The sequence below is a fragment of the Lygodium microphyllum genome, chromosome 30 (assembly GCF_053477565.2).
Source record: "Lygodium microphyllum isolate KBCC chromosome 30, Lygodium_microphyllum_v1.1.10, whole genome shotgun sequence".
NCBI classification, from domain to species: domain Eukaryota; kingdom Viridiplantae; phylum Streptophyta; class Polypodiopsida; order Schizaeales; family Lygodiaceae; genus Lygodium; species Lygodium microphyllum.
The window spans coordinates 20,042,037-20,114,125 of NC_141164.1; positions in this window are offsets into that span (position 1 = coordinate 20,042,037).

The window sequence follows — 72,089 nt, forward strand, 5'->3', positions numbered from 1 at the left end:
CTGAAGAAGATGCACCACCATTTCTCTGCTCCACAGAAATTAGAAGAGCAATCAACTCCTCAAAATTAGAAAATCTTTCACGAACGAAAATGGATGTTCGGAACTGTGCATAATCCTTTCCTAAACCATTCAAGGTCACTGAGACTAAATCATCATCTTCCACTGGTGACCCAATGGAAGCAAGTGCATCTGCAATCTTCTTCACCTTCATGTGGTAGTCATTAATGCTCATACTTTCTCTTTGCACATTGTGCAACTCTTGCTTGAGCTGCATTTTCCTGGCTTGCATATTTGTGCTATACATTTTTGACAAAGTATCCCATGCCTCCTTTGGCATACTTGCATCCTGAATATGCACAATCATAGAGTCTGAAATGCTGATAGACAGCCAATACATAACTTTCCTGGCTCTCTCATGCCATGCTTTAAATGGCTGCATTTGTTGTTGATTGGGAACATCAGGAAGAACTGGTTCTTCTTCATTTCCTGCAACAAATTCCCAATATCCTTTTCCCATAAGGAAATTCGTCATTCTAAACTTCCATGCTTGGAAGTTGTTCTTGTCAAGCTTTTCAGTGACAATCTGTGAAAGAGAATCAGACGCCATTACAGAACACTGCAAAAAATTATGTCACTGCAAAAAACACAGCTTCACCCTCACAAGGGCAAATCTTGAAAACTGGCGAAAGTGGTATTTGACCACACAGTCACTTCCTAGTGACGATTTTGCATAAACAAGAACCAATGATGATTTTGTAACTCCCAATGTCTCTGTACACAAGCATACGATGCAATTTCTGTGGTAACTTTTTACCGACCTGTAGAACAATGGTCGCACAGCATAAAACAAGGCCTTTTCCTGAGTGCGTGCAGAAAACTTTTGCCTCCAAAACAGGCCCCGAAATGGCCTCAAATCAAAAAAACAGGGTCACCAAGGGCTAAAGCCATGTCTCCCAGCATATACTGCCCTCTTGCTTCACCGCGAAGGGCGTCTCAACCTGAGACAATGCACTCCTGCGCTTTCCGGCTGTGCTACCTGCAGAGACTTGCTCCCACACCAGAAAAATGAAAGCAACACTGGTCTTCTTACTAGAATACCGCGAACTTGGCTTTCTTTCTTGAACTCCTTACCACAAACAAGGCTCTGATACCATGTCAAGATTGTGGGAGAGAAGGAAGGAGTCTCACTTGTAGCTTTCTTGCTTGCACAATGGGGGAATACACACAGAGGTGGAGGCTGAAAACAGTTTTTCTCTTCTTAGTTGTGTAAGCCAAAAGAACTCTCATATAAAGAAATAGAAGAACCCTATATATGGGTCTCAAACCAAACTCAACTAACTAAGGTGGCATACTAACTGAGCCACGAACTAGAGTAGATAAGGATAGCTGTCATCTAGCTATTATTCATGGGCGGTGTACCAACCCCATCTGCAACTAACAAGTCGGTGACATAAATGCACAACGGTCATCCTGGCGTATCACGAGTGGAGCTCAATATCTCAATAGAAGATGGAGGTTCTTGGTCGAAATAGTAGGACGTGGTCAAATGGAGGTCCATTTTGAAGGTTTTTTGACTCTAACTGGAGTCCAAACTGGGATTACAGGGGTTTAACCTTGATTACTTTTTGGGACTAGCTTCTGTCTCTTCCTTCTCTCAAGCTTTCTTCAAGCTTTCATGGTGGATCTTGGCTTTGTTCTTCTCTTAGGCCCTTCAATGGTTCAAGTGACCTCCAAGACTTTAATCTTCATGCTTTAAGCTTCCCATAGAGTAGCCATATGCCTTGATCAAGGCAACTTTCATCTATTGGTACAACAGACTGAGTTTGCACATTTTGCGTTGAATTGATCATCTCTTCCTCCAGGAAAATTTGCAGTATGTGGCATTGGCTATGGATTTTGCAAGCTTTGACAAGGATTCTCTAAGTCTTCTAACTAACATACTGAACTATATCTCATTCTCTTGATCATTCTTGATCTCTCAGACCCTGGCTATAGCAAATTCATGACAACAGTGAGTTTTCCTGAAATTTCTTCAAAAGATCAAAGGGCTTTTACTCCCTCAAGCTCCCTGGAGCTTCTTCAACACTCAAGGGGCTATCATTGATGCATTCTTGGACGTGAAGCTTCAAAGAATGGTGGCTATGGAGTCAAAACAGGGCAGCAAGCTTTAAGAATCTAATTTTTGGATTATTTCCTTCAATTTCATGGGGCTTTTGCTCTAAAACACTTCAGGGATTTGCTTTCTACTTCAACCACTCAAGATATTGAAGAATCCAAGCAATGCATTCAAGATTGAAGCTCAATCTTCTCTTGGATTGCAACTATGACAGGGACTAAATAAATTTACTGAAATCTTCATCAAATAGGCTTCAAATTTCAAGGATTATCATCTATGCTATTCAATGGAACTAAAGACTTGATCTATATTTCATTTGAAGCTACTGAGTTGGTAATGGAGCTATTCTTCTCATGATCAACTGTTTTATTCAAGAGGAAGATCTATCAATATTTGTGACTGAGGTTTGACTCAAACAACGTTTTCTTCTTCAACCATTGAAAGAGGTATTCCTACTACTCTTCTTTAATCTCTCCAACATTCATTCAATTGTTGTTGCATTTCCTATTGCTAAAGAAGAGGTTAAGTAGAGTACTATTGCATTGTTGATTGATCATTGATTGATTACATTGAGCTTCAATTTCATAATTGAATGATTGAACCATAATGCTCAAGTAACCAAGCATGAATTGATTGATGAATCAGGCCAATTGTAATCGGCCCATTGATATTGATGGAATCATTAGTCCTTGCTTTGTTGCTTGATCAGCCCATATTATAAACTCATACAATTTCCTTTCATTGATTGCTAAAGAATTGCTTAACCTCTAACTTTGGGGTCTTTTGTGATTCAACCCATTGAGAATACCCAATAAATTGTAAAAGGTGAGCATAGTAAATCAGCGAGTCACTGATTACTATTGGTAAGCCTTTCTCATCCTCACTTTTCATACATTTTACCTTTCAATTCTTGCATACCATGAAATGGAAAAATCCTGATTTAGCCATGCATTGCATGCCTTGATTGTTAGAACACTAGCTTTTCCATGTAGATTCCGACGGAGGAAAAAGGTCGAAGTCCGACAAGATAGGAAGACAAAAGAGAGGTGACCCTCCCTTGCTATTTAAGACTCTGTAGGGGTGCACAACTTGGCCCGAAAGGAACTTTGCACACCTTCCAGAGTTTCAGAGCCCATTTAGGTGCCCGTCCTACCATTTTATCTCTCATCACACGTGGTGGACCATGGAAGATCACTTGAGAAAGAGTGGATGAAGATTTGAAGACTAGGGGTATCGAACATAGCAGTTTGTGACATCCTTGGGCAGATTTACAGGTCTTTCCACACAGGTACCTATCAGTTGTAGGTGTTTACTGGATACTCACAGGTGCCTTACAGCCTATCACAGGTCTATTAATTGCTTTGAAGGTCTACAAGTACTATAGGATTCATTTCAGGGTCAAACAGGGTTCCTACAGGGTGTTAATAGGTTGTAGGAATTCTATGGATAGGTACACAGTCCCTATTACAAAAAATTCTATCATGATCTGATTTGGAATCTTGATAGATTGATTCAAAGAGGGGATATTAAGATTTCATTTGAATCAAAAATTTTAGTAATTGGATATCGGGAGCAAAAGTTATGGTTAATTTACTGACAGGGGGTCTAATGGACTGCACCTAGACAGGCTGTCTTGGATGCACTATTTGAGTTCATTCTACCTATATACCCTATTGCAAGCCAAGATATTACTAAATCTAGAATATCCTTGATATAAAAGCTTTGTTTGGGTCAATAAATCATTGGAATCGGTGCAATACTAAGCAGGTTATTGACAATTTTCTTCTCCACAGTCAATTTGACAGCACCTATCCTTAATGGCCAAACACAAGAGAAAATATCAAGTCATGGAGACCATTCAAGAAGATATCAGAGAATACATCAACGATCAAAACAATACTAATGAAGCCCTCAATCAGGACCAGCAAGATGACGATGTAAGCGTTGGTAATGCCCATCGTGCACGGTTGGGTAATGATGGAAATCCTTTGTCTCACAAACTTTTTGAAGAGCACATGCTTTCAAGAGAGATGCATATGTTGAACATTGGGATGCATAATCAATATGAGAAACTTTCCAAATCCTTGGGGAAGATTGAGAATACATAGATTTGAGGATGTAGTAGCAGCTATCAAGGATTTGAAGACTCAACCCACATCTTCTATACCAAATGAACCCGTTATTCATATTGAAAATACTTCGATTCAGCCATCCAATATGAAAGGAAAGGGAATTGATCAGCCTATTATATCAACAGAGAGCCATCTACAATGAGGAGTACTCATTACCAGCCGCCAATATCATTAAAGCACCATGCTCGTTCTCAATTCAATCCAAGACATGAAGCTACTATGAAAAAGAGGAGGATATAAGAAGAGACAAGAATGAGGAGTTTCATGGATGTGACCCCTTCTACAAATCTTTTCTCTCTCAATTTTCCATCAAGCAAAAATAATTGAAGTTTCATGATAAGAGCGGAAGATTTGATGAAAGATGATCATTTCATTATATCACCAACAAAGATAAGTCATTTTATGGTCAGCCCACTAATGGACAACATCATTCTTTTAGTTTGGGAAAACCGAATCATGGTGGTAATAATCCTAAATCAAATTCCTTTGGAAGAGATTCAATGAATAGAGATTTTTTGAGACAATCACCTTTTGGGTAGCATTCCAACAATTTTCAGTCAACTTATAATGAAAGGGAGTACAAAGAAAAGATTACCATTTCCAACTTCAAGGGGGATAATGCATCTCCGACGGAGTGGGAAGAATGGGTAAACAAATTGGAGTTGTACTTCACACTTTTTCCTCGCCATGATGAAGCCAAGATCTATTTTGCAGCACTCCATCTTGAAGGCTATGCGCATACATGGTGGAGATATATGCAAAGAGTTGGTCACAATTTTGCTTCTTGGGAGGATTTTAAGAAGGCAATGTTGGAAGTGTTTGTCTCTCCAATGGAAAAAGAAAGATTGCAAAGAAGATGGTATGGTCTTCAACAAAGGGGCATGTTCGTTCATGATTACTCTAACATGTCCCTTAATCTTTCTATGTACATTTAAGGAATTGATGATTTGGCCAAACTAAACAAATATATCTTTGGTTTCGATTCAGCCCTCTCTTCGGAAGTAGGTGCAATGCAGCCCAAGACAATTCATGAAGCCATTTTATATGCTGAAAGGTATGGGCAGAAATATAGAAGAGATTGAATGGGAGTTTAGCCAAAAAGTGCAGGGTATTCATTACCTAATCAACCTTCAAAGATTGGAGCACATTTCAGCCATCAAAGGGATGTTTATAGGCAAGAAACCAAGGGAACTAGTAACTACAATAGTAATTATAGCAAGTTGCCTGCATATCCAACGGTCTATGGATATCAAAACCAAGTGGAGAAAATGGTTATAGACCAATGGATGAAGCAAAACAGAGCTTTGCAAGGGCTGAAAATACACAAAAGGGATTTCAAAACAACACTTACAGCAAAGTTTTTTTAAATGAACAAATTAGAGACATGAGGGCAGGGTTATGCTTCAAGTGTGGAGAAAAGTGGACACAAGACCATAGGTTGAAATGCAAACCCAAAAATAGGAAGCTTAACTTTGTCATTATTGATGAGATAGATGAGGATGAAAGTGAAGAGGGGAATGTATTTCAGGTAGAAGCAAACCCTATGGTTGAAGAAATGCATGACGAAGAGGAAGGAAATAATGATGACTTTTATGATATTGTGGACAGTTTTCCTTTTGATTTGAGTGGTTCTTTATGTGCAATTTCTCATGATACTTGGACCGGTAACGGAGAAAATACCCTTAGACTTGAAGGGCTGATCAATAGTAGAAAATTTCATCTTTTGATTGATACGGGCAGCACCCATAGCCTCATTAATACCAAATCTTTGCATGGGTTGAGATTGCTTCCTCAATAAATGCAAGTGCCATTGAAGGAGTGTTGAAGATTCAAGTTGCTAATGGAGCTTATGAATCAAGTAATGAAGTATGCCTACACACTCTTATTACCCTATCTCCCTCATGTGTTATGAAAGTGGACTTGATCACCTTGGAAATGGGTCCCATATATATTGTCATTGGCTACGATTGGTTGAAAACCATTGGAAAGTTTTCTTTGGATTTGCAAAACATGCTGATGGAATTCCAATGGAATGGAAGAAATAAGCTTTCTTTTGAGACTCCATAGTTGACAAGAGTTTCAATGAGTTGAAATCTCTATTAGTTTCAGCACCTATTCTTATATGCTTGGATTTCTCTAGAGGTAAATCAAGAAGCAAGTCATGTAGAAAAAAGGATATAGAATGCTACTTCTGTAATAACAAGAAGGGACACATTAAAAAAAGGATTACTACAAGTAAAAGAACAAGCAAAAAAATGGCAAAGAGAAAATCAAGGTAAATTGAGGAGATTAATGCATGTGGCAATGATGACGATGATGTCTTGTTTGTATTCTCTTTTGGTGATGCATTCTTGGTTGCCATGGATAATGATATATCAATCTCAAAATTAGTTTATGCATTTTGGAGTATCACTTCCACGGTTTTCTACTTAGGATGCTATACAAAAAGAGGATGATTTTGACTTCGAAACAACTATGCATGCAACATTGTTGGGATTGGTGATATACACTCACTATTGCCAAATGATTATTCTTTCATCTTGCATAATAAATGACATGTTTTAAACTTGATAAAGAGTTTGATCAATATAGGATAGCTTGATGATTATGATTATGATTATGATTATGATTATAGAGTGATCTTTGGTGATCATGTGTGAAAGTTTTGCAAGGGATCTCTTGTTATGGCCAAAGGGCTAAAGTATGGTACTTTGTATCCTTTACATGTTTTTGGTGTGAAAGATCATGTTGTAGCTATCACTAAACAACCATGTTTCTTTACAAAATTGCCATTTGGGACATATATCAGTCACCACTAGAATGAAAGCTTTGTGCCATTTGAACAATCTTCATTGCCTAAATTTTTTAAATCTTGGCTTCTATGATCATTATCTCTATGAAAAGAAAATGAAAATACTACATAAGAGAGGTAGTGGAAGTAGAATATCAGATTGTCTTGATTTGATTCATAATGATCTATGTGGGTCAATGCCCATGATTTCATTGGGTGGAGCATTTACTTTATCACCTTTATAGATGATGCCATAAAGAACATTTGGGCTTATTATCTTTGCATGAAGAGTGATGTCTTGGATGATTTTAAAAGTTCTTGGAATTTGTAGAGAATCAGTCAGGCAAGAAGTTAAGTGCTTGATAACTTATAATAGTAGAGCGTTTACTTTATCACCTTTATAGATGATGCCACAAAGAAGGTTTGTGCTTATCATCTTTGTAAGAAGAGTGATGTCTTGGATGATTTCAAAAGTTCTTGGCATTTGTAGAGAATCAGTCAAGCAGGAAGTTAAGTGATTGAGGATTGATAATGGTGGTGAGGACACCTCATGTGCCTTTAGAAACTTTTGTGAAAGAGATGGTATGAAGAGAGAGTTAATAGCTCCTAAGAATCCTACTCAAAATGGTACGGGTTGAGAATACAAGTAGCACCATTCAAAAAAGGGTTTGTTTTATACTCTTTAATATTGGTCTCACTGATGGATTTTGGATTGAATGTATATTGATAATAGTGCATTTGATCAATAGGTCTCCTAGCAAGCCATTAGATAGCAAGGTGCTAGAGGAGTTATGGCTTGGCAAGATACCTAGTTATGATCACTTGCATGTTTTTGGCTATGAGGCATTTAAGAATATATCTAAGAATAAGTGGAATCAACTTGATCCTAAGTTTAAGAATGCTGGTAGGTGGCACCTACGCAAAGGGATGAGCGCCTTAAATGGTTCTCCGTCAATGCGGGGCACGTTCCTAAGAATTGTCTTAGGCGGAAGGTTGATGGGGATGCCTATCCTTTCCAGGCGTCGATGCAAGTGTGAACATGGGCGGTACCATTTTATCCACATGAGTATTAACGTCTTCGTGAATTAATTATTGTATGGAATTCCAAATTAATTGATTTATGTGGCTAGCTGCAATTATTCAGTTGGTTATTATTCTAACATGATTTTCCGAATTTTTGGCAGTTGATGTGTAGAGCAAGGAGAATTGGAAAGGTGCGCCACACGTAAGCATTCTAAAGATTATTTCCTCAAGAATTTATTCGGAAATTATTGGATTATTGTATTAGATGCACCGCTATTTCTTATAAAGCGTGCGCATAGCCTCTATGTAAATATTTATTAGCAAAATAGATTTTTAGAAGATTTGTCCAATAAAATATTAATGGTTCTAGAGAGTTGTGGGATGCACAACTGCTAGCATCCATTAATTCAGATTACTCTATCTCTTTTCCAGTACACTCAAACTCTTTATATGTAAAGACTGATTGTAAAGGGCCTAAATCTTGGGCAAAGAAGATTTCATAATATTATTATAAATACGACATGAAGGGAGTTGCCCACTTCATGTCGGGGGGAGATTGAACCCAATCTTGTGTCGGTTCTTCTTACTTTACCTTCTCTTTTAGTCTATTTTTAATTTCTCATGAGTTGTATGCAATTTTATGAGTAAAAGAGAGAAAGAGGGAGCTTCTTCCGTTCGCTATGCACAAACCATGCATCCGTTGCTCGCAACAGTGGTATCAGAGCCTAGCCTACCTCTTGGACTTCCAATCGCCTATCCTCTGGCATGAAGGCGAGCCCTCTGCTACAAACGGGCTCTACGGTCTGTCTCATTGTGAACCGACTACACGGCTGGATTCCCAGGCCTTCAAATCCCCAAACCCCTCTATCACAGTCAATAAGTTCTGTTATTTTCCCAAACATTGAAGAAGGCCCACTCCCACATCATGGCGCTATATTTCGTGAATAATTGGAGCTTCCAGGTGATTAGAAAGCTTAATTAAAAACTTTTATTTAGCTTAATCAAGAGCTTAAGCTCTATTTTGATTTCAGGGGGGTATTTTTTGACACCACGACAGTATCTACAACGTCCTCTTGTCCTAAAACGTCAAGTTTTTTTTAAGGCTTAAAGCGTTATTAAGCAAGTTACATTACTAACTTACATAATCAACTTCAACTTCTCTTACTCCGTGTCATACATAGACTTTGCAAATCTTCACAAGTCATACCTGACTATCTCTTCCATAGAGGCAGTTCTCGCGTAGTTCTTTCCAGCTTCATAAATTTCACAAAATTTCCACCTTTCTTGCCTACTTCCATCCATAATTTATTGTCCAAAGACCATTTTAAATTTTGGTCTTACACGCCAAAATCCTTCAATGACAAGCAAGGCATCTTTTCATTTGCAAGGCATCCTAAATCTCCGAATTTCTCCATCAAGCAATCATGGCCAATTTTGACTCTGCATCACCGCTTCCTAAGCCAACCCTGGAGCAGCGTATGGATCAAATATCCATGCAACTTGAAGAAGAGCGTCAACACCACGTACAACTGGAGCAAGAACTGAAGTCCCTCAAGTGTCCTGCCACACTAAAATTTCTACCAATGACGACAATCTAGTTCGCGCCATCAATGCTACTTTGGATGTCCACGCTAGTCAAAAGGAGTCCAAGATAAGCAAGCGTACATTCAAATTTAATTATTTTGATGGTCTTAAAGTGAAAGGTGAGGGGATCGAAGCTTGCACGCGAGCTATGGCGGGAGAGCAAGAGCAAGAAAGAGAGAGACAAGAAATGGGAACTCCAACGGTCACAATGTGTGACCGGGCCTTCCTTTATTCAAACTGTCACTAAAAGAATAAAGAATAAAGTGACGTGATGGGCGCCCGCCACCTGCAGTGTGCAGTGGCGGGTACTGTCAGTGTAGTAATACACGGGGCGGCACGGCGGAGGCGCCTTTACCCCGTACTGTCAGTGTAGTAATACACGGGGCGGCACGGCGGAGGCGCCTTTACCCCCAACAACCTCCCACTTAAAGGCGAATCTACCCTAGTGAGAGAGAAAAGAAAAAAGAAAAGACAGTACAAATGTACATAGGTACAAGGGATGAGGAAAGGTGACATCTCATCCAACGCCCATCAACCTCCTGAGGAAGGCAAAGCGCTTAGTAGTGAGGCTCTTCGTGAGCAAATCTGCAGGATTCTCGTCAGTGGAGATCTTGACAAGGTCAACAGACCTGTCCTCCACGACACCACGTATGAAGTGATACCTCACCTCAATGTGTTTCGTCTTCGCATGGAAGACCGGATTCTTAGCCAACTGAATGGCACTCATAGAATCCGAATGCAGTGTAGGTGTAGCATCAATCCCAAGGTCAGCAACTAGACGGCCTAACCATATGGCCTCCTTGCAAGCCTCAGTGGCTGCAACATACTCGGCCTCAGTGGTAGACAAAGCCGTACACTTCTGAACCCTGGACATTTAAGAGATAGCCCCTCCAGCATAGGTGAATACATAGCCAGAAGTGGACTTCCTACTATCTGCATGTCCTGCATAATCGGAGTCAATGTACCCCACGACCCCTGTATCCTGGCTGCCATAGCAAATACACATATCTGCTGTGCCCTTCAGGTACCTCATGATACCCTTCACGGCATCCCAATGTCTGCTGCCAGGTGTAGCCATATAGCGTGCCACAACACCAACTGCATGTGCAATATCTGGACGAGTGGCTATCATGGCATACATCAAACTGCCCACGGCTAATGCATAAGGGATCTTGGCCATCTCGGCCCTCTGCTCATCTGTCTGCGGACAATCGGCCTGTGATACCTTCACATAAGAAGGTAATGGACAGCCAATAGGCTTTACGTCCTGCATGCGGAAGCGCTCAAGGACTTTATGAATGTAATCCCGCTGTGAGAGATACAAAAGTCCCTGATGCCTATCGCGCTTAATGCGCATCCCAAGTATATGTGAGGCCTATCCCAAATCCTTCATCTCAAAGCTCTTCTTCAGCTGAGATTTAAGAGCATCTAGCTCATCATGAGCTTTCCCTACTATCAGCATATCATCAACATAGAGTACCAAGATAAGCAAACTGCCATTACGGGCTTTCTTCGTGTAAAGACACAGATCCATAGCACTCCTGCTGTAGCCCTGTGACTGCATAAAGGCATCAAACTTATGATACCATTCCCTAGGTGCCTGCTTCAAGCCATACAAGCTCTTCTTCAACTTGCACACTAGGTGCTCCCTGCCAGGTTCTGCAAAGCCCTTAGGCTGATCCATATAGATCTCATCATGCAAGTCCCCATGTAGAAAAGCCGTCTTGACATCCATCTGATATAGATCTAAGTCAAGCTGTGCAACCAAAGCCAAGACTAAGCGCAGGGTGGTCATCTTAACCACAGGAGAGAAGACCTCATCAAAGTCCACACCATGTTCCTGCTTAAAACCCTTTGCTACCAATCTAGCCTTGTATGCCGGCTTGGGGTGTCCAGGGGCACTTTTCAGCTTGTACACCCACTTGCATGGCAAAGCCTTCTTGCCCTTAGGCAAGGCAACCAAATCCCAAGTCTCATTCTTATGCAGGGAGTCTATCTCAGACTGCATAGCCCTCTCCCAGGAGTGACTGTCACCCCTGCGCATAGCCTCATCATAAGTGAAAGGCTCTCCTGCATCTGTAACCAAAACATAATGCATAGAGGGCTGAAATCTGTCAGGTGGACGTCTATCTCTAGCAGACCGTCTCACCACAGGCTCTGCTGCCTGTCTAACTACCTGTCCAACATCCTGGCCCTGTGGAGGAACTGCTGCAGGCTGTACTACTGGCTGTGCTGGAGCTTTAGGCTCCTCCTGAAAGATCACTCTGCGGATCTCAACCACCTTCTCAGGCTGCCTGTGCATCTTGTCTTCATGGAAGACGACATCATGGCTGCGTACTATTTTCCGCGCCTGCGGATCCCATAGGCGATAGCCCATCTCTCCTGACTCACCATAGCCAAGGAATATGCATTTAATGCTCTTTGGATCCAATTTACTCCTCTTGTCCTTGGGCACATGGCAGAATGCCTCACATCCAAAGACACGGAGATGCGCATAAGAGGGTGGCTTACCAGCCCAAACTTCCTCTGCAACCTGGAAATCCAATCCACTGGAAGGCGATCGGTTTATGACATGCACTGACGTACTAACTGCCTCAGCCCAAAAACTCGGGGGTAGGCCTGCATGGCTAAGCATAGAGCGCACACGCTCCTGAATAGTCCTGTTCATGCGCTCAGCCAAACCATTCTGGGGTGGGGTGTAAGGGGCGGTCAACTGACGCTTAATACCCCTGTCATCACAAAACTGCTCAAAAGCATGCGAGACATATTCTCCCCCATTATCTGTCCTAAGGCATTTCAGCCTATACCCAGTCTGGTTCTCAACAAGAGCAAGCCATCTCTGAAAAATTGCCAAGACATCGGACTTCTGCTTTATGGGATAAACCCACACTTTCCTAGAAAAATCATCAATGAAGGTAACGAAGTACTTCGCGCCACCCATAGACATGCAAGGCATAGGCCCACAAACATCGGAATGCACCAATGCCAAGGGCTCACTCATGCGTGGCCTACCCGATTTCTTATGCGTAGACCTATTCTGCTTACCATAAAGACAATGATCACACGAGTCAAAACATGCATAATCCAAAAGCGGAAGATACTGCAAACCAGATAACATTTTCATTCCTTTTAAAGACATATGCCCCAAACGGGCATGCCAAAGTGATACATGTGGGATAGAGCCCACTGCCAAAACATGGTCTACAGAAGACCCAGATACAACAAGAGGATAGAGGCTGCCAGCCTTGGCGCCTCTAGCAAGCACAAGTCTGCCTTTGGTAATCTTCCAGGCAGAATCCCCAAAACAGACATGAAATCCTGCATCATCCAACTGTCCTGCAGACATAAGACTACGCGTAAGCGCAGGTACATGACGTACATCCCTGAGCAAAAAGGAACTGCCAGTGGAAAACTGCAACTGAATATCTCCACAGCCCACAATATCAAGAGACCTGTCATCTCCAAGTTTGACTGATCCAGACACAGTACGGTAAGAGTGAAACCACTCACGGTAAGGCGTCACATGGAAGGACGCACCTGAATCCAATAACCAGCACTGTGCATACATACTAGGTGTCTCAGTCAAGTGTGAAGCATCAGAAGAACTAGCTGCAAGTATAAACTCATCACCACCATCGGACTCTTCAGTCTGCGTGACATTAATTTCCTCAATCTTGACGTTGGACTTCGCAGGTACTATGCTGCGATCAGAGGACTTCTCCTGCACTTTATCTTTCCCCTTATCCTTGCGCTTCTCATTGCGCAACTCATGACACTGTGGTCTAATATGGCCCTTTTTCCCACAATGATGACAAGTGACATTTGCATTGCGTCCACGCGACTTACTACGCGACTTGCCACCACGAGATTTAGACCGACCCTTCTGCGAGTCACGACCTCGGCCATTACCACGGTCATACCTGTCATTCCTGCCTCTAACTGTCAAAGCATGACTACCACGAGAGGCATCCAAGTTTTTGCGATTCACCTCTTCCTGAAGAAGAGCACTCTCAACATCTGCCAATTTTAGAGTAGCACTAGAGGCACAAAGAGCAGTGCGGAATACATCCCATGACTCATTCAGAGTTCCAAGCAAGAAAAGAGGAGTTACTTCCTCTCCAAAGGTGATATCCTGCGAAGTCAGGTTCTTCAGTATAGCATGGAACTGGCTCAAGTGAGCAGACATAGTCGCATTATCCTTCATGCGCAGATCCATAAGCTGCTTCAACCAGTACATCTGACTCGCCGGACTTTTCTTATCATAAAGATTCTTGATCTTATTCCATAGATCCCATGCACTCTGTGCTTCCTCAAATACATTATAATGTATGTGTTCTGAGAGACAATACAATCGTGGACTTGCATAGCTCATCAAGTTCAAGCCAGTCGTCAATGTCCATAGTTTCAGGCTGCTCCCCACTCAACCGAAGTGGCTTAATCTGAGATTTCTGCACCAAAACCTGCCATATTTGACTCTTCCAGTAAGAGTAGTTGGTACCATCCAACTTTGTAATGTTAAAGATGGCACTATCATGCAAAGATGACGCCATTATGCAGGCTGGAAATGCCCAAACAGTCCAAAACTGCTTGCTGTTTTACTGCAGAAACTGCCCAAAAATGACCAAAACGGGGTCCAAAGGGTGAGCAAAGTGTGCCAAAAGTTGCTGCCCGCTTAGTACTAGGTGCGGTACACCAAATCAGGATATTTCAGCATGAAAAGTACACCTCAGTCCACCAATAACTGCTTGCTGTAATAAATTGCAGGTATGCAGTCTAGAGAGCAAACTGTCCCAAAATAGGATCCAATGTCAAGCAAACAATGCTAGGTCCAAAGCCGGCATGAAACGGACATAAGCAAGGCCAATGACAGTGAAAAGAACATGAGCTCAACACGAAGCATGTCAATATAACATCTGCCAGTGAAAGGCACACCCCCAGACACTCTAGGCAAAGTGTTCCTGTAACTGCCAAAACCTGACACAAATAGGTATCTGCTCAAAGAGAAAGATCCAAATATGAGACTCAGCTCATAAGCATCCTGTGAACCAAGAGTACATCAATGCATATCCATAAAGATCGGAGTATGATCCCAAAGTCTCAATGTGTATGTAGCTGCTCAAGACATAAACTGCTCCAAATACATGTAAGTGCTCCAATAGCATGCAACTGTCAAAGGTCAAGAAAGCATGTAAAATGCTCCCACTAGCACAAAAGGCGTACAAAGCGAGCTCAGAAGCTCAAATAACCCAAGAGAAAGCACCAGTGATAAGTGACCCTGTCAATGCATCAAGCGCATCCGAGAGAGCATGACATACATGAAGCACCGGTCGTATTAACCATGAAGCAATACATAAGCCCAAATAAGCTCTCGGTCAACTCAATGACATCCAAATAGCAACCAAGATCAGTGATCAAGTAAGCCGGGAATGCTCAAATACATCCAAGTCCAAGCTCCAAATGTCGGTATGGCATACACGAACCAAATAGCATATGTCACGAACCAAAGCATGTAATGCAAAAGCCTAACTGTCAAGCAGAGACATGAGGCATAGGCGGTCCACGAGCATGCCGAGTCGGTCCAAATGCCAGTGAAGACGGAGCTAATGCAAAGCTCAAAAGCATCCCATAATCTCATACATATGCTCCAAGTCGTCCCCAAATGTCAGAGATATCATGCCAAAGCTCAAAGCATACATCCGGTATCGGTAGGTAAGTGCCAAAGCATGTAAAGTACCTTCAGCCCACTGTTATTCCAGCATGTATTTACTGTTCTAAACAGTAGATTTCAGCCCCAAATTCAAGCCAAAATCATGGTCAAACCAAATGCATACATCCCCAATACATTCGGGTAGGAAGTAGACCGCATACGGGCATCAAACAAGTTAACCGGAGTAGAGTATAAGCATTAAATGCCAATGCCAAGTGTGGCTGCCCTGTTTCCAGCACTGTATAACAGTAAATAACAGTCCCAAATCAGCCAATATTTCAAGCCAAAATCATGGCATAATCATGTGCATACATTCCCAAGGCACTAGGCATCATGTAGACCGCATACGGGCATCAAATAGCACAACCGGAATGGAGTATAAGCAACAAATGCTAATGCCAATGGTGCTGCCCTGTTTTCAGCCTGTTATGACAGTTTATGACAGTCCCAAATCTGAAGAAATCAGCCCCGAATGATCAAGACCAATGCCCAAATCTTGAATGACATCAAACATGAAGTCTATAGCCCTCTTGATCAAGGTAGAGAGCAAGAAGCAATGGCCAAGTGTGGAGCTGAAGTAGATGAGTGCTCACAGCCTGGAAAAAAATGATGCAATCTGCCCTGTTGGTGCTGAACTTGCTGCTGCTTCACATGGGCTGAAAAGGGGGTAATGGGGGGCTCAAGAAGGGCCTATCAAAGGCCTATGACAAGCCTCTTTGAGCCTTGATAGGTGTAAGGCACAATATGAGGGAAATAAGCTTCAAGAGTTTGAAGCCATGGCTGCCCTTGCTGTTTGCAACCTGTAGACTGAAATAAAACCGTGAAAGAATGATCAAATACCTCAGTATCAATGCCTTGAAGGTGCCTCAATAGGCTGGGAAGGTGCTCGGGAAGCCGGGGAGTGACGGGAGCTCGGGGAGATCGGATATGGCTGCCGGGATGGAGACCCAATGGGTGAAGCGAGTCGATGCGAAGATCGGGAAGCACCGAGTCGAGCTCGAGCAAGAGAATGCCAAGCTCTGATACCAGTTGAAAGGTGAGAAGGATCGAAGCTTGCACGCGAGCTATGGCGGGAGAGCAAGAGCAAGAAAGAGAGAGACAAGAAATGGGAACTCCAACGGTCACAATGTGTGACCGGGCCTTCCTTTATTCAAACTGTCACTAAAAGAATAAAGAATAAAGTGACGTGACGGGCGCCCGCCACCTGCAGTGTGCAGTGGCGGGTACTGTCAGTGTAGTAATACACGGGGCGGCACGGCGGAGGCGCCTTTACCCCCAACATAAAGATGGTTGCAAAATTCTGTCATGGTTAAGTTAGTTCAAAGCTTATTTTGACAATGAGAAATACTCAAAAAATGATAAAATTAAATGTGCACCTCATTATTTTATTGAGAAAGCTACATTATGGTGGGATGTCACGCGTAAAAGCATTGATCGTCCTCTCACATGGAATGACTTTCACAAGAAGGTTCTTGCAAATTTTCTCCCTGCATAATTCGAGCTCCGCATGCAACAACAATGGGACCTATTCATGCAACGGGAATGTGAGTCTATCCCTCAATACACAGAAAGATTTTGGAGCACTCTCTTGTAGCTCCAAATGGTGGAGCCAGTGGCCGAGTCCACCTTCAAGAGGAAGTATATGTCCGGCTTAATTCCATCCATCCAAGCCGAAGTCAACATGTTCAAGCTTAATAACCTGGACGAAGCCATATCCCTAGCTCACGACGCTGAAAAGAAGCAGTCTAAAGACTGAAGGTAATTTCCAACATCCAACGGTAACAACATGGGTAGCAACTTTCGTTTTAATTCTTTCCGTAACTTCAATTCTCAATATGGAAAGAATAGTTTTAACCGACGGCCATGGATGCAAAATGTTCTTAATAATCATGGTCAATCAGTTTCCAATTCTAAACCTCCCAATCTACCTTTAAATTTGCCTAAATCTGGTGAACCTAAAAATGTTAATCCAAGTGTCTCCAATGCCATTTCCAAAAATGTAATTTGTTATAATTGTAAGTGTTTTGGTCGTATTGCGAGTCGTTGTCCCATGGGCAACACCTGTGATTGGAAGAAACCCACGGCACATCTAAATTTTCTTGGAGCTGAAGAATTCAACGAAGACCTTGAAGCAATGCCCGACTTCAATGAGGCTATACTTATGGGCGAAACTTCTAATGAACCTGAAGACCTTGCTGGTAAAATTTCTATGCATGCCTTATTAAAGATGCGATGTAAAATCAATAATGATGATATGACTTTTTTGCATGACGATGGTAGTATTCATGATTTTGTTTCAAAAAAAGTAGTTAGCAAATTACAACTTAAAATTGTTTCATCTACCTATAAAATTAAGGCTGTATTTCTAGGACAACGATATAATGGTACTAAAGAAGTTCATAATTTAGAAATTTGTATTGGATCTTATAAGGAAAAGAAAAATTTTGTAGTAGCACCTTTGCAATCTGCTGATGTAATTCTAGGAATGCCATGGCGTCACCAATTCAACCCCAATATGGATTACAACACACACTCAATGCACATTGAGCACAAAGGTAAACAAATTTTACTCAAAGGGTTAACAAAAATTGAATTATTTCCAATTATTAGTCATACATAGGCGAAGCAAGCTTTGTGTAAACAATCAAAAGCTTTCTTAGTATAGATTAATGAAGTTGATGTTACAAAAACTGAACTAACTTCAAAGCAACAACATTTTATTGCTAAATTTTCTGATTGCTTTTCTAATGATTTACCTTTACAACTTCCTCCATCATGACCTGAAGACCACCAAATTGATTTACTTCTTGGTAGTCAACCACCTTGCAAAGCTCCCTATCGCCATAACCAATTAGAACAGAAAGAGATTCAGAAGCAAATTGAAGAACTTCTAAGTAGAAAAGTAATTCGTCCAAGTAGTTCGTCTTTTGGAGCTCTTGTATTATTAGTTAAAAATAAAAATCAAACTTACCACATGTGTATAGATTATAGAGCACTTAATAAAATATCGGTTAAAAATAGGTATCCAATACCTAGAGTAGACAACCTTCTAGATAAATTACAAGGAGCAACAATGTTTAGTAAAATTGATTTAAAATCAGGATATCACCAAGTTCGTATGTCTACTTCTGACATTTTTAAGACAGCTTTTCGTACACAATTTGGACATTATGAAATCTTGGTAATGCCCTTTGGACTTACCAATGCACCAGCTACATTTAGTAGAATGATAAATATAATATTTTTGAATTTTCAGCATTGTGTAATAGTCATTTTCGATGACATTCTTGTTTTCAACAAAACTGAAAAAAGAACATGAAGAACATTTATCTTTAGTGTTTAGTTTATTAAAACAAAACCATCTATATGCTAACCCTGACAAAAGTTCTTTCTTTCAATCTAAAATAGAATATTTAGGTCATATCGTGTCTGCCAAAGGCATACACGTAGATCCATGTAAAATTGAAGCAATTAAGTCTTGGCCAACACCTAAAAATGTACATGAAGTTCGTTCATTTCTAGGACTAGCTAGCTTTTATCAAAAATTTGTTAGAAACTTTTCATTGCTTGCTTTACCGTTAACTCTTTTGTTAAAGAAAGGTCTTGTTTATCGTTGGGGCGACAACCAACAATAATCGTTTGAAATACTTAAGCATGCACTCACACACGCACCAGTTTTGCAGTTATCTGATTTCAATAGACCATTCTTTCTTGTGGTTCTTATGGTTACTAATGCAAGTGGTTCTGGCATTGGTGCAGTATTGATGCAATACAATCACCCTATAGCATACTCTAGTTATAAGCTAAAACCTTCTGAAGTTAAATATAGTGCATATGACAAAGAATTATTAGCCGTAGTTCATGTAAACTGAAACCTTTTGAAGTTAAGTATAGTACATATGACAAAGCATTATTTAATGGGTTCGGAGTTTATGATTAAAACTGATCAACAGAGTATTAAACATTTATTGTCACAACCACAAATATCTGATAGAGACACATGCAATGGGCATCATTTATTCGATCCTTTCATCCACTCATTCAATATCAACCATGTAAGGAAAATGTAGTAGCCGATGCACTTACCCGTGGGCCATCATTAAACAATATTTCTGTCATTTCTACTTCTTCGTTAGAAACAATGAAAAATACTTATCTTCAAGATCCCGATTTTCATGATGTTTGGGTAAACTTATCTAACAATCAATGGATCCCTACTAATAACTTTTCTGTTTTCGATGGTTTTTTTGTTTTATGAAAAAAGTTTATGTATTACTAATCCTTTTCGTCATTTCATTATGCAAGAAGTACACGAGCCTCCTTATATGGGACATCGTGGTATTATCTCCACACTTAGAAATTATCATGAAGATTTTTTCTCGCCAAATATGCAACGTGATGTCTCTAATTTTGTTTCTGAATGCATTGTATGTCAGCACATAAAAAAGACATCATGGTAAGTCATATGGTTTATTACTTCCATTACCTATCCCTAATTCACCTTGGGAGCAGATTTCTATGGACTTCATTATAGGTTTACCACAAACTTCTTCACAGAATAATATGATATGGACCATAGTTGATAGATTTAGTAAATCAGCTTACTTCATTGCTTGTAAAAAGACCTTAAGTGCTGCACAAGCCGCTAACTTATTTCTCAAGCATATTTTTGCGCACCATGGATTGTCGAAAATTATTGTGTCCGACCGAGATCCTCGATTCTGTAATAATTTTTGGATTACATTGTTTACTAACTTATGCACTAAGATTGATTTTAGCTCTGCATTTCATCCAGAGACTAACAGTGAAACAGAGGCCACAAATAGCACAAATTTGGATTTAATCCGTGCTTACATAATTTCTTCTCCAGCCACATGGGATAATCATTTGCACCTTCTACAGTTTGCTTACAATAATGCCACTCACACTGCTACACAAAAGGCACAATTTGAAATTGTTTATGGTTACAAATTGCCAACTCCCACATTTCTTCTAACTCAGAAAATACCTTCTCTTGATGATTGGATTCAAAATCATTCAAGTATTTATGAGCAAGTTAAACAAATACTAGTAAAGGCCCAACAATCATATGTGAAACAAATGAATAAAAATAGGCAAGCCATGATTTATAAAGAAGGATATTATGTTTGGTTACGTGTTGAAAAACGTGGACTCCATATTATAGAAAAAGAACCTGAATGTAAAATTAGCTCCTTGTTTCTATGGACCTTTTAAAATTCTCCATTGTATTAATCCTAATGCTTACAAATTAGAGTTACCTCATCATTGGAAAATCCACAACACTTTTCACATTATTCTTTTACATCCCTTCAAAGGTTCTCTTTCTATTCACCTTGTTATGCCTCACCACCCTTGATTGCAGATGACCATGAAATCCTAATCCCTAAAACAATTATTGATGTTGACTATATGACCACTAGAACTGGAAATACGTATCCTCGTTATCTTGTCAAATTCCACAATCACCCTGTTGAGAAAGCTCAATGGATGCATGCTCGTGATTTGCGATCTTTTTCCAATTTATTGTCTCCACATCTAGCCAATAGCAATTGAGGACAATTGCTATCCCACCCCGGGGTATGTTGCCAGGTGGCACCTACGCAAAGGGATGAGCGCCTTAAATGGTTCTCCTTTGTGTGTACGTTGGCGAGATGATCGCCTTAAATGGTTCTCCGTCAATGCGGGGCACGTTCCTAAGAATTGTCTTAGGCGGAAGGTCGATGGGGACGCCTATCCTTTCCGGGCGTTGATGCAAGTATGAACATGGGTGGTACCATTTTATCCACACGACTATTAACGTCTTCGTGAATTAATTATTGTATGGAATTCCAAATTAATTGATTTATGTGGCTAGCTACAATTATTCAGTTGGTTATTATTCTAACATGATTTTTTGAATTTTTGGCAGCAGCTGATGTGTAGAGCAAGGAGAATTGGAAAGGCGTGCCATGCACAAGCATTCTAAAGATTATTTCCTCAAGAATTTATTTGGCAATTATTGGATTATTGTATTAGATGCACTGCTATTTCTTATAAAGCATGCGCATAGCCTCTATGTAAATATTTATTAGCAAAATAGATTTTTAGAAGATATGTCCAATAAAATATTAATGGTTCTAGAGAGTTGTGGGATGCACAACTGCTAGCACCATTAATTCAGATTACTCTATCTCTTTTCTAGTACACTCAAACTCTTTATGCAAAGAGTGATTGTAAAGGGCCTAAATCTTGGGCAAAGAAGATTTCATAATATTATTATAAATACAACATGAAGGGAGCTGCCCACTTCATGTCGGGGGGAAATTGAACCCAACCTTGTGTCGCTTCATCTTACCTTACCTTCTCTTTTAGTCTATTTTTAATTTCTCATGAGTCGTATGTAATTTTATGAGTAAAAGAGATAAAGAGGGAGCTTCTTCCATTCGCTACGCGCAAACCACGCATCTGTTGCATGCAACAAAGAAATGTATTTTCCTTGGCTATGGAGAGTCAAGTGAAATGGGCTATTACTTATGGGATCCAAAATCAAAGAAGGTGGTACGTAGCCATGATGTCATCTTTAATGAGGATAAGATGCATAGGCAACCTATTAAAATGATTGAGATCTACAGAGTGGTCATGAGGATGGGTAGCTAATACACGAGTAGATTGTATAACTTGTTCCACATGATGGAGGGCTTAGGCAATCTACTAGTGTTAAGATGGGAGTGCCACAAGATGGCTACAAGCATATAATCAAATGCATACATTAGTGTGAAATCAAATAAATGGTAGCTTGATGTATTCGTCTTCAATCATGAATTGTAGCATGACATAGTAACCATGATGTCCTTACAAACCCTAATGTAGAAAAACTATCATAACTTTGGGTAGGTTGAACTAAACCAAGTGTTTAATAGCTTTATAGAATGCTCTTTTATTGTAATTCTAGCTTATCTAAGCTATATTTCTCTGTAATTATGGGAGCTCAAACTCAACCACCAAGACCCACGGACCACTTATTGCTTCAAGTGTTTCAAGCAAGCAAGTAATGGCTATCTCTCACCTAGCTGTGTGCGCTCTTGATCCTATGAGTGTAGTGAGCCTACCTTGATGCCCGAATGAGTAGCCTCCTCCCTCAAGCACTCTGATAGCTCCATGATCCAAGATGCAAGCTCAAGCAAGCTCAAGCCTCTACCTTCAAGCTCCATCCTCCATAGTTGTGCACGCGGGACAAGATAAGACAAGAGAAGAGAAGAAGATAGGAGAAGGTAGAGAGCTTCTCCACCACGATCCCTCACACTCACACACTCACTTCCTCACACTCTCACACTCCCTCTCTCAAACGTAAGCACAAGATTAAACAAGAAGAAGAGAAGAAGAGAGCCACTTTAGCCACACACCAAGAATGAGCATCTCTATTCACTTTTTGACCTTTATGCATGCCCTCACCCCTTTGGGCACCCATCTCCTTTTTTACATGATCGGTTGTTTTAGCCAAGCTCTTCTTTGCTTATGTCTTTTCTCTTTTCAGGGTTTTTTTTCCATGCCCTTTTATGTTTACAATTTGCATATGAGGGAGTCTAGCGCTCTTTTACAAAATGAATTACATTGTATCCTACACTTTCTTTGCTAGAATATTCGGTGCGCCTTGCTAGAATATTTGGTGCACTCATTATTGTGCACTTCCTTTTTTTAAAGCTTGCTTTCTTTTTTGCTTTTCTCGCCCCCTAGGGCTGTCTTCCATTTTTTACTTTTGCTTCCCTTTTTAGCCGTATGGAGCTGTAACAGTAATTAATTGTTGAGTGTTGAAATGACTTGTTTTTTGGCTGATTTTTGTTGATTTTGAGAGCTGAATGGTTGATTTTATGAGATGATTGATTGGTTTGGAAATGGTTTGAGAGTGTTTTGGATAGATTGGAATGGTTTTATTAAGTTCATGATGTTTATTAGTGGAGATATGATGTTCTGATATGTTCTGATTGATTCTGTATACCTTCTGTATAGCTTCTGTTTTGTTCTGTTTTGTTCTGATTGTCTTCTGTAAGGAGGGATGGATTGATGATTGATGAAGATTGAGATATTGTGAAAGCTTATTTAATAGTTTTTGAGAGTTTGGAATGGTTTGAGTATGAGTTATGAGGTTTTGATGACCTTCTGTAACCTTCTATAGGTGTTCTGTAGACCTTCTGCCTCTGTACTGTAACTGTACTATAGTTGTTCTGGTACTGTACTGTGGCTGTTCTGTATGCTTCTGTATGTGTTCTGATGGATGAGAGTGTAGCTTGGGAAAGTTTTCTAACCTTGGAAAGAGGTGAATACAAGTGCAAAAGAGCTAAAAGAAGTGAAAGAAGTAGCTGCTGAAGACTCAAGTAAAGACTAGAGTGAAGTGACAGTAGTGAGCTGTGAAAAGACACTGTAGTGGCTCTGGTGACTCTTCATATCAGACATACCTCTTGGGAGGGGTATCCACGACCTAAGAATGATTATTGAGAGTGATTATGAGAGATTGTAATGAGGAGATGATGTATTATTGATGGAGAGAGAGAGAGAGAGTCAGAGATAGCCAATTCTACTAAACAAAGTGATTGTATATGAGAGATTGAGAGAAAAGATTATGAAGATATTGAAGATGAATACTATGTGATGTATTTCCATTCAAAGATGGTGTATTCCTTTGCTTTCCTTGTTCTATTGATGGATTTTATGAAGATATTGAAGAATATGGTTGATTCTATCAAATCCGTGGGAGATCTACATGATGCTGCATGAAGATTTGTTGTGCCTGGTGTTCTTTTCTTCATTGTGATCATATAAAACCTAATAAAAAAGCTTGTTGATGTTACAAGATAGATTTTCTTGCAAGAGAATTCCCTTTTCCTTGGTGTTCCTCTTGGGGCTCCATTAATTTAAAATTAACAAAATTGTAAAACAAAGAGGAGTTGGCAAGAAGTAAACTACAGTGAAACAAGGCTCTTAACTTGCATCCTTTGTATCCAAAAATTATTGTAAAGATATGGGGATTATCCAATGATGATTGCTCACCTATATAGAGCTTCTTTTAAGACCCTTGTCATCCACTTGGATTAAAGGGAAAGGCGACATTAATACCAACCATTAGATCATCTCCAAGGAAAGCATAGTCAAGCAGAATTGAAATGAGCAATATCTCATGCAATAAATCTTCACTACACCTTGTTCCCATGGCTTAATCTATGTGGGGGGGGGGGGGGGTGGATTGAAGTGATAGATTTTGGATGTATGATGATGCTAGAGTATTATAGAGCATAAATCAAAGGTTGGGAATGCATCAAAGGTCATGGAAGAGCATCATGGCTTCCTGACTTTAAAATACGTGCGGTTTTGTATTGAATTAAATGCATAAATGCTTATTTTTGTCATTTTATGATGAACCTTTCACGCATAATAATATGAGAAATGGTTTCAAATGATTGAATATGATTTCCAATACTTGAAAAATCAGTATTCTTAGTTGGTTCTTGCTATTCATATAAATAAAAATGGAAACCAAGAAAACCCACAATGCGAGAATTGTAAGATTTTGAAAAAAATGAGATTTTTATGAGTTTTCATGGTTCTTTTGGTGTACATATGGGGTCATGCGAAGTATAATATTAGTTCTTGGTTGATGTAAGCTCTACATGTCTGAAAATTAGAAAAATCATTAATAAATAATAAGATAAATCATAAAAAATAAAAAATAGAAAAAAATAAGTTTATGCATGGAAAATTTACTGAAAATTATGAATGTGTTTGTGAATCTATGATGGGGCTTCCTCATTAGCCACTATCTTGTCGATATTATGGATGGTCCTAAACTTTAGTTGATTATAGGCCCAGTTTTCGAGAGTGATGCGTATCGTTTTCTCTCTTCTTCTGTGAATGAAAGTCGATGGGCGTGGTCTTGTTGTCCTGCCATTTCGAGGCCATTTCTAGCTTCTGTCATAGCACAACAAGCTTCCATTAGTTTATTTGCAAGATCATTTTCTCCACAAGAAGATAAAGGGATTGCAACACAATTTTCACTTCAAGGAATTCATTTATTCCAAGCAAGCATTTCTTCCTTATTCTTTTTAAGCATAAAATCACTTGTCTCTTCTTTTCACTTTTAGGTTTCAATTATGAGGTTCTCTTGTTTCTTTTTCTTTCTATACTTGTTTTGATTGCCTTTTGGTGTTTTGATTTCCAATTGGTTTCCACTCTTATCCCCTCCCCCCGGGAATGATGCAAATCCTTACGAGGATTATAGGTTGAAGGGTTAAGGGCATTCATCCAGCGCATGCTCAGGGTTCTTTATTGTTGCATGAACCAAGCATAGAAGTGCAGGTTGTACTCCAAGTTAGAATAGCAGTCCATGTCGAAAGGTTGAAGGCCTACTTGACTGATGTAGGTAAGGACATCTGGTAGGAAGTCACTAGAGTCGGTTCTATTGGCAATGCGTAGCTCTTCCTCAGTAAGGGTGCAATCTAAATAGGGGTAGGTCATGACATTCTCTTCTAGAGGTCAGTTTCGAATAATGATTAATACTCAATAAGAGATGGGAGCTACATAAGTTGGGTTCTACTCAGAGGTTTTGATTACGTGTCTCTACTCTACTTTGGTCATAATTTGGCAACCCTCTTACTCCCATTGAAGTCGGAGAGCATACCATTTTTGCAAGAAAGAGGAGTCATTGTTGGCTAGGGTTTTCAACTCTTCAATTTCCTAGTTTGTGGTAGGGACCGTGCTCTTGTCAATAAGATATGATGAGTTGTTGTTTTTGCGTGCTTGCTTGTGAGAAATTTCATTGGAAATTAATTCTTCAACTGTCGTGGGGGCCTTAACAAACATTAATTTTGATTCCTTCCATGTGCAAGGCAGTGTATGCACTTCTGTTGCTAAAGGCTCTTCTAAAATACCTAAGTCTAATCACTCATAGCTTTTAGCAAGCATAGTAAATGTAGCATCCAAATGACGAATGCAAGTGATCAAGTCATCCCTTGTAGTTTTAGCTACGTTAGAGGCCAAGGTAAGGATGGATTGCCGCTCATAAGAGGGTTTAAGGCATGTAGGAGGTTGGGTTCATCTAGACTAGACAACTTAACAACTAGTATCCATGACTTTGGCTAATCATGAGGGTGCGGTTTAGCCTCTTGTGCGATAAGCATGGTTTGTGATGCTAATGTTGTGCTGTTAGATGCTTGTGATGCCCTTGGGACACTAGCAGCGCTAGGTTGAGGCAGTTTGGAAGCAAGACATTTCTGTTTCAATCGGTAGACTTGTTGAGGCTATGCAGGTTTAGCAGTTTTGGGCTCTATAGCTTTACAGTTTGAATTTCTTTTGGTTTTAGTTCCTTAATATATTGTGTGGTCTTGTGTAAACAAGTTGAAGGGTGGCACTTGAGTGGCGATAGAGATTGCAACTTTTAACTTTTCCAAAATTGTGCATGATTGACCCCCAAATGGGCTGAGTTTAGCATTTGTGGATTGTAGTTTTGGTTGACCAACAAGAGTTCAATGATTGTGAGTTAAGATACAAAAGTTGGTCCCCTCATCAATCAATGCGTCAAAAGCATGCAGTTGTTGGGCAGTGACCCTTATTCGTAGGTAAGCAGGTGCTACTGCTTCCTCATCTTCATCTTCAATCTTTGTAATTGTGGCAACTCACATGTTCATAGGGGACTCTAGCATTGGAGGCTTGTGTAGTGGATACATGGGAGGATAGTACTTCTTTATATGACTACCATTGAAGAAGCCTATGCCCTCTCCATCTACGGTCTTGAGCTCTACATTGCCAGTTGTTTGGTTGATGGTGCGAACTCTGAAACATCCTAATCCCCTAAACTTTACCTTTTTTTAATGGCCTTTCATTGAGTATAACATTACTAGGTCACCCTGGTTGAAGTCTCACTTCTTGACATGCTTGTCAAACTAGCTCTTACGTCATGCCTTTTCACAAATTAGTGCATGGGTACTAGAAGTCGAGTCTTTGACATGCTTTCTAGCTCAATTAGGCATTCCGTCCATGCCTCCTTTCCATCCCATATCTCTTGGATGGTGACTCTTAGGCTAGGGACAAAGAATTCCACTGGTAGAATGACTTAAGTACCGTAGGTATACTTAAAGGAAGTTTGTTCCATAGCCATTTTATAGGTTGTTCGATAGGTCCATAAGGCTACCCCATCAGCTTGTTATCCTAGTCACTCCACGAAGTAGAGACTACCTTGGTCAAGACATTCACTAAGTTCTTATTTGTGGATTCAGTCTGGGCGTTTGCTTGAGGGTATTAGGGTGAAGATTTCCTATGGATGATCAGGAAGGTAGACAGGAGGTGGGCTATCACTTCATTGATGAAATGTATGCCTTGGTCACTAACTAGTTCAATGGGGTAGCCAAATCATGAGATCATATGCTCCCAAAGGAACTTGGCCATGGTCTTAGTGTCATTTCTCCTAGTGGCTTATCCTTTTGCCCACTTTGCGAGGTAGTCTATGTGGCAACTATGATATACTTGGCTTGCGAGTATTGTGCTGCAAGACTAATAGGCCCAATGAAGTTAATCTCCCATTTTTTGAATGGTTGCCTTGTAATGATTGGGTTTAGCTCCATCCTGTCCTTGTGAATGGGGACCTTGGTACATTGTTGGCACTTATCACAGTGCTTCACAAATCATGATGCATCATGGAAAAGTGTGGACCACCACAGTTAAGACTGCAATACTTTGCGCATTCTCGTGTCTCCGCTAAAATGTTATCCAGTGATTTCGCCATGTGCCTCCGCAAGTACATCATGCATCTCATATTCACACACACATCGTCGTAGTAAGCCATCTTGTTGAGAAATACGGATCTAGAGCTAGTTAACTATGGTGGACACAAATCAAACACACGATACATGATAGAGGGAAGAGATTGTAACTCAAGTGAATTAGGTTCCAAGATAGATTAGCTTGGACTCATAAAGACAATCTTGAGTAACTCAAATTGATAGTTTTAATTCATGTTATGAGTGTCAACAAAGTACATGGTTATATAGTTTCTAGATAGTACCATTCTTCCTCACTGTGCTTATGGGATTTTGGACATCTCTTTTCTAGAGCATACAAAGCCACTTATGGGCAACCTCTATTAGGCATACATTCAGCCTCTATGGGCATACATCATTTGATTTCTCAACACCCCCCCTCAAATGATGAGTTTCTACCCTTGCTAGCTTTTTGCCCCCCCTGCATGTGAACATGGACAAGGAGACTAGCTCTTTGGCAGCTTAGTCAAGTTAAGGCTTGAAACTTTACATTTTGGTAGGTTTCTTACATCCACTATGGGAAACAAGATCCACTAAGGGAAATTCTTTGTCCTTAGTAGGGGAAACAATTTCTTCATCTTCTTTTTTGGTAGTTATCTTCTTCTTGGTCTTTTGCTCCAGACTTTGATCTTAGTGAGTTTGAGATGGATACAAACATGTACATTGACGTAGCTTGACACGACTTGTTGAGTCTTGGGATACATAGATTTGGGGGTTTCATGTGGTTTTGCAGGACAGATACATTTCCCTTTGGATAGCTTTGGGACTTGTTGGAATGCATTGCTTGATAGCACATTATGATATTGGGCTTGGATACATAGAGTTTGGAGCTTTGGCTTAGTGGCTAGATGATGATGTTTACTGAAATGGATTGGCATTATACTGGCATTGAATTTTCTTGACACTTGTGCATAAAACATCTCCCTTTCAAAGGCATGGGAAGGTCTTACCATTGAGCAAATGCTCAAGGTAGTGTCTAATCTTGATTTACAAAATGCTTTAGAGTTATCAATAAAGCACACAATGCTAATGTCAAAAGTCTAGATAATAAATGTTGAAACATATAATGTACGTGTGAGTTATCTTTAATTTGAGAAGCACTTTAAATATGCAGTGACCTTTGTATTAAGGCAAGGTGTGAACAGGGGTGATAAGGAACCAAGTTTGAGCAAAGGCTCAAGTGTGAATGAGCCTTCAAAGGTAGTAAGGTTCAACCCTTAGGCTTTTGTTTGTTTGTTTTTTTTCCGTTTGAAGGCTTGGATTAATGATGTCAACCTACTGGAACGTCGAATCTGATTTCTGATGTGTGTTGACCTATGTCAGATCTTCAACAGGTTCCTTTCCGTCATTCTGGTCCTGCAGATCTCTTACAATGATGGAGTCTTTGCGATGCTGAATGCTGCAAGTGGGCAATCCTTGATCGAGTTTTGCTTTTAGGTGGATCAAGGCATCTTCATTCTCCTCCCCAATGCTTACAACGATGATGCTTGACGATGGGAGCACGTTCTTGTCAGCAAGGAAGATGTCATATGACCCACAGAGCTTGCACCGGGCCTCAAAGGGCTTGTAGTCCGTGTGGAGCCGGGACAGACCAATGACCTTGGCAATGGGGATGTTCTCAGCATCGAGCCGCTGCTTGGCTTCGGCCTTGCAGCGGGGTTGGCCCTGCAGAGCTCAGGCATCTTCTTGAGAGAGGCCACAAGGTAGAGGAGCTGATTGTCCTCGAGAAAGAGGGATCTCTCTCTCTTCAATTTCCTGGAGTGTTCTCATTTGAACAGGGAATCCACAGCCTTGGCCACCAGGTCCCTCACCGCACACTCTGTAAGGGAGCCCTTCTCAACCTCTACTACTACCGGCTTGGTTGGGGCCCCTAATGTTGTGATGGATATGAGATGAAGAATAAGCCTAGATATGGATATGGCAGAGGGCCTTAAGGTAGGTTCAACTCCTACTATCCATTCATACATACAACAGGGCTAAAGCTTTAGGGCCAAAAACGCTTCAAAAATGGCACTTGTAAGAAAGTGATTAAGTTGCTAATTAGTTGAGGTTTAGGAAGAATAAAACCTCTAAATTTGGTTGTCCAGATGTGATTAATGAGAGAATATTTGGTTCATTGAAGAGGTCGGCCATTAATTGCCCTCATCTTTTAATCCAGGTCAGGGGTCACCTTTTCGGCCGTTTATTGTCTTGGAAGTCGAGAGATTTTGTATTTTCGAGATTTTCGTACGAACTTCGCATTTGTTTGCTCCCGCGTTTTCTTTCTACATACTATTCTCTTTTACCATTCCTTTTGTTGCACTTGCTTCCTATCACTGTGAGATTCTTGCTCGGTTCATTTGCTAGAATGTCTAGCAATACTACTTCAAATAACACAGGCGCAAGCACACGTAAATACAAGCTATCTATTCAGCTAGATCCGACTTACACATCTTGGAGAAGTATACATCATCGAGTATTGATAGATGAGATTGAAGCCAACAGGTTGCGAACACAAGGAATGAAGCATATAGATTTATGGGTGGATGGAAATATCTATCCCAGGGATCCTTCTACAGGTAAACCACCTCCTTTTTTGAATGTCCATGACTATATAAGATATGATGGAGAAGGTTACAATGGAATGCTTGGCTACTGCATGAGGTTATACTCTGCATCTTACACATATATAGCTCAAGTGCACGAAATGAAAAAAGCACTAGAAACTACACAAACAAATATTTTAGAGTTGACAAGTCAGATTGATATTTTGAAAAATGTTAACAATTCATTGCAGGATAAGCTAACACGCTTGAGAGAAACTTCAGTAGGATTTAGAGAGAGGAAGAGACCATTAAAAAATATAACCAGCTTGTGTGAGAGAGCAAAGAAAAGGAGACTAAATCTTACAAAGAAATATGTCTCTAACATACTAGGCATAAATATCCGAGAGAATGAGGAAAGAATCAAACTTTTGAAGGAAACCATGAATAAGAAAGATATTTTGAGGATTCTTAAGTCACCAGAAAATGTGGATTTGAGAGGTCCAACTCTGAGAGAGTTAGTGAAGGATTTAAAAGGCACAGTGAAAGCAAATGAAATCGTAGAGACATGTGATACTGTGGGTATAAGTCGAAAAGGTTATCGTGCTATCTCTGGATTATGGTTTAAAAATCTTAAATGCAATAGGGTAACTATATTTGGATTGCCCCAAGCCCTTGCAGTTTCGACTGCAAGAATTTCCATGAATCGCAAGATTCCACATGTTTTTGGAGATTACATTCACATCAAAAGGTCTATGTCCTATGAAAAACAAAAAAAACAGGCAATTTTTTATTACAATGAGTTTAACAATATATGGGTTGATCTAAAAAAGGTGCAAATTGCAATGGTTCACATGTATAAAATCACAGTAGAAGAAAGTTATGGTGTTCTAAAGTTTGCCTTGCAGTTGGATGAAGCACAGATTCAAAAGGGACAGAAGATGGAAAGAATTATCATTTGCCTCATGAACATGGCATTGGACCATGGCAATGGCGAGGGCAAAGCTCCATTGCATAAGATCCAATCCGAGATGGAGATTTGGTGGATTGGTGCAGCCCAGGTACCAATTGAAAATCATCAAACGTTGAAATGGTTGTTCAACCATACAGGTATTCCAAATATCATTAAGTCTCAAAGTGAAGGCGAAATGTTGGTAGTTGATGGGGTTGGTAAATTTAATGTGGAATGGCATATGAGTGCTGATTTGAAAACTATCAAATGTATGCTTGGAATATGTAATGGTGCAAATGCAAAATATCCTTGCATTTATTGCATGGAAAGTATTGGATCCAAAGATTGGAGTAGTTTGCGACCAGTAAGAAGAGCCCCAAATAGAGACTCTATAGATTTGAGTAAATTTAAAAACATAGAAGACATCTGGGATCCCACTCTTTCCATCTCTCTTAAGAATGTTCATATTTGTACTTTGCATGCAGAGATTAGAATAATCGATAAGCTTCTCAGGTTGCATCTTGACTACGCATATTCCATTAAGCCATTATCTTTATCAGATGAGTGTATTGATAAATGCGAGGCATTGCTATCGAAAATGGGATTTCATGGGGGCCAAGTTCACTTGAGAAAGGATCCAATACTTTCAGGAAAAACAAGAGATATCTTGGCCGATGTCTCTATGGGAGGCTCAAAAGCTAGACGATTCTTAGGAAACCATTCAGGAAGGCAGGTGAATGCGGCTTGGGAGTGTTGGAGAGAGCTATGTGAGATCACAACAAATGTTGCAAGCACGCCGAGGCTTGCGTTTCTTAGAATGGAGGTCTGGATACACCTTGATGTTTTTCTGAAACTCCTCAGGCAACATAAGACAACATATACATATGCGGAAGACCACTACAACCAAGATAGAGTCAAGACACTAAAAGATCAAGAGCATAGATAGAGTGACACCATTGGAGATGCATTGATGCTACCAGACTCAATCAACCTAATCGATAGTCTAGTGGAGTAAGAAGTCGTCGACATGTCAGGATGATTTACAAACTAAGATGGAGCACCATGGTAGACCAGCTGAGGACATCATAGCAAACCTCAAGGAGAAAAGGAGATTAGCATAGAAAGTGCTACAACACATAACATATGCAACCATGAGCAGCGAGCTATGAAGTTGCAGCAAAAGATATAGAGATGTAGGAACTCCAACACATTTTAGCTCTAGCCAATAGGAATCAGATAGGACCTAACACAGAAAGGGAGAGAGTGCTAGAGGAAAACTTGACGCAAAGCGAGCTTCTCACGAAGTAGCCCATAGACAATATGGCCTTAGAGCAAAGCGTGATATCTCTAGCAACCTCGTTGCTTGTAGGGTTAGGAATCAACCAGGGCTCCAAGAGCCAGTCGAAGATCCCCGCAATTGCAAACCAATTAGAAAAATACCAGCTGGATAACAACCCATACAACTTCGTGGAGTAGTTTGAGCAATTCTACGTGAGGTTAATAGCCTCACGGATCTTGCCCAATGCTCGCAAGCCTTCAACATTTGGCTAGGCGACAAGGGTAGGAGACATGGTACACTAGCTTAGACGTGGCGGAACAAAATAGCTTCAGTGACCTCAAGGATCTCTTCATCAAGAGATTCTTCAAGGCTGGGTATTCCAACAACCTCATAGTACGATTGATGAATGTCAAGCAAAAGGACAAGGAGGACATTAGGGACTACGTTAACCATGTGCAAAGTCTCTTTAAGAGAATCCCATCTAATGAAGGACCCAATGAAAGAGTGGTCTCCATAGAGTTCTTAAACAAAATTTACAACGAGGAATCTACAAGGCCTTAGTAAGCAACTCAAGCTTGCAAAGAGACATACTAACTAGGGTCTTCGAAGAGAGGCCATATGAGTGGATGACTAGCTCAAGGAGAGAAGTTCTAAGAGCTCAAACTGAGATAATGCTAATTCTAGATCCTCAGAGAAAGCCACAACATCTAGCAAATGGTTAGTCCCAGACAAAGGGAAAAGTGTTGACCAGACCCAAGAGCTAGTAGAGATGAAGTTGGAGCTAGCTAGGCTATAAGAGATGGTGAGGAGACCTACACGCTCACATGGACAATGTGTGCATTGCAATGGAAACCACCTTCCAGTAGAATGTTAGGACCCTCGGCCCCGAACTTGTTCCAATTGCGGTAGATTCGGCCATGCTACTATGCATTGCAAACTACCAAGGAAACTTCCATACGCCCAATCATACTTAGGGAATTGGGCCACAAAAATTCTTTGGAAGGGGAGTCTCGTTGGATCTTCCAACACTTAACGATGCGAAACCAACCATCCCTAGAATGGAGATTAATCCCATAGACATATCTAGGCCGCCTCGACCTTTCGTAACCCACCCACCGAGCGATGCTCCAATCCACTATGTGGATGAGCCAAATGATGATGAAGCATACATGAACCCTTACGTCTCGTACAACAAAGAGGGCAATCCTATTATCATGGACTATCGACTAGTGTCGGTGATGGCATTAGGCAGAGGTAGGGGTAGAGGCCTAGGAGGGCAGACCCAAGAGTCGTTGACTTGTGGTCATCTAGGGCATATTTCTTCGTGCTACCCCGAGAGGGAGCAAGCCAATCGAGAGAAGACTGACCTTAAATGCCTAGAGTGTGGAATCGCCCACCTATTTGTTGATTGCCCTAGACAAAAATCACCCTCTACTTCGACGATTGTGCGATCAGTGCCATTGCGATTGTTCAAAGTTGAAACACTCAAGGAAGAGCCTACGCCTATCCAGTTGCATGTTATGACCCGAGCATAGATGAAGTAGGCCAACATATCATTGTGCGAGGGCCTAGTAACCTAGATGCAGCCTTAATAGGAAAAAGAAGTCATAGATGAAGGAAGAGAACCAAAATGAAGGTCACGATTAAGACATAGAGAGTGCCATGATACTAACCATAGGGAAAAAGTCACAGACACAGAAGCAGAAATATCTGCTCCAAAGTCTTTGGAAAAGGGAAGTGCCAAGGTCGGGGGAATACCCCAACCCGAAGTGCTAGCCATAGATAAGGTCAAGGAGGAGTGGGTGAGAGAAGACCAAGAGCACTTGAAGGATGTTGAGCCCATCCTAGAAGATGGAATTGATGAGCTCTCTACACTAGTTTCACCTACGTAATTGAAATCAAGAGACACATCTGTACCTTGAGCAATATTGCATAATAAAGCTTAAGTGCCATGGACTAGCAAACTAGTCAATGCCATTGGCCAAGAAGCATGGAATTAGAAGAAAAGCAAGCAGGTGACAACCTTATTATGACACTAGTGACAACCCCTATGAATTTGCACTTAGGAGACCTTCTTAGGAAGCTCCCAATTGAAGCAGTGGTTGGGTGGAAGGACCAATCGAGCAAGGGCAGCTGACTTACATGACCATGACATAGTGACTCAAATATCTAGCTTGACATTGCACTTAGTGCATAAGTCCTTACATGGTAATGCTTTCTAGGAAGGCATAGAGATGCATACAACCTTGCCAATCTTAGCACTAGGAGATGCTACGAGGAAACGGATTGTGGACACAAGAAGAGGAGTCAATGTACGTAGGGACACAATGCTCCATGCTTGGGGTAACTCGCCTATCGAGAATGCTAGGTTTAATGTCACACTAGCCAATGGGGTGAAAGTTAGGCCTTTTGGGGTGTTGAAGAATTGGTCGTTGAAGATCGAAGGAGTCCAGTTTTCAGTGCACTTCATCATCATGAAAGGAGTAGACTATGACATCTTGCTAGGCTGACCTTGGATGTAGAATGGATGAGTTATAGAAGACTAGGGCAATGGTTTAATCTTCTTGAGCAATTGGAGGGAAGTAGTGAGAGTAGAGATGGACGCTTGGAAGACAACGCTAGTTGACCTGAATGCCATCTCCATTATGCTAAATGGTGACGTCTAAGTTAGGAAATCTTACAGGCAGCTAACAAAATATATCCATTGCCCTAAGGATGAGTGAAATTGGATGCACATGCTAGCCATCATCAATCTTCCATTCTTGAACGATGAGGAGGAATATGAATAAGCTGTTAAGACAGCTACTAGTGAACCCATGAATAAGCCCTCAGTAGTACCACTATGCATGATGTCCAAAAGCTCTTGTAGTTGGCCCACCCCCGTTGCATTCCATGTCCCGAACAACAACAAGATAGAGCTCCACGGGATCTTAGAGTAATTGACGGACAAAAGCTAGCTGGCAACCCAAGTGCTAACCTTAAACCCCTCAAGGATCTCATGGAGGAACCCAAGTGGAAGTGGACCAAGGTACACAATTTGAACCTGATGTACAATTGGGCCTTAGTCATAGATGAGAAAGAATAGGAGCATAGAAACCTAGGAGATGATGAGCAATCAGATGAGGACGATTCAAATGATGAGTACGAAGACTATTGTTCTCTCAATGAAGAGAGCAAATAAGAGATTGACACAATAGAGTATGACACTGATAGACATGTAATTGAGAAAATACGAGTAGATTCCAAACCATGAAAGGGGAATACCTTTAAAATTGAGAGAGGAATCATGCGAATGGAGTGTGATCACACGTGGTTGGAACACTTAGGGGTAATTGATCATGAATGAGTAGGGCTCACCCAACCAAGTGCCACACTGCTATTTAGAACGGAATCATGTTTAGAGCTACAAGCATCGTGAGAGACTTCCTCTTCTAGCAAAGACACAGAGAGTTCAATTCTGAGTTGGAAGTAAGCTTAGATAGTGATCTTGAAATAACCCGACTACCTAAGACCAAACACATTAAGAGGGACCTACCAGTCCACCTAGACCAAACACATTAAGAGGGACCTACCAGTCCACCTAGACCAAACACATTAAGAGGGACCTACCAATCCACCTAAGGTGCCGGTTGAAGGAGGAGAGAAAGAGACAACATAGGGAGTCGAAAGTTGAGGAGTAGAAAAAACTGCAAGATCTACCAAAGCGATTCACAAAATTCAAGAAGGGTGATAGAGTGATGATCTTGTTGGGTGCCAAGAGGCAAGGACAAGTGAACAAACCTGTAGAAGGGCCTACCAAAGTCAAGGAGGTTGACTTGGCTAGGAAAGGGGAGAAGCCCCGACTTGTCTTCACAGCTCATGCCTTGACCGAGCAGGAAGAAGAAAATCTCATTGTACTCATACGAGAGTACATAGACATATTTGCTTGGTCCCTCGACGAGCTGAAAGGGGTAGATCTGAGTGTAGTGACTCATAATATTCCCATGACACCAGATGCAATGCCAATCAATCAACGACCATATCCGATGAATCCCAAGCATGCTCATATAGTCAAGGAGGAGATAGACAAGCTATTAAGAGCTGGATTCATTCTCCCATATCGTAATCATCCTAAAGAATAACAAAAAAATCAAAGTGTGCGTCAATTATAAGAAAGTCAATGTTGCTACAAAGGGAGACAATTATCTACTACCGTACACTGAGCATATGCTTGAGAGAGTGGCTAGAAAATATGCCTACAGTTTCTTGGATGGTTCTCATGTTACAATCAGGTGCAAGTGCATCCTGATGACAAGCATAAGATCGCATTCACGACCTAGTGGGGCATCTTTGCCTACATAGCCATGCCCTTTGGGCTAGCAATTGCACTAGCCACGTTCCAATGGCTCATGTGTGCCATCTTTAAAGACATGCTTAGGTGTGAGCTAGAAGTGTTCCTTAACGATCTATGCGCTCACTCAAGTTGGAGGAAACACCTAGACAAACTCCATGCAATCTTTGAACGATGCAGATTGTATCATCTCTCATTGAACGATGCAGATTGTATCGTCCAAGAATGGCATTGACAGGGACTTCTCAAAATTCAAGGTTATCATCGACCTTCCACCACCAACCAACTATAGGGGAGTTCAGTGCTTCCTAGGATATACAGGGTACAATCAACAATTTGTGTTTAACTATGCACTAATCGCTAGACCACTCTATGAACTACTAATAGTATTCGAATGGATTAAGGAATGCTTACATGCATACAAAGAGTTGAAGGCAACTTCGAAAACCACTCCAATCCTAAGAGCCCCAGACTAGACCATTACCTTCCATGTACATATTGACGCCTCGAAGTTTACCATGGAAGCTATTCTATGCTAGCCTGGTGAACACAACCTAGACTATCTAGTGAGCTTTGCTAGCAGACAACTCAGGGATACCGAGATGAACTATTTCATAACTAAGAGAGAAGGTCAAGCCATGTTGTTTGCTATGAAGAAATTCTAGCATTATCTTTTAGCTACACCTTTCACTTTTTTCATAGACCATCAGGCTCTATTGTGTCAAACCTTGCTGGATGCATAGCTAAGTGGCTACTACTTTTGCTAGAATTCAACTTCTCCATGGTTGTACACAAGGGGAAGCAGCACTATATGGCAGCTAATCACATGTCTCGCATACCCATAGGAGAAGCTACTGGACAAGGTATCATAGATGACTTGCCAAACACACATCTTTTTAACATGTCTAGCGAGAAGGATTTATTTAGAGCCAATTTGATGCCATATTGGGAAGATGATATAGTCCAAGTGCTAGAGCACAAACTATTCGAAAGACCCATTGAGAAGGCCTGGCTTAGGCGACTTGTCCTCAAGATACAACCCTATCAATTAATAGCCAGCCAGCTCTATAGATTATGCAATATGTGTTGAGAAATCAAATGATGTATGCCCATAGAGACTGAATGTATGCCTAAAAGAGGTTGCCCATAAGTGGCTCTGTATGCTCTAGAAAAGAGATGTCCAAAATCCCATAAGCACAGTGAGGAAGAATGGTACTATCTAGAAACTATATAACCATGTACTTTGTTGACACTCATAACATGAGTTAGAACTATCAATTTGAGTTACTCAAGATTGTCTTTATGAGTCCAAGCTAATCTATCTTGGAACCTAATTCACTTGAGTTATAATCTCTTCCCTCTATCATGTATCGTGTGTTTGATTTGCGTCCACCATAGCTAACTAGCTCTAGATCCGTATTTCTCAACATGGTATCAGAGCCATGGCTGAGCTAGATAGCTAGTGGATGCATCTTACTTCTTCCCTGCACACTTTAAATCTTTCCTATTTTGATTTTAGTAGGGTCCTTCCATTAGGGCAAAAAACGCTTCAAAAAATGCAATTTTGTTAATCACGGGATTAAGGAAAGGGCCAAAGAGAGTTCGCCACGTGTGCAAGAATATGGTATTCTTGTCTCCTCTTTTTTAGAGATAGTGGAGTCCATTTCGTGATTCTCTCTTCTTTTTTAGCCAAAACCCCTAAAGTCTGACATGTTTTGGAGTCCCAAAGATGTTATTTACTTACAAATCTGACAAAATACGTGACAGAGATGTGATGAAATTAATAATGAGTTTTTTGAAAGTCGGGAGATCTTTCAATATTGTTTTTGGCACCCAATACATAGTCGTTTGGGTACTTGGCGCTACTTTTTAGTTCATTCACCCCTCTTTGAGCTTCTTTCTCTGTGCTTTCATTCTTTTCATGGCTTCCTCCAGGCGCCCTTCTCGTTTAATACACTCTTGCACAGTCTATAGCCAGGGAGTAGATGGAAATTTTGAGCCCAAAACCTTTGCTGTAAACGATTGGGTTACCATGCTGCCATCTTGCAAGGGCTCTCATAAGGTGAAAAGAAGAAAACAAGATGATATAAAACATCACTGGAAGGGGCGTATCATTGCCTTCAAAATTATGCCCGAAGGCTGGTTTGTCAAGGTGCAACATGTTTACATGGCCAAGGATATGCACTTGCCTCCAAACGAACGTGTTCCCCAACAAACACATTGTAAGTTATAAGTTGAATAACGTATATAATTCTTTTCCATTTATGCAAGTTCTAACAAACAGTTCGTCATTGTAGATATCTTTCCGTCAACAAGTATTGAATGGCAACCTGTGGAAAGCCTAAGTGGGACTTTCCATGCCATTCATAAGGTATTGGCAGACATTATTTATGCCGATCAAACTGTGTCTTTTTATAGTGAATGCAAGGTTTTTATATATTATGCATAGTATGTGGTTCCCTCTAAAGCGGATAGGTATGGGAATATCGAAGATTTGCCGTTGCCAAGTCTTTCATCTCTAAACTGGGAGATTCCTGACAAGGTAACGGTGCAGAGTTTCAAATTCAAAATATCTCAGGATATTAAAAAGTCCATGACAGCTGGAAGGATCTCAAGAAGAATACGTTTATCATGGTTTGTACCCCTCCATATCTTCGTGGCTTGCTTCAAAACAGCAAATTTACAAAGAACGAAGGTATCCTCGCTAAGTAGAAACTTTTCGGAAGAGGATTTGGACAACACTATAGGGACGCATTGGAAATCTAGAGAGTGCGACCATAAGGGTGATATCTTGAGGTGTAGTGCATGCCCTCAATCCTTGGCTTTGGCTTACAGTATCCCTCGCCAAACTCTTGCTTTGGGCTTTGAATACAGGAGATACAAACTAAGATTGGGTATTTGGGTTCCCTTGGATTCTGATACAGATTACACACCATATAAACTTGCGGTGCACGTTTTGCCGCATGAAGAAGTAAAGAAGGTGAATGTTACTTCCAATTGGAGTTTGAAAGATGTGAGGGATACCTTGGAATTGCTAGACAATACATCCCCTAGATATAAGTTCAAAGTGAATGGTGTAACAATTGGTAAAAGAGCCGAGCGCTCTTTCTTTTATACGAGTTGTTTGTCTCCCACAATTGTGAGTTTTGAGCCTTGAGAATGAAAACTTGGCAGGAATTTATCTTAATAGACTATCCTTAAGATATTTTTAAATGGGAACTCATAAGCTATCATGAAGCAAGTTGCCTTTCGAATGTGTATAAATAAAATGTACATTACATTCGATTTACAAGTGAAAATTTTCATTACACAATGAGGTACAAAAATTGCATAAAAATGTACAAAGCCAAAATAATAAGGCTCGTGTATGCTTATGTTTGCTATTTTCATTATTTATCGATTTATTCAAATATATTTTTTCTCACAGGGCCTTTCTTTGATTGTTGAAAAAATTTCACCTTTACAGGTAGTCTCTTTTCTTGGGGCTTAAGAGGGGATGGATCAAATTTAAGAGGAGAGAGCATTGGCATTCCTTTTTTCTTAGACTCTGCAGCAGTGGTCCCATTGCCTTTGCCCTTGCCCTTGCCTTTACCATTGCCATTGTCCTTACCCTTTCCCTTGCCCTTTCCCTTGCTTGTGCCCTTGGCCATTGAAGTTTTGGGAGGAAGAGGGGAGACAGGATCATATGGTGTGATTGCCTTGTCCAGAATCAGCTCGATGCATCTCTCCCTTATCCACCAAACATATGATTTAGGATAGTCTCTACACTGTAAGAATAAATGTTATAAGTTAGTGAAAAGAAATCATGATAAGGGTTACACAAACATCAAATGAAATTAACTTACATTCACTCCTTCTATTTGTAACAACTTTGAATCCACTGTTCTGCAAATGTTTGAGATAACTCTCCATCCACAAGAATGCGCATCGCTTTGCAATGGAACTTCTTGTAGAAGAAAAGTATAAGGCCTTTTAGGATCAGCAAGATCCTCGTATGTTGTATCCAAAAATGTAGAAACGAGTCTACCAACACTGCAAAAGGAAGCTTTGTAAGTTCAAAATATTCTTTATAAATAAAATCAAAGTAAGTAATTTTCTTTCAACATACATTCGTGCTTGACCATGAACACCGCTGAGAGAATTCATAAAGATAATTTCCCTTGAAAGACAATTAATGTAGATGAGACTCCAATGCCCTCTGCAAATTCATAAAAGAGGTGAGTAGAAGGGTGAAAGCAAATGAATATAAATTTTCCTCTACAGAAAAATAAAAATACCTTTCTACATAAGGGAAAAAGATGTGGTAATTTGTCACACTATCGAAGCTACGAAAAAACGGAGAAATATTAGAACCAGATTTTGTAAAAAGTTCCACAGAGAGAAGTGGATCAACAATGTATATGGTTCTTCGGATATCGAGAGTGAGAGAGGAGACCAATGCCCTGCAGACAATAGCAAAAGCTATTCAATACAAATTTCATCCAAAATATACTTGAACCTATAAGACTTAACTTACGCAAAAAAAAAAAAAAAACCTTACCTTATGCAACAAAAAACCACAGAGTCAGATAGTTGGACATCCCTTTTTTCCAACATGGGCTTGTCCTCGGGAGATATACTGAGATATTCCTCCTCAGGTTCCGCAGAAACATTCACAAGAATCTGCCCATACACTTTGCCCATCCTCTCGCTGTTGACGGGAGCAAGTGATGCGGCTTTCCTCTTGTAAACATCGTCTTCAATTTCAAACACCTCCTGATTTTTTTCACTCAAGAAAGCCTCCTGTCGGGTGGCACCCCTTGTAGAGTAAAGGTGAGTAACATCCTCAACATTTAGCTTTTTCTCTTTCCTGGACAATTTTGGGGGAATGTTAAGGATTTCAAGGGCTTTTTGATCATTGGAAGGCAAGGGCCTCAGCACTCTGACTCTGCTGATGATGCTGAAATCTTTATTCATAAGGGTGATCCTATGAGCATGGGCGGTAGCAATGTAAGCATCGTTCATGAAATCAATAACAAAATCTTCGGTGGCCTCTTGCAGGGCAATAGTGGCTGAGAGTTGCCACTTCTTATTTAGACCAGAGACAGTTGCCACTTGAGACAATCTATCAGAGATCTCTTTAACGACCCTTATAAAAGCAGCTTTTGGAATGACATGCTGTGTAGGTCTCTGGGCTTTCCTGATCTCACTGAAACATCTCTGCATATAGAAGAACCTGGACTTCCTCTTTCTCTTTTGTGGCTTGGGAGGTTCAGTGGCTTCAGCAGATGTAGGCTCATGTGCCATTGTAGGGAATGAATCTTTCACAGGGCAAGCCTCACCCTTTGCTTCCTCAACTTCAGGAGAAGAAACATTTATAGAAGATGTTAGGCCAACACCTGGTGTAGGGGGGATTTCTGTTGTAAAATGCTCTGGGGCCTGTGATGGACCAGCTTCAGGAAACTTGGAAGAGGGCTCCTCCTCATATTCATCAAATTTTAACTTTCTTCTACCCCCACTGTCCTTCCCATCCAGATACACTCTTCTTGTAGTTTGCTTTGTCCTTGCCATCCAGAAAAGCAAAAATAACAACCAGAAGGACAATAACTGAAATAGTAAAAATCTGTAAACCCAACAGGCTAAATTGGTGCAAAAAGGGACGAAAATGAGCAATTCTAATACGGCGCGATATGAACAAAACGAGGAAAATGGAACAGCGCCCTCGCTCCGTATTGGAGACCACAATGCTGATACGGCGCGATATGGAGGAAATGAAGACAGCGTATGGACGCCCTCGCTCCGTATTGGCAATGACATAATGGTGAGACCAAAATGCTGATACGGCACGATATGGAGGAAACGAAGACAGCGTATGGACGCCCTCGCTTCGTATTGGCAATGACACAAGCTTAATGTTAATAGACCTGCTCCGTATTGGTGAGACCAAACTGCTGATACGGCGCGATATGGAGTAAACGACGACAACGTTTGGACGTCCTCGCTCCGTATCGGCACACCTCGTTTTGACTAGCGAATAAAGGACTCAGCCAAAAGACCATCGATACAACGCGAGAGATAAGAAACGGAGAAGACGCAAGTCTTGTATTGCACCGTATCGGCAAGCAAGGCGGAAGAGCTCGAGAAAGGAAAAGTGTACACGTAGGAAAAATAACCACTTATATACCCACGTCAATCATGACACATGTCGGACACGTGTCCGACGCTGATTGTGCCACGTGTCTGCATTTATGGTCCGTATGCTATGTGTCAAGTAACGACTGGTCCACTTGTTTGCCACGTGGTTATCGGCCACGTGTTGGCCAACGACTACTGCCACGTGTCAAAGACCAACGGATACTGCTAGGTGGCATAATTCTGCGCCTACATAAGGGTGTGTCCCTTATCCGTACGTTTTTTTTCGGTTTTTTCGGGACCTCTGTTTCTTATCCTAATACGGCGCGAGAGCGACTATTTGCCTTCTTTTCTTTCCTCTCTTCGCGTCGTTTTGGAGGTTCTGCAGAGTCTTCTTTCAGCTCTCCTCTCAAGCTTATTCTGCCCAAGCTTGTGTGACCACCATTGTGGCTCTCTCGCTTCTTGCTGGAATCACCGATACGGTGCGAGGGGGCCTATCCGTTTGAATTTTTTCTCTCTTATCGCGCCGTATCGATAGAAGTTGTAAACATGTCTGAACCCATAGAATTCCTAGAATCCAAGGTTTCTCCAGGAACTGGTAAAAGAAGAAGGCTTTCAAAAGGCTCAAGGGCATCAACATGCGATGAGCCTGTGCATTCTTTTTCCTCTCCATCCTCTGCCACCAGTGTGAGAAGGCCAAGTACATCTCCAGGGAAGCGAACGTCGGTAGTGAGAGGTCAAGGAGTATCAGAGCTCACTGATATCACTCCATCAGAGAGGCTACTTGATTTTATGCTTCAGGATGGAATGGATCTCTCATTCTATGGAGTTGTGAAAAATATGTTTAATCCTGATTGGGAACTTGATAAAGTTCTAAAATCTTGTGAAAAATATATTGTGGAGGACTTTTTGGAGTTTGAAAATCTTGCAGGTCCTTCTGTTGAAGTTGGCACAATTGAATATGTCCATGTTCCCATTGGGTCAACAGGAAATGAAAAGTCTATATTTACTAAAAAGTGCAGTGCCCACTCTCTGGAGAGGTTTTATTCAAGAGACATATTTTGTTGCACACATTCCAAAAACTGCAAGATGATGAGAAAATCTGCTGCTTTTATTGTTTTCACCCTTGTCAAATACCCTGTGAAAGCTGAGGAGCAACAGTTGGAAGGAGCAAAGTCTGCCAGCTTTTGCATGTTAGATGATCTGGTAGATGAAAAGGAAACAAAGGAGGTTGTAGATATAGATTTTGAGGCTTCTATTGCTGAGAATTTGGATGTTGCTCACTTCAAAGCTGAGACTATCATTGAGGAGAGCCAAGGAGATACAAACCCTCAACCTGATGAGAGTTCTCACCATATTGTTCCTTCCCTACCATGTATACCTTTCAAGGACAAGGAGTACATTTTACTGTCAGATATTCAAAAACTTTTTAATCTCAGGGAAGATTATTGTCTTGCAATTATTGCAGAGGCTTCTGATGCTGCAAATGGGATAATTGACACAGAAAATGAATCAAAGGAAGAGATTCTGAAACTTGATAAAGAAACTCTAGATGATAAGTTTATTGATGCTGGTGAGGCCCTCTCTCTTTGTTTTGAAAAGGCCAAAGAAGCTGAAAAAGAGTTGAGTATTACTGATGAGAACTTCGATCGCATTCAAAGCGAACTCGGGATTTCCAATTTTGGAAGAGAGGAGTCTGAATATGTTAAAGAATTGACTAACACCAATGAGACAGCATCATCAATTAATTTATGGAATCCATTTCAATTGGAGTACGATGAAAATCAAGTGGTAAGATAATTTTGAATTTGCTTTTACACATTGGTAGGTTTACATTTCATGCTCATTTAGTATGGGTTTTATTTGTAGTTGGAGATTGTTGATACAGATAACTTCTTGGGGCTTGGCAAAGGATCGAGAGCCGCTAGTAACACATTCAAAGACATTGCACTCAGCCACTACTTGGCTAGGATTGACCCTGATTCCTTTTTTGTACTTCATAGTATTTTCTCAGAGGATGCAGCATGGCCCATACTTTGTATTAAAGCTCTTACAAGGCTTCTAGGTTTCTCAGGATTACAATATAATGCCCACAAAGTAATGTTTTTGGAAAAGACTGCAGCAATTAGGATTTTTGGCTACGGTCGAGGTTACTCTGCTTCTAGAGCAGGATACTTTTTGGCGTTTTCATCCTACGCCTTAGCTGCAGACCGAACTGATGTAAAATCTATAGCTGGCTACAAGAGAAAAAAATTTCTACGTTATAGAGGAAAGATTCCTGAGGAGGAAGAGAATGTGAGAGTTTTGGAAAACTAGCTTTGTATATATTCTTTCTTATATATAAAAGTGTGATTGCTCATGTGTCATTGCCGTCTTTTATTTGCATTCTTTGAAGTTGTCGTAAAAAAAACCAGTTGAATAGCTCCTCCAAAGCATTGCTTTTTGTAACTCCTCCCCCATGCCTTGTGCTTCGAAAATAACTTGTGCGTGCTTGATAGTGGGATTTTTCCATGCCTTGGTTACTATAAGTTGCTAAGGGGCCATGCTCCTCCACAAAGAAAGGTCCATGAATATGAAGAATATGCTGCAATACAAAGTAACACAAATTTTATACCAATTGAAAAACCTATCAAAATAAGCCCATATTAAATAATTATTACTTTACCAGATAAAAAGTGATATCTTTTTCTCCCCATGCCTCTTTTATCGCCTGAACAAGCTTTGTGATTGATCTTTTGAAAGATTCTTAGTCACCTGTCTAAGTCTGAAGGTTGTCTCCTATTAGTGGGTTTGATTGGCTTATTATGGCTTGGTGGGTTTCTTCTTATTGCAAATAGCCCTCGACTTATGTGTACTCAATGTGTGTGTGGTGCTCTTTTGTGTGGTGCCAAATCAAGCTTTCAGCTTTCAAGTGCACTTCAAGTGTCAAAAATAGTGTGAGGTGTGAATACTAGATGAACAATGTAGCTCTCACTCTCCCCTCATTTCGGTTTTAGCCAAACATGGCTCTAAGCATGATTGTTGGCCACTCTCAAGGGTCGGTTAGGGTCTCTACTACATCTCGTAGCTTGGTCAAGGTGTAATCAGGGTTTGTGGGTCAATTTGGGGCACTAAGTGGGGGTGGACAACCACTAACAGGTTCGCTAGCGGTCACTTTTGGGTCATCAAGTCACTGTTTCTTCCACCTTTCCCATTATCTAGAAGTCGTTTAACTTATATGTAAGTCTTTTGAAGGAGGTTTGTCAAGCTTGGGTCTAGGTTTGTTAGGGTCTTGGATGTCAATTTTGCCTAAATTCACACTTGGCCCAAGTGGTCCAAATTGCAGAGACCCGAGTCCCAGACTCAGACTGTTTGAGGCTGAATGGCTAAGTACAGATGGGCCAAATGGCACATGGCCAAGTGGGCCAAATTCGAGTGTTCGACTCAAACGGAATACCCACCTGAGTGGTCGAGTCAAAGTGGTCGAATAGTGTCCAAATGGCCGAATGACCAAAAGCATTCGGTCAACTATGGTTGTCTGAATCCTAGACTTGGACATGCTAAGTTTGTAGGGGTGTTTTTCACTAGAAGGGAGGAAAAATCAACAATTTTCCTACATGATGCTTTCTACTCCTATACTAACACAGCCCAGGACTGAACTTCTACACCTTGGGGACTAGTGTAACTCACATGGAGCAAGGATGATGCTCGCTTGCAATGATCGCAATAATTTGTTGGTCTCCCGCACCTGCAAGAAAACCTCTGTGTGTGTGTGTGTGTGCTACAAATATAAATGAGCCTTCACCCCCCTTCCCTTGGGTCTTAAACCCCTGATCTAATGGGGGAGTGTTGCCCCGTTTGTGTTCTTGCCTTGTTAATGGATTCCAACCCCTTTTTTCCCTTGTTTTTGCCCTATTATGGGCATGTTTATAGCACTAACTCTAAAGTGATTTGCCTTGATTTCTTGGTCCTATCCTACTCTAAATGCAACAAAAATCACAACTCAAGTATTGAAATGAACTAAGCTACTTTCCTACTCAATAAAACTCAAAATACTCACTTGCTTCGAAGATTAAACTCCCCAAAATCTCCTACCTACACCAAGCACTGGTTGGGGATGAAACCCTACTTCAACGCTCAATTTGAAGCACACAAGTACTCAAGCTTGAATCCCTTGTCTTGGCAATAGAATGAAAATGTGGGAGCTCACACTCGACTGCCAAGACCCAGGGACCACTTATTGCTTCAAGCATTTTAAGTGAGCAACTAATGGCTATCTCTCACCTAACCATATGTGCTCTCAATCCTACGAGTGTAGTGAGCTTACCTTGATGGCCGAATGAGTAGCCTTCTCCCTCAAGCACTCCGGTAGCTCCACGATCTGAGATGTGAGCTCAAGCATCTACCTTCAAGCTCCATCCTCCATAGCCATGTGTGCGGGAGAAGAGAAGAAAAGAGAAGAGAAGAGAAGAGAAGAAGAGAGAAGAAGATGGAGAGCTTCTCCACCACGGTCCCTCACCCTCACACACACTCCCTCACACTCTCACACTCCCTCTCTCAAATGCAAGCACAAGATTAAACAAGAAGAAGAGAGCTACTTTAGCCACATACCAAGAATGAGCTTCTCTATTCGCTTTTGTCCTGGCAATAGAATGAAAATGTGGGAGCTCACACTCGACCTCTAAGACCCAAGGACCGCTTATTGCTTCAAGCATTTCAAGTGAGCAACTAATGGCTATCTCTCACCTAACCATATGCGCTCTCAATCCTACGAGTGTAGTGGCCTTACCTTGATGGCCAAATAAGTAGCCTTCTCCCTCAAGAACTCTATTAGCTCCATGATCCGAGATGCAAGCTAGCTCAAGCCTCTACCTTCAAGCTCCATCCTCCATAGCCATGTGTGCGGGAGAAGAGAAGAGAAGAGAAGAGAAGAGAAGATGGGGAGCTTCTCCACCAAGGTCCCTCACCCTCACACACTCACTCCCTCACACTCACTCTCTCAAATGCAAGCACAAGATTAAACAAGAAGAAGAGAGCCATTAGCCACATACCAAAAATGAGCTTCTCTATTCACTTTTTGACTTTTATACATGCCTTCATCCTTTGGGCACCCATCCCCTTTTTTACATGATCCATTTTAGCCAAGGTCTTTTTTCCTCACGTCTTTCCTCTTTTCACAGTTCTTTTGTCCATGCCCTTCTACATTTACAATTTGCACAAGAGGGAGCCTAGCACTCTTTTATAAAATGAATTACATTGTGCCTTGTGCTTTCTTTTGCTAGAATATTCAGTGCGCCTTGCTAGAATATTCAATGCACTCATTACTGTGCACTTCCTATATTTTTTTTGAGCTTGCCTTCTTTTTCAATTTTTTCGCCTGAAGCCATCTTCCATTTTCGACTTTGGCTTCCTTTTTGGGCTGTAAGAGTAATTAATTTAAAATTAACAAGATTGTAAAACAAAGAGGAGCTGGCAAGAAGCAGACTATAGTGAAACAAGGCTCTTAACTTGCATCCTTTGCATCCAAAGATTATTGTAAAGATATGGGGATTATCCAATGATGATTGCTCACCTATATAGAGCTTCTTTTAAGACCCTCATCCACTTGGATGATGAAAGAGAAAGGTGACATTGATACCAACCATTAGATCATCTCCACGAAAAGCATAGTCAAGAAAAATTGAAATGAGCAATATCTCATGCAATAAATCTTCACTGCACCTTGTTCCCACATGGCTTAATCTATGTGAGAGGGGGGTGGGTTGAAGTGAAAGATTTTGGATGTATGATGATGCTAGAGTGTTATAGAGCGTAAATCAAAAGTTGGAAATGCATCAACGACCATGGAAGAGTGTTAATGGCTCCCTAACTTTGAAATACTTGCGATTTTATATTAAATTAAATGTGTAAATACTCGTTTTTATCGTTTGATGATGAAGCTTTTACGCATAATATGAGAAATGGTTTCAAATGATTTAATATGATTTCTAGTGCTTGAAAAATCAAAATTCTTAGTTGGTTCTTACTATTCAAATAATTAAAAATGGAAATCAAGAAAATCCGCTATGTGAGAATGGCAAGATTTTGGAAAAATTGAGAGTTTTATGAGTTTTCATGGTTTTTTTGGTGTTCATATGGGTTCATGCAAAGTAGAATACTAGTTCTTGGTTCATGCAAGCTCTACATGTTTGAAAATTAGAAAAATCATAAATAAATAATAAGATACATCATGAAAAAAGAAAAAGAAAAAAATAGGTCTCATGTATGGAAAATTTACTAAAAATTATGAATGTGTCTGTGAATGTATTATGGGACTAAGGCACGAGTTTTAGCATCAACTTATTCCCACTATTTATGTTAAAGTGTGTATTTTTCCGCATTCTATATATGTGGTATCATGGGAATTATCTCCAAGATGCATAGCACTTATTTGCAAATATTCGACCCACGTTGAGTGGGAGGCTCCCTAAGCTATTGGTTTAGATGATCATTTTTTCCTTTGGGGTCTCATTTGGTAAGGATTGAATTATCTCCTTGAATGAATATTAAAAGAGAGGACTGTGTTTTACATGTGCTTTATATTGAAATGGTGCATTCTGGGGCCAATCCCTAGGGTATAGGAGAGCCATAATGGAGACATATCAATCAGCCGGGGGGTGCTCCCTATGTATGTGATATGAGGTGCTAGACACCATTATGTTTGGGAACTCCAATTGCTTGGATTCGGGAAGGGCAACATGTTGGACTACGATTTAGAAATAGTATCTACAAATGAATTCTTTGGTTCAATTAGTTCATAGTGTCCATATGCTCATGGCCGCGAGGTCGTGGGGTTGTTTACATTAGTTTAGAAGGCTTGACTAGAGCCGTAGAGCCAGTGTTAGCGAGCCCATTTATGGTCCCGACACCTTGAAAGAGAATGGTATATGATCCAAAGAAAATATCTCTTAGAAAGTTTGTTTTCTCTACAAAGATGGGAAGCCCAACTCAAGGTGATGCATTGCTCTCTTAATAAGCATAGGGATAATGGAAAGCCATTGAGAAGTTCAAACTTATTATGTTGTGTTTATGCAATTTCCTTATTAAAGTGAACAAGAAAAAAAATTCAATGAGAAACCTTTATTAGATAATTAATATGGTAGTAAATTTTGGTTTGCAAAGCCTTTTGGTAGGGAAAATATGGATGATGAAAAAATATGTTTTCAAATAGAGGCTTGCTTCCTTCATATTGGTTATCCACATGTTTTGACTAATAGGAAACCAATCATAGACTACTCTTGTAGTCACTACAAAGTTATATCAAAGCTTAATGACTTTAGAATGAGAGTGTATAGGAGCTATTAAAAGAGAAGACAAGAAATAGGGAAATAGAATTGTGTAGAAGATTAGACTCTCTCACTAGACAAGAGCTTAGGTAGACAACACTTGTTTCCAAACAACATGTAAGAGATCTTACTCTCAAGATATGGATGTGTAAGTCTCAGCTTGAAGTTCTTTCAATGAAAAAAAGAAGCTTATGCGAAGCCAATATGGAGTCTCTAAATAAAAAATATACCAATAGGTTTTGTAACAATATAATAAAAGCCCATATATAAGAAAATTTGGTGGAAAGCTTACTCTATGGGACTTTTTACAAGATATATAGAAAAATATGGTACAGTCAAAGAAAGGTCAATAATATAGTGCAAATATGAAATTTTTTCAAGGCTGCAAAGATGTGGGATGGACCAAAGTTCACGAGTTCCTCAATGCTAACTTGGATGACCCTTAACTCTCAATGAGAAAGAGGGGCAATAAACAAGCTACCCACTTTATATTCGGGATATAGTGATATATCTTTGATGCCATTGCTAATATGCCAAATGAGAAGGAAAAACATAGCATCATAATAAACGTTTCCTTTATTTTAGTGGAAGATGAGACAACCACACAAAGAAGCAAAGAAAGTTTTGCAAAAAGTATTCTTCATTAGCTTTTGGATTTTATAATATGTATTTTTTAAATTGTAGATGGAATCCTAAAAGATGATAGTCTTGTTGGATTTGATTGATACAAGTCTTCAAATCATGAGTATGGGACTTCATATATATGATTAAAGTTAAAGTATGAAAAGTAGGTTTTGATGTGATTGTTGATGCATTTAAGACTCAAATCATTGGTGGTTATGCAAGAGTCTTTGTTACAAATTTGCTTTATAAAGCACTTCCACCCTTAGTTGTGGTTTCTCATTGGATTTGTCATTAATTTGATGCAAGTTTTGTTCACAAATAATGGACAAACATTTAGGCATTGTGGGATTAGGAACTCAAACTCACAGTGAATTCTATTATTGGGCGTGCATCAGATGGAGACAATCGATGACAAAAATTGATACTATTTGACTATGTCAATTGGTACTAGATATAAGATTGAATGGGATGGATGACTTTTTTAGCCAAATTATCAAATGGAGAGGTCTTGGGCATGCATAATCAAAATTTTATGCACAATAGAAAAAAGATAGTTGATATTCTTGACAAATTGTTGATTGGCTATTAGTGATGTCTGGCTTACTTTTAATCATGTTACCATTGTTTATGATTCCTTTACTTTTGAGAAGATCATCATTAAAGAAGGAAATATTAGATGAGATGATTGTCAAAATTGGATTGCAGCACAGAGCATATCCAATAGGCAAGTCCAATGGTGTTTTGATAGTTAGCAAACAATGAAAAACATAGAAAAGTACAGAGCTGGTAGGAACATGAGCTTATCTTGAAACTTTTAAATACTTACATTGGCATTTTCTTGTCCCCACAATGAGCTTGGTGGAGAGAGCCTATTTAGAAGTAAAACTAGCATCATTCTTCCAAATCTAGAAATTTTGGATTATAAAACATGTCACATATACTATCAAAGAGCTTTATTAGTAAGGAGGCATATCTAGATGTGCAACTCTCATGCCACTTTGTTATACTACTTATTAAATATTTTAGAGACTTTGATCCACCAAGATCCTTCCAATACATCTAACTAGATATGATGTGATTGAATTTTTTAAAAGAAAATTTGGTAGTAGGGTTGGACATGTGCGTACTTACGACTTGATGGACATATTGCATAGTATAGGATTCTTGAATATTCTTTCATGTTTTGAATGAAATGATGATGGTATAAATTTTACATAGACCCATAAGAAACAAGGACATGTATAGAGAGAGTTAAATCTCAAAGAGACAATTAAAGAAGCTGATTTGGGTGATTATAAATGTGTTTCAAAACTAATGAGAAGATCATGAATGCCTTGAAGAGGGGATTGTAGAGTGCTTAGTAGATTTTTGAGGTTTGCAAATGAAGCCAAAAGGTAAAGAGGACAAGAAACAATGGTTGGAGCCTTGGTCTCTGAAGGATTTTTTGAGTAGGCTTCTTTTCAAGTTTTACATTGGTAAGCCAACTAAATGGTAGTCCCATATTTCCAAAGATAGGCTTACAAGGGTGTGACAAATACTATAATAAGGAGGAGAAGTATCAAACTCAAACAAAAAATAATTTATTTGGCATTGGTTCGATTGTGTTGTGTCCTTCCAAGAAGAGAATACCAATTTGAAGATCACAAGGTTATCAAAGGCAAGATCTTCAAGAAGTATGAGAAAAAACAAAAGCCAAACTATCTGGTACTTTGGAAGAGCTCAAAAGATAAGAAGAAAATTTGGTGTTGCCTATGTGGAGTACAAGATAGAGTTCAATCTCTAAGATAGGCTATCAGAGGTAGAGGTTCAACATGGATGGTATCAAAAATCAAAGGTATCAATGAGTTTTATATATGATTTGACAAACATTAATATGTTTGACATTGAAAGTATTATTCCCCTGGTAAATTTTACATATGATTGTAATAACAATAGCAAATATCAACTTGATGAAAATTATTAGAAGATCTTCAATGAGTTTGTAAAGGACCATTGAGAATAGGTAATGGAACATTATTTTTTTATCTTCTTTAATATTTCTTGCAATGTGAAATGACTAAAAGGGAAATCTTGTACTAGATCTTCCTTCTCATTTTTCTTGATGTTAAATTTTGACAAGATTAAGGTGTTGCATAGAATATATTTATGGGTTAGAAGAAAAAATTGTATATTTACCTTCTTTGTATAGCTATATCTACTTTAATAAAAGAAAATCACTTAAGTGTTTTGTAGATGCAAACAACTAAAATCATATTTTTAATTATGTCATCACTGAAATAACTCTGGAATTTAGTTGTGGGCTATAGAAAGGCAATATTATTTTGCCTCTAATGTAGTTAGCTTCTTCAACTACAAATCAAGCTCATATTCATTAGGCCTTTTGTTATGGCTTGATAAGATTTCGATCAAGTGGAAATTTTTGATCATTTGTCTCTTATTATCTCTAGAATGTGTGTGTGTGTGTGTGTGTGTGTATTATATACACTTGATATGATTTGTGGGATAGATAGAGAATATAATTTAAGATGAGTAGATGAAAAACATGCAATGATATAGTCCACTATCATCACAAAAAGACAACACCAAGATTAATATTGAAAATGTAAGAGAGCCATAAGGTGGTAATAAGATGGTCTCTCAGTAAGATGGTCTCTCAGTATATAGACCAAAATTAGGGTAGGGTTAGGTCCCCTCTTTAGGGTGGTGCCCCATTTGTGTTTTAGGGCTTGTACCTCACTTTGTGTTTTAGGACTTTACAACGGTGAATTAGAGTTTTTTACCTCTTTGGGTGTCCTAGCAACTTTGTGGGATCTAGGATAGTCTTCCTTGGTGTATACTTGTGTCGATTCTACTAACTTTGTGGGATCTAGGCTAGTCTTCCTTGGTGTATACTTGTGTCTTAACCTCATTAGACTTATCCTTTGCTATTGCAATTATATATACATATGCACAATCCATACAACAATTGTGGGTGCAATAAATACAATTGATGTGTGTGAATCCTCGCTCTTAGAAAATAATAGAACCATGATAATGGCATGTCCATGAACTCTACAAGATATAGGCCTTATATCAACGTTAAAAGTGACAAAAATATAAATAAAGAAAATTTTCCCTGTCGTCATAAAAAATGTCATTATTGGTGACGCCATAGAACAATCGCAAAGCATCGTTATCAATGTCGTTATTTGCGTCGGTATCAGTGTCGAATTTACTACACGCATCGTTATTAGTGTCGCAAAGCATCGTTATCAACGTCATTATTTGCGTCGGTATCAGCGTCGACGCTGATATAACGATGCTTTGCGATGCTAATAACGATGCGTGTAGTAAATTTGCGATGCTAATAGCGACGGTAACATGGAATTTTTTTTTTTTGGGCCATACAAAATAGTTTCTGTACTGTGTACAATGCTTGTGTAAATAAAGACAAAGTGTACTTAAATCATAAAACTGATACATGAAATAAATACATGATTGCATAATGAAAGTGATTGGTACAATCATGGCAAGATATCACTACTACATAGAAAATGTCAACACAGATCATGTGACCAAAAAAGAAGGGTGTATGAGCTTCAGGGATCCAAGCGTGAGCTATAGATCATCGCTTCCGAAAGCTTGTATTGCCGCAAAGGAGCATCGAACGGACTCTGCAAAAAAAGAAACAACTACACATCAGTCCACCATACAATAATGCATTCTAATTAAACATGGTAACTACGGACAAGAAAGATGAGTGACTTATAGGACCGCCACGTCCATACAATCGGTCAATCAATACAATGAGACCGTGCCTCTCTGCATATCGAGTCTCAAGGCCGGTCGGATCATGATTTGTAATGGAATGCTGCAAAGAAAACAAAATACTAACAGTTAGAAACATGATTGTCAATATAAAGGATATTGTAAAAAGATAAACAAGCAAAACAAAAGAAAAACTTACAAAGTCCTCCAGATATGTCCTGTGGCCGCCACTCCCAAGATGATGAACCACTCAGGCCTCTAGTCGTGCCCTCGCCGCCTTGCACTCCCGTCTCCAATGTCATAGAGAATTTGTAGCCTCCTTCCTCAATCGGCGCCAGTGGTCTGCGTTTAGTGACTCGGGCTTTCCAGCCCCACTCTTGAGTGCCTTATGTGCGTCCGATCGTCTGTATGACATATATGTACACATGCACTCCATTATCCAGCCCGTAGAAAACCTATCGCTGCAGCTGGTATCAGAAACTCCTCATGCAAGGATGTTACTATGTAGTCCTTGCTCCCCTCCGGTATGCTTTTCCAATGATCCAAGATGTTGTGCCGAAAAACTTGTTGACACAACTCTCTCATGTGAGCCATCACCCTCCTCCCCTCATCATTCATAATGATGGCTTTTGACCTATCATCTACAAGGTAGGTACATCCCTCTGGGGTATGCCTAAGATGGGTACTCTCCCACCTGCGACCACGCTCCTGGGCATATCTAGGAGACCCCTGTATATTTGGTGTATTGACTGGGGTAGTATCTATCGAAGTAGCACCCATAGGGGTGCCACACTTGCGGATGGCTAAGGAGTGACTGGAGTAGACATCCTCACAAGTGTGACAAATCCCGGAGGTGATGCAACTCCAGCAGAACAACAAGACAGAGACACCGCGTCCGTGTCTCCATAGCAACCACCTGAGCCACGCTCTCTAGAACCGCCACGAGAGCGAGGAGTAGCACATGTATTCTGAGCCGACCGCAGGCTCACTGCATCCAGATCTCTGCAGCATTCCCCTGACCCTGAAGCACTCCCTCTGTCTGGCCCAAGTCTAGAGTGTCGACCTTTTCTACTCAAAATTGAAGCATCTGATGGCACTGACGTAGATCTAATAAAGCGGTCTGATGATGTCCGAGACAACTCCTGGTCCGCCATGTCTCCAAATCTCACCATCTGATTTGGAGACATGCATGTGAAGATATCGTGCAACTCCTCATCGCTCATCCTTCAACTCATCCTAATGATCTAAGTATCCACGAAGGTCACCTGCACAGACAAAAATGATGTTAGCATAATCAATTCAAATTATACAAAGCACAGTAATATAAATCTTAAAAAAATGATCTTACTTAAAATGCATATCTTATGTACCCTTATAAGCGATTCGTCAATGAATTGAATAAGTTGATGCTCTAAGTATAAAGTATCCTATGGTCCCATGTCAATCTCCTGACACAACTCGGCATAAACTGGAAGGTCAATAGACATGTCACCACAAAAGGATGAGTCCACCTCGTTCTCAAAGAATTCTTGGACTCCTATATTTCCATCATTGTTACCCGATGCTGGCTCCTCTACATGCTCCAAGCTTTCAGTGGCCTCCACCCCTTGCAATATCAACCCCTCTATTTGCATATTGTCCTCATCTATGCTCCGAACATCGCTTTGATCATATACTCTTGCACTTCGAGGAGCTGAAGGTATAACATACCACCATTGAGGTTGTTGGGGGTTTGGATAGAAGATTACATGTTCACAAACACGTACAAGAGAGATTTAACTATTGTGACATGTACCATGCCGTAATACAATTAACAAACAAATGAGTTCATGCACTTGTTCACAATGGGCCGGCAACACAAAGGTGTCGCACAAATCCGTCCATTTTTTTTCAGAAGCTATTTCGAGAAATCCAAATAGACCTCATCGAACTGTTGCTTCAGCTCCTTCAAGTACCACTTTGAACCATTGCATTTCAAGTCGCCAACCTGTAAATGGCCCTGCGTATTTTTGGAGTAAGGCATCCTGCGATCACTATCGGCAGTACAAACTGCCACAAATGAAAAAGCATTATGAACAATGACTACACTCCAAATAGCAAAATGTGCAGGCTACTTACAATCCATTCGTAGTACAAACCTGACATATCTTATGCCAGTCATGGAATTTTAGCCCTGATAATTGGTCATCTTTAGAAAATGCAAACCTGAGAGAACGCATCATACGCGTTGGAGTGCAGATAGACTTGACTATTTGCTTCACAATGCGCTCTTCTTTAGTGGACAAAACCCAAGGAGCGCGAGGTAGCTGCACGCGACCATCAACACTCGCTGCAGCCAAAGCGCCTCCATCTTGCCTACCTCCTTCAAATCCATTCATGCCCTTGTAGTGTGTCTCTTTCCTATGATGTGGTCCCATAGCAAGCTGTGTCTCTTTCCTATGATGTGGCCCACATTCTTGAAAATATGTATGGGATCCAACAAGTGGTTGATCTGTAAGTGGGTTCAATATGGCAACTCATAGAAAACTGAGAACCGTCGCATTCTGTTTGGATGTGACTCCGCGTGGACCATTTTCAACTCGTACCAGCTTTGGGCATTCATACGTATTGGAGGTCGTCCAAGAAAACCTTCCCTGAGTTCATGACCCTTTGGCAAGAAAGCGGCGTGTCCTTGATATACCATCTTCTTCATGGTTCGTGACCTTCGGGATCTAACCGTGGTCCGCACAATGGACATGCATGATAACCTAAGGTAACCAGACCTGTCTCAACATCTCTATCCAGTGAATACAAACTTGAATGAGCTATGATAGATATTACCAATGAGAACGGAAGCCTATTTACTTGAGCACTCTCCGAATCCCGAAAAGTCATGCATCGTCTACATGAGAATGGCTCGAATATTGGCAGACCGTCGACCATCTCGCTTGCTCATATCTTGCACGGTGACTCCCTCCTCCCACAAAATCTTAAGCTCATCTACTAATGTATGAAGATGCACTTCCATATTTTTGACTTTGTAGCGACCGGGGACGAGTAAGCTAAGGATGGGATGTCATTTCTTGGTAGAAAGCCATGGAGGGATATTGTAGTTGACAAGGACTATAGGCCACACACTGTAAGAAGTTGAGCGCAAACCAAATGGGTTCATGCCATCCATTGCAAGACTGAGCCGAAGATTCCTTGGCTCTTAGTGGGAAGGTAGAGTCAATGTGTCTCCATGCGCGTGAATCTGTTGATATTCATTAAACTCCATCAATGGACCTATTTTACGCATGCCACGTTGTCAAGTCCGCTATGCCGAATGTATGAAACATGTGGTTTATGCAAGGGATAAGCGGAAAGTGTCTAAGAACTTTTTGAGGAATGGTTTGTCCTTGCAAGTCTTGTCGATACCTATGAGAGCCACACTTTGGACATGTCTCCATAGTCTCGTATTCTCCTTGAAACAGTATGCAATTGTTGATACATGCATGGATGCTGTTGTAGTCCATGCCAAGCTTTTGTAAAACATGTCATGTATCATCACAAGACTTAGGCATGGTATTTGCAAGTAGTAATATACGATACTTCAGTAACCTGAAAAAAATCATAAAACACCTTGAAAAAGCACAAATATTTTTAATGATAGTGCTGAAAAGAAATCAACGAAGCATATGTACAAGGTACCTGATCAACTTGATCACACTCGCATCGCTCCACCCATATTTTGCTTGCACACTTAGGAGTGCAAGCAGTGTCTTTAGGCAAGATACTCGACACCCATCATATAATAGTATGGATGCTTCCTCTCTAAGCGGATCAGAAGTCTCGACATCCATGGGAATCAATGCATCGATCATTGCCTCCATCTCAGGCTCCAAGGTTGTAGATAAGTCTTGAAGGCTGTCTGTCTTCTCTAGTATTGATGGTATGGATTGATGACTACCTTCCAAGTGGTGGATTGGCTCAGGAACTCCATCCATCGCACGCCCATGAACTCTTCTAATTGGCCGCAAAGGGTGCACTCCTCCTTGGGACAAGACGTCACCTCCCTGGATAGAAAATTTGACAGCGACACCCAATCTTTTTGTATATGGTATTCAATTAGCTTGCGAGTACAATGCATGATTGATATTAACTTTTCTTACCGTTTGCTGAAAATCTAAGATCTCCTGATCAATGATCTCAGATTGAAACTCGCCAAAGCGTCATATGTATTTCATACATAATCGACGTTTTCGCCTAATTGCTAGCTTACATTGAGAGCAAGGACATGGGACACACTGATTAAGATACGTCTCACGATCTTGAATATCAAGACCTTCATCATTTTCCATTTTGTCTACGTCATTACGACAAACAATTTGTTTTTGTTATCATTCTTTTTTTCTTTCTTAAATTGTTTAAGAAGGGATTTCTTCTCTTGTAACTCAACAAACATTAACTATGTAAAGTCTCCACCCACCCACCCACAAATTAACATATGTCGGAGTGTTTCCCGCCGTCTCGTGGTGTTGCACTTGACCTCACCACCACTCTCTCTTTTTTTTTAATCCATTCATTATCTCGTCTCCTTCCATCTCTCTCTCTTTTTCTCTTTCTTTATTTTGGTGTATGTTTATTCCCTCTTTCTCGTTTCTTCTTCCTTTTTTTCTTCCTCCCCCTCTCTCATTTTCTTTAACAAAACATATATCTCTCTCTACAACAACAACAACAACAACTACTACTACTTCTACTACTACTATAACAACAACAAACAAGAAAAGAAAAGAAAAACTACTACTACTACCACTGCTACAATAATAACAACAAATAAGAAAACTAGACAACAATAAATAAGAAAACAAAAAAAACTATTACAACAACAACAAACAAGAAAACCACTACTACTACTACAACCACGACTACGACAACTACAACTACGACTACAACTACGACTATGACTACAACCACGACCACGACCACGACTACCACTACCACTACCACTACCACTACCACCACTATCGGTACCACTACCACTACCATTACCACTATAATAAACAAGAAAATAAGAAAAAACTACTACTACTACCACTACTACAATAACAACAACAAATAAGAAAACTAGACAACAATAAACAAGAAAACAAAAAAACTATTACTACTACAACAATAACAACAACAACAACAGAAAACAAGAAAACCACTACTACTACTACAATTACGACTACAACGACTACGACTACGACCACGACTATGACTACGACCACGACCATGACCACAACTACAACTATGACTACCACTACCACTACCACTATAATAAACAAGAAAAGAAGAAGAAGAAGAAACTACTACTATTATTACTACTACTACAAAAAACAAGAAAACTAAACAACACTAAACAAGAAAAGAAAAGAAAAAACTACTACTACTACTACTACTACAAATAAGAAAACGACAACCTCTCCCTCCTTCTCTCCCTCCCTCCCTCCCCCTCTGTTTCTCTCTTTCTCTATTATGTTTAATGTTTTCTCCCTCTTTTTCTTGTTCCTTCTTTCCTTTTCTCTCTTCCTCTCCCTCTCTCATTTTCTCTTCCTCCCTCTCCCTCTCCCTCTCTTTCTCTCTTTCCCTATTATGTTTAATGTTTTTTCCCTCTCTCTCTCTCTCTCGTTCCTTCTTTCCTTTTCTCTCTCTTCCTCTCCCTCTCTCATTTCCTCTCCCTCCCTTACCCTCACCCTCTCTTTCTCTCTTTCCCTATTATGTTTAATGTTTTTTCTCTCTTCCTCTCACTCTCTCTTTCCCTATTATGTTTAATGTTTCCCTCTCTTTCCTCTCCCTCTCCCTCTCTCATTTCCTCTCCCTCCCTCTCCCTCACCCTCACCCTCTCTTTCTCTCTTTCCCTATTATGTTTAATGGTTTTTATCTCTCCTCTCCCTCTCTCATTTCCTTTTCTCTCTTCCTCTCCCTCTCTTTCTCTCTTTCCCTATTATGTTTAATGTTTTTTCCCTCTCTCTCTCTCTCTCTCTCTCTCTCTCGTTCCTTCTTTCCTTTTCTCTCTTTCTCTCACTCTCTCATTCCCTTTTCTCTCTTCCTCTCCCTCTCTCATTTCCTCTCTCTCCCTCTCCCTCTCGCTCTCCCTCCCTTTCTCTCTTTCCCTATTATGTTTAATGTTTCCCTCTCTTTCCTCTCCCTCTCCCTCTCTCGTTTCCTCTCCCTCCCTCTCCCTCTTTCCTCTCCCTCTCCCTCTCCCTCTCCCTCTCCCTCTCTTTCTCTCTTTCCCTATTATGTTTAATGTTTCCCTCTCTTCCTCTCCCTCTCTTTTCTCTCCCTCCCTCTCCCTCTCTTAATACACATGAATTTTAACAAAAACAAGTAAAAGAGAAAGAGAAAACACAAAAACAAAGCAAGAAGGAACAATGCACTCACCGTAGAGGCTCGAAGATGGATTCGGCAGCTCCTCTTCTCGCGATAACAACTCCTATGCGCCCTTCGTACACTTCCTCCTCTTCTTCGCAAACGGTGACGGCGGCGGCGGTGAGAAGCTTTCATTCTCCATCTTTCTCTCTTTCTCTCCCTCTCCCTCTCAAATGCAAGATATTCGCACTCCCTTTCGCTCTCTCTTTTGTATATGCGCGCAAAATAACACGCTCGGGTTTCGGCCCACATTTTTTTCGTCTGAGCACTGTCGCTATTTAGTGATGCCAATATTTTGCGTCCAAAAGTGTCGTCGCTATACCTCCATATCCTTGTAGTGGAAGTGCCACAAGTTACCAAAAGTAATGCCTCACACTTGCACTTTGACTTTGCTTCAATCTTCTTTGATTTTCTTCAACTTAATCCTTCACAAAATACTATTAACATCAAGTTAAGAAATGTAATTAGAACCCTAGTTTTATTCTAAAAAATCTACATTTTACCATTGGATGTAATATAGCATGAAGATATTTTGTAAAGCTCAATCATCACTTAAACTACTGAAACTCTTTTATAAACTAGTATTTTACATCTATTACATATAGATATGTTAAATTCTTTCATGAAAAAAAAAACTTACAGCAAAGGATTTATAAATTATGGCAAAATTTCACTTAAGGGTTCTAAAAGTCACAAAATAGGTTACATATGGATATATATAAAGCATCCCATGAATACACTTGATATAGAGAATTTACATATAGAAACCCCCTTGAGCTTGCCATATCAAACCTTAAGGGTGTGCATCCATAATGATACAGTAGAAATAACAACCACATTTGGACTAAACTACCAACAACCAAATCCATCCTTACATTTATCTCTAGAATGACACACACAACATAGTAAATGACCAAGGGAAGAAACTATTTAGTCTAAGTCCTATAAATGACCCAATATGCTAGTTTACGAGTCATGGCATTAAGCCCACAATAGAGCTCAATATTGTTCAAAATTTAAATGATAGCTCGATGGGATTAGATGGGCTTTCTAGGATAGCCCAACTAGCCTCAAGCAAGCTACCAAGTTAGTGTTAACAAAGACTATTGATAACATGACTTCAGAAATTAAATGCTATGAATGTGAGTCATAACATTACAAGAACCATAATCATGTTATTTTTAAGTCGTTGATGACTACTACCATGTCTTTGAGCAAGAGATAGCATGCCACATTATAGTACTGCATAATTTTCCATATGGATATGTTGAGTGTTTTGGCCTATGCTCATTTTAGTTGGATTACTTTATGCTTTTCCTACTTTGTGAGCAACATAGATTTATAGCATCTTACTTTTTTATCTTGATAGTGTTCTACTTCAAAGCTATTCATGGCATGTAGATATAGCATTCACCATAGATACATGCTATAAACAATGCACACCACTTCAAGCTTCTTCATATGACATATGCCAATGTTTTTGTGCATAATTTTCCAAGTCATATCATGCATGGAGCCCATCAAGAAATGCATGGCAAGGAGCTTGGAGAGGGGCACACATTTCTCAATTAGTTTTTGGAGTTACTTTGCCCTCGTGGGATTATTTGCCTAAAGTGGGATAGAGCATGGCTGCTATACTCAAGGCATGGCATGTTTGTGCACTTAGTGACACGAAAGAGAGGCTATTTATGCCATATCTCTAATTGATGTAATGCATTGATGATTAGTGAGGACTTTACTTGACATAAAAACATGTTGCATCTCATCATCCTCATGATCGCATGCTACCTTGCTACTTTTTCCTCCTTGGACAGATAGGATTGTGGATTTACATGTGGCTTGAATGGGTGCTCCAATTTTGGATATACATTTAGCTATGGTCTTTGACGAACTCTATGGTCACATACTACCTTGCTACTTTTTCCTCCTTGGACTTTCTGACTTAACTCTATGCATGTAAAGTAAGATTCCTATGTATGAATGTGTGGGTGAACATAAATTGCATTCAAACCACATTTTCTAATTTATATGGATTCTCGATACTCTAGATGTGGGTACCTCTTTTATTTTATTTTCATGGAACATGTTTTGCCAATAAGTGTGGAGGTGATAGAAAAAAAAACAAAAAAAGATCCAAGGTACAAAAAAACTACCTCAAGTCAAAACCATAGATTCAACATTTCTATGGATGACGAGTGCAAGTCCAATTCTTTAGAGGAGCAACGTTGCATAAGTGGCTTACCTATTTCTACCTTTTTTAATGGTCCTTTGCATATACATAATCTTTGAGCTAAGATCTTCAATGCAACATCTTTTGTTTTGAGCAAATACAACTTGAATGAATTGAACTAATAATGTTTTTACATTTGTTCAAAGTCATGCAATTGCTAACTATGGTGAACATGATTTTATGCTCTATTGATGGTTAATTGGTTGATGTTTCCAAAGGAGATGTGTATCTACTTTTTTTTATAAAAATGCTCAATTCTTTGTTCATTCAAAGAAACTTACTCATGCTTTGGGAGGATTCCTTGCTAACCATGCCTAGTACTAGAATAATGTTGATAATAAGTCTTCCTTTTTTGGGACTTCATGCCACATTTACAATAAAATAGGGTGTAGTCTAGCAATATAATTTAGTCCTTTGGATCCTTTTAAAGAAAATGATGTAGCAATATAATTAGCCATTTGGATCCTTTTAAAGGAAATGATGTGCTATTTATTACAATGACGTAAAGATAACTTGAATTTCAAATATAAAAATAGCATGTACTTGGTATCTCAACTTGTTGTCTTCTTGCAAAGAGCTAACATCTCATCTAATAAATACTTGATCATCTAGTAGCGTTACAAGTTTAAAATTCAAAGGAATTGAGAAGAGGGATTGTAGAAGCAAGTTTTGTCAATATATGATCCATTTTGTATATGTTTGAGGACCTCATTATTAGTGTCATCTACTGAAATCTCCACCAATTGCAATGCTAGATCATCTACAATATAACTAATTGATTTATTTTGAACAAGTAAAGGAAGTCCTTTAAATCAATGTGATCAATAAAAAAATCAACATAACAATAAATAAATTTAGAAGAAACTAAATAGAAATAGAGAAACATACATATTTTTAAGAGAGAATACAAAAGATACAAGTGTGTGCCATGCTTTCTAGGTAGACCATTGTCATTTTGTTATGGGAAAAGGGGGAGAAATCATAGCCATGCATTCTTGATTACTGATTAGTAAAGATAAAGTAAAATGTAGAATATTAATTATGATGCCAACTAACTTGGGTTAAAATTTTAAAGCTTGAACAAGTAAGGCAAATCATTACCTAAGCATGCTAGTTTTGTATAGTAGCAATATAAGGCTCCTCCATTTACGAGTCCCCATTTGTAGCTAATATCCCATAGAGTTTTAGAGCCTTTCAAAACAATAGATCAAAATGCTTTGGGGGGGAGGGGGGGGGGGGGAATGATAATCCTTTGAGGTGATGCCTGCTTCTTGCACCAAATGATTAGTTCAAGGCTTAGCCACGTTTCTATTAAGGTTAGCCACTTGATCTTGAGACTCACATATTCAACTAATTGCCACTAGAGCATGTTTAACTCTTCCTTAACAATCACATCTATCTCTACATTAGCATTTGTGCATGCTAGTCTTATTAATTCCATGACAGAATAAACACCTTGATGTACATCATTATCTGCTCATAAAATAACTCTCCAAGTCACCAATTAATGATGCTTCATATTATAGATTACTCAACTTGACACAAAATGCATTACATAGGGTAATCTAATCTATGTCACAATTATTACTTAGACACTTATCCAATTATCACCAAGCTATCTGAGGATTCATGTTATTATCTTTAGTAGAGGAATTGGATGACAACATTAATTCTCTAACCCACTCATGACAACAAATAAGAGTTCGGATCTAAGGCTACCTAGCATATGATGTTGTAAATCTCAATTTATGTAATTGACTATTCTGGTTTTGCATTTGCTTCATACTATATCAAATTGCTTTCTTTGACACCACTTCATCCTATAGAAATACTATCATTCACCTATCTTGATGCACCTAATGAGGTTTGTTGGGCCATTAATCATTCTTAGAAATAAAGGTTCTAACTTATTGGATTGCATTATGTTAGATTAAACACACTTGCACACATACCTCGAGGGTTTGCTCATAAATATGTAAGTCTATATCATATGGACTCAATAGAAGGGATTTTAAAATTGCACCTTTTGGATCATTTAATGGGAGTATTCACAAGTTAAATGGAAAAGTATGTATTTTATTTACTATAAACTAAAAAATATTTTGTAAAAATTAGGCTTGAATGCATGTGATAATAAGGGTTTACATATGGTGAGCTCCTTGAGACACATGCATGTGTATGTTACTCACTCAAAAGAACTGCACTAAAACTTAAAGGATAAGCATAACTCATCCATATCACACCAACCTCTCTCTCTCTCTCTCCACAAGACACACCTTCCCTCCCTTCTTGATTCTCTAGCTCACTCAATCACTCATACTCTTAGTTCCTTGCTTTACTAATTCACTCACTCATAGCTAAAAAACACACCATTTAGCGATAGCATTGGTTTTTGTAGGTAACTAGAAGTCGATTTTGCGACTACATGTACCCTCTTGTTAAGTATTCGTGTGACTTTCATTACTTAGTAATTGACAAGAAATTTTTGTCGAGAAATAAGCAAAATCACATGCTAGGTATAATTTTGGTAGTTCAACTAGAAACTTTATATTCTCATGGCTATAGTTGATGGCTATAGTTGAGACAAAATTTAATGCAATTTTTAAGCTTCTAATTGAAAATGACTCAAACTTTATGCTCTTTACCTTTAAGCTCTAGAAGAATATGATAGATAGACCATGTATTTACAATTAGAGTATTAAAGCTTTACAAAGAGCTATCAATTTTTCTATAGCTACTACATTTAATAGATTTCTTGACATGATTTTGACGTAGTATAATGCATATTTAAAAACCAACTTCTAGATGTAGTCGACTTTTAGTAGAAACGTCTAAACAAAATGTTAAGGACACACTATTTCACTATCATATGCACCTATATTCTCAAATATACTCGAGCAAGCCTTAAGATACATGCTTAAGTGGTGCACCTTTCAAAAAACATCTGTATCATGTGCATTCAAAGGGTATCAATAAATATTCTTGTAAGTTATAAGGCAATAAAATGACCTTATTCCTTAAGCAACTTATGGGTTTTATAAATATTGTAAGTAACAATCCCCTTTTGTAAATATAATATTGTGAATTTTATTAAATAAAATAACTATTTTGCTAATCACACATGGTACAACTATATGCTTTGAAATGTACCCTCCCCATAACCCCCCTTTCCCCATTTTCCCAGTCGAGGGTACATATTTGGCTCATAGCCTTTTTTGTTTTGTAAATGTAATATTCACTAATAGGCTACTTTTCTAGGAAAGATCAAAACTTGCGTTTGTGAATCAAGTAGCCTCAATTTTGTTGCAAAATTCAACACATTTTAAAAAATACTAAATTTTTTACAAAGAAGCCAACAACTATGATATATAAAACATGCCAACTTGTTGAGCATCCCTTGTAAGATTTTTATGCAGTAATTCTTTTAAATGAAAAAGTAACTAGTATGACAAGACATTCAAATAATGTACATGATTCATTAGAAATTGTATGTATTGCGAGTTTAAATGTTCTAAAACATTTATGCTTATCTATAATTTCCCCTAACATTGAACATTTTACTCATCGTCCAATGACCTTGTTTTAGCGCTTAAGGTGCACATAAAACATTTTTGTCATTGTAGGATGGTTGCTATTGAACTGAAATAAAGAATGAATAAACCATTGTCAAAAGAATCTTTTCATATTATGTTTGTTGATGTTGATTTGTCAAAACAAAGACTAAAGATATTAAGTCCTTGTTCTTGTAACCCAACTTGCAAGCCAATATCAATATCTTAACATCTTGTTTGGTCATAGTCAGTGAATATGGATGTCAAGGTGGGCATAATACATCGATGTCATTGGGTAGTTACTCATGTTAAGGTGAAAGCACTTGGAGGATAATTATGGAAGATGTTGTTTTGTAACTTTAAGATATCTATTATGATTAGAAAGAGATGAATAAAGTTTAAAATTCCATACTTGTGGCTTCAAGCTTGAGTATGATGTGCTAAGACTTAAGTTGGTGACTAGCTCCTATGAGTTAAGATGATAAAAGCTCGTAATGAGCAAGAGCTAGTAATATTATGTGTGGAATACATGGAAACATAGATTCGTGGAAAAGCTCCCATCCCAAAGGTTTGGATGCTTTAGAAGAACGTCATTCCACATGTATTTCTATGTTGATCCCAACCTGGGAATTTTAATTCTACAAAACCACTACACACAATTTTCATCTTGCCTTGAAGAAAAGGCTCATAAAATTATAAACATTTGATAGGATCATCACTATACGTTTGCAAATAATTGACCGCCCTTGATAGCTTTCATGAGTTGTGACTTTGTTCTCGCACAAAAGAAACATGTTACATTTTTGCAAAGAAGCAATCACCCTTGATAGCTCTGATGAGTTGTGACTTTGTTCTCGCACAAAAGAAACATGCTCATGCATTGGTATGCAAAGGGTTGATTGTTGAAAGCTTTTAGTAAAACAACTTGATAAGAACCGTTATCTAGAAAAGTAGCTTTATAAACTCCAAATAGGGCATCTTATTTTTTAGACTCCTAGAATCCTAAAATTAAGACATGTAGGGAGTTATCTTCAACTTTGATGTAATTTGAATGTGATATTTCAACTTAATAGTTTTGTAATGGTTCTAGATAAATAACTTATTTTAAAGAATATACTACCTCTTCATTGGGCAAGGGTGCTTGGCTTATGACCTAAAATTTAGTCTAGCTCTATAGAGAGGAGCCCTTAGATCTTGGATATCGGATTCTCATATTACTAAAGTTTGTGTCACATGCTAACCTATGCTTATTATAGTTCTCTTCCTACACTTGAAAATTACAAAATATATGCAATCTCTTATGCAATAGTATTATTATTGGTTGTGAAAAGGGTAGATAGTTTTGAGACAGAACTAGCCTTGCATTCTACTTCTAGTATAGATCCTAAATTTCACCAATTTCCATTTTGCTCTTTTTTGTGAAATGTGTTAGCATTTATCAATAAGAAAAGGGCAATACTATATGCATGAGGCTTTTAATATTAGGAAGGTTAAAGCAAATCAAAACGCTTAAAGAGTCTCTGAACATGAGAAATGAAGAGGAGATGACCATGGTTTTAATAAACATCGAAGTAAGAAATCCACGTAATACTGGCTTGAAACCCATATGTATTTGAAAGCTTGTTGTTTGTTGTTTGGAGACATGCTACAACCTATCATGGTTCTGTGTTTGGAGAGGGGGGTTACAAGTGCTCACGGTTCTGGGTTAGCTATTCATACTTAGGCTTTCTTTTAGATGATGTTATGGTTAAGCCATTTTGAATGTCTTGGATTGGTGGGACCAAATTGCTAAAGTACATGGAATGAGGCATATGTGTGTGCGCGCACACACACACAGGGGTATATACATACATACATACATGCATGCATATCTTACACACACATATTATATACATAAGGCCACATTATCATGCATGAATGTGAGATCATGCACGCATTTAAATTGCCCATGTGTCCTTTTGTCTCCGAAGCCAAAGCGTGAAGAGTAGACATACAACGAACTAAATTTTAATAAACAAAACATAAGAGAGCAAATTCGTACGCACATTTACTCGATATTCAAAAGAAAAGCCTGGACTCTGGAGGTGTGTTATCTTCAGGATGGTTGGGGTACCACTTTCTACACGGATCGTACTCTAGTCTCTCTCCCTCGGATCCCATACAAGAGGACACAACAATCGCCCATGCCAAGGCCGAGATTTAGTACTATTAGGACTTTCCCTCGTGGCATCTTCATCATCACCATCCACGCAGCTTGCAAGCCTTTGTCTTTATCTCGATTCTTTTTTGGGAGATATCCGAAGGTGTAAATTGTAATTATATATAAGTCTTAAGACGTGGTCTGTGCGGGCCATGGTGTTCCTCCAAAGTCAATGCTCCCCCAACCCCCCACCTTTTCTTCAGGGCACGCTTGCATGCCTCAACCTTGAAGACCCGCGGCAACTTGGCTACCTTTACATCTCACCTCCTCTTTTCCTTTCAAAGAGCTCTAGGCTCTAGCCTGTCTCTTTGACATGCACTTTTTCCCTTTAAAATAATGCGAGTGTTCACTCTACCGATGAGCACAAGTACAAGTGGGGGATGCCACATGGCAAAATGCTATAAGCCAAAAAGCTTCTCACGAGTCACAACACACTTTCTTCTTTTCCTTCGAGCCAATCTTGTGAGGCTAGCAATGTTTATGGATAAGATTAAGGTAAGTACAAGTCGTGTAAACTTACAGGTTTTGCAAGTCTCAAGGCAAGATGCTTGTGAAACTCAATTCCTCCCTTTAAAGATTAAATGTGCCTCAACAAGTGGAATGTGCCAACGCTCTCAAAATGATACAAGTGGGTCACTATTTCAAATAGAAAGGAAATAGATTGGAAGCAAGCCAAGGTGAGTGTAAGTGTATATGCCAACTTGCGTTGCTGCAAACTTGAAGTAGGAAGGTAGATCCAGCTCAAGATAAGTGATAGATTGAAGTACATGATCAATTGAGGTAGATGTGTGTGACCATTCAAGCTAAGTAATAAAGCGCCAACTTGAGGTAGTGGGTGTACAAACTTGTGGTAGTCAAGGTGTAAGCTTCACTTGAGGGAAATGAGTTTAGTCAATTATATTCATAAAATCTCATGCCACTAAAGCATACTTCTATGCATGCGATGTAGCTTGTCTCCTTCTCCTCGTGTAGTAATGAAAAACCCTATTTCCATTGAAAACTAAGCATGCTCAAGATGAATACCAAAACTTTGCACTTCTTTGGTTCAAAAAACACTCATCACAAGAGTTTCATGCTGATTATTCCCAATGTCCTTTAGGTACATTTTCCCCAAACTTCAAGTTTCTTTTGTCCTTCTTGACCTTATTCCTCACTCTTAGAAAATCTACACAATGCAACAAAGGCTCCTACATAGTTTCAATAATGATATGGTGGTTCTATCTTGTGTGTGTATGTGTGTGTGTGTGTGTTTTTTTTTTTTGTCTAGAGAGGTTGTCATAGATGCCATGATTGTTTTGCCCACCTCTTGGATGATCTTGCTTCATCCCAAGCCTCTTGTCAAACTGAAAAAGAGGGGGAGATTGCTAGAGTTAATTGTTGAATTATTGATGGTGAAATCATGCTTTTTAGTTCAGGATCAGAGATGCCAAGGTTGGGGGTTTTTTGCATCGTTATTTTTTCCATAAAAAGGGGGAGGGGAGATGGCGGCCAAGGATTGTTGTCATCTTCCTCTCTTCCTTCTATTTCTTAAGCTTTTTAAGCTTTAAGGCTTAAAGCTTTATGATTAATCTCTACCTACCAAGTTTTAAATGTGTGTAGTCAAATTCGACTTATGGCTCCTAACTCTCGTTTGCGCGGTCACTTTTGTGACGGGTGGCTATAGTATTTGTTAATATGAGAGAATGTTGGGTTATGACCCTTGGGTCTTTGTGCTCAAGATCTTCTCTATTTTTAATGATTTTAGAGTTCTTCAAGTCCATTCTGTGAGAAGTCGGGAAGATTTTAAATTAAAGTCGGGATATCACATGACTTTTTTTTTTCAATTATCAAGCTAATGAACCCTATTTAGTGAGATCCAAGGACTCCATAATGATATTTTTCTTTATTTATATGGGTAAGTCATGCATTTTTTTGTACTAGGAGAAACACAAGTTCTTTCACAAACATGGTCCACTTAAGATATGACCCTCTTAGTTTTTTTATTTTCCAACTCCTCACACAAAAGCTTTGGAATCTCTTGTGGTTGGTTTCTTAGTGACTCAAACACCCATGAACCCTCTTGCTACACGAAATATGCCTTTTAACCCAAACTCGAAGCATTGGGAGAACATCAATGTGAAGTGCTAGGAGAATCTACGCGTGGAGCACCTATTGTGAATTTTAAGATCTATCTTGCTAAAGACACTAACACTTGAAGCTTATCTAAGAGATCATCTACGCAAGGAATAGGATATGGATTCTTAACATTGAATTTATTTAGAGTCATATAGTCAATATACATGGGATATGGTTGTTTCTTCTTATTTACAAGCAAAATAGGAACTCTAAGAGTGAACTAGTAATCTTTGTGAATCCTTCGATTATTTAATTCTTTGCTTGTTTCTAAATCTATTTTATTCCTTCTTGATGTTAAACCATATTTCATTGTTGTCGTAAAAAGCATGGAGTCTATTATATGCAAATATTCCCTTTTAACCATAAGAAACAATATGTTTTGAAACTCTCTCTCTTTTGCAACATGTAAGGCCTTGAAGGACCTACTCGCTTCAACAAAAGCATGGATATTGCTTTATTGATGTTCTTACTTAATGAATAATTCAGCAACTGGCTTTCACCTTATAACTAAATCCTTCAATCACCAATAACTCGTTCAAGGCACCCTAACTACTCTTAAAGGAAATGTGAAGACAATAGTTGCTTGCAATGAA